This window comes from Brachypodium distachyon, chromosome 2, assembly GCF_000005505.3.
Source record: "Brachypodium distachyon strain Bd21 chromosome 2, Brachypodium_distachyon_v3.0, whole genome shotgun sequence".
NCBI lineage: Eukaryota > Viridiplantae > Streptophyta > Magnoliopsida > Poales > Poaceae > Brachypodium > Brachypodium distachyon.
In genome coordinates this window covers 21,103,921-21,172,187 of record NC_016132.3, presented here as the reverse complement: position 1 = coordinate 21,172,187, position 68,267 = coordinate 21,103,921, and the positions used below count along the sequence as shown (strand labels likewise).

At 48.3% G+C, this 68,267-nt stretch overlaps 7 protein-coding genes across 10 annotated transcripts in view; 3 read left to right on the top strand and 4 right to left on the bottom strand.

The window, feature by feature from the left end:
• Positions 1-3,532, top strand: part of LOC100824685 — a 3,807-nt gene extending 275 nt beyond the window's left edge. The window contains exons 1-3 of one of the 2 annotated variants that reach the window (XM_014899395.2): positions 1-298; positions 390-947; positions 2,822-3,532. The exon at positions 1-298 is cut by the window's left edge and continues 275 nt beyond it. In XM_014899395.2, the coding sequence (XP_014754881.1) occupies positions 427-947; positions 2,822-3,041 (741 nt within the window). In that variant the 5' untranslated portion in view covers positions 1-298; positions 390-426 and the 3' untranslated portion in view covers positions 3,042-3,532. Of the gene's footprint in view, positions 948-2,821 lie in introns of both variants that reach the window. The other variant, XM_003568287.4, reaches the window with a different exon arrangement.
• A 931-nt stretch (positions 3,533-4,463) lies between these two features.
• LOC100824381 (phosphatidylinositol:ceramide inositolphosphotransferase) lies at positions 4,464-8,829 on the bottom strand. Its single transcript, XM_003568286.4, has 12 exons — positions 8,363-8,829; positions 8,178-8,267; positions 6,608-6,694; positions 6,449-6,517; positions 6,016-6,096; positions 5,871-5,942; positions 5,695-5,755; positions 5,511-5,613; positions 5,302-5,397; positions 5,182-5,228; positions 4,943-5,088; positions 4,464-4,781 (listed from the first exon to the last, which is right to left on the bottom strand). The coding sequence occupies exons 1-12, from the start codon at positions 8,393-8,395 to the stop codon at positions 4,689-4,691; spliced, it is 978 nt and encodes a 325-aa protein (XP_003568334.1). The 5' UTR covers positions 8,396-8,829; the 3' UTR covers positions 4,464-4,688.
• A 17,413-nt stretch (positions 8,830-26,242) lies between these two features.
• Positions 26,243-28,693, bottom strand: LOC100839804 (splicing factor 1). Its single transcript, XM_003566141.3, has 5 exons — positions 28,260-28,693; positions 27,816-28,166; positions 27,403-27,712; positions 27,175-27,282; positions 26,243-27,089 (listed from the first exon to the last, which is right to left on the bottom strand). The coding sequence occupies exons 1-5, from the start codon at positions 28,452-28,454 to the stop codon at positions 26,989-26,991; spliced, it is 1,065 nt and encodes a 354-aa protein (XP_003566189.1). The 5' UTR covers positions 28,455-28,693; the 3' UTR covers positions 26,243-26,988.
• A 12,031-nt stretch (positions 28,694-40,724) lies between these two features.
• Positions 40,725-44,791, bottom strand: LOC100824072 (protein GUCD1). Its single transcript, XM_003568285.3, has 9 exons — positions 44,663-44,791; positions 44,363-44,490; positions 43,530-43,641; positions 43,368-43,442; positions 43,190-43,278; positions 42,647-42,708; positions 41,842-41,914; positions 41,363-41,438; positions 40,725-41,152 (listed from the first exon to the last, which is right to left on the bottom strand). Exons 1-9 carry the CDS (start codon positions 44,789-44,791, stop codon positions 41,090-41,092), a joined length of 807 nt encoding a protein of 268 aa, XP_003568333.1. The 3' UTR covers positions 40,725-41,089.
• A 3,863-nt stretch (positions 44,792-48,654) lies between these two features.
• On the top strand, positions 48,655-51,494 carry LOC100823760 (universal stress protein PHOS32). The gene is made up of 4 exons (XM_003568284.4): positions 48,655-49,148; positions 49,265-49,374; positions 49,458-49,576; positions 51,166-51,494. Exons 1-4 carry the CDS (start codon positions 48,950-48,952, stop codon positions 51,239-51,241), a joined length of 504 nt encoding a protein of 167 aa, XP_003568332.1. The 5' UTR covers positions 48,655-48,949; the 3' UTR covers positions 51,242-51,494.
• Positions 51,495-58,913: 7,419 nt separating this feature from the next.
• LOC100838888 (rop guanine nucleotide exchange factor 7) lies at positions 58,914-63,207 on the top strand. The gene is made up of 7 exons (XM_010233010.3): positions 58,914-59,534; positions 59,622-59,738; positions 59,842-59,996; positions 61,612-61,686; positions 61,776-62,057; positions 62,149-62,496; positions 62,611-63,207. Exons 1-7 carry the CDS (start codon positions 59,249-59,251, stop codon positions 62,971-62,973), a joined length of 1,626 nt encoding a protein of 541 aa, XP_010231312.1. The 5' UTR covers positions 58,914-59,248; the 3' UTR covers positions 62,974-63,207.
• Positions 63,208-63,249: 42 nt separating this feature from the next.
• On the bottom strand, positions 63,250-66,292 carry LOC100823157. 3 transcript variants are annotated; one of them, XM_003568282.4, is made up of 6 exons: positions 66,038-66,289; positions 65,663-65,750; positions 65,180-65,352; positions 65,039-65,093; positions 64,908-64,958; positions 63,250-63,581 (listed from the first exon to the last, which is right to left on the bottom strand). In XM_003568282.4, the coding sequence occupies exons 1-5, from the start codon at positions 66,281-66,283 to the stop codon at positions 64,942-64,944; spliced, it is 579 nt and encodes a 192-aa protein (XP_003568330.2). In that variant the 5' UTR covers positions 66,284-66,289; the 3' UTR covers positions 63,250-63,581; positions 64,908-64,941. The 3 variants fall into 3 exon arrangements, with proteins under 3 accessions (XP_003568330.2, XP_014755126.1, XP_024314759.1); XM_014899640.2 differs by lacking the exon at positions 65,663-65,750 and having other exon boundaries at positions 66,038-66,291; XM_024458991.1 differs by lacking the exons at positions 63,250-63,581; positions 65,663-65,750 and having other exon boundaries at positions 64,904-64,958; positions 66,038-66,292.
• Positions 66,293-68,267: the final 1,975 nt, after the last annotated feature.

Sequence of the window (68,267 nt, the reverse complement as noted above, 5' to 3'; positions counted from 1 at the left end):
GTGCCCAGTACAATCCGTTCACTCTTTTATCCCCCACTTCCTCCTCCCACAGTCAGTCACACTGCCTGCTCTTGTCTTCTTGCATGTCCAGCGGTATTATGGATCAAGAAACCTCGCGAGAACCCCGCCGCTTCAGCCATCTGTTGCCGCATTAGTGGGGTTCTGTCCTCCTTCTTGGATCGCTTCTCGCGATCGCATTGCCCGTGCCTTTTGATATCTCGTCCCTCCCCTGTTTTGGTTCTTGGAGGTGGGACTGGGAAGTGGCTTGCGGCGGCCGCGGCGACGGCGTTTTTATTGGGTTTTTTTCTCTTCCTTGATGAGTTCCGTTGGGAGGTCCTGGGGATGGGTGAACTGATTTCTCCCGTTTCTTGTGTTTTTGTTTTGGTTAGGGGTTGCGTTCCTTGATGCTTATCTTGTGCTAGATAGATGTTTCCACCTACCGGAGGAGGGGGGATAGGGGGAGCAATGGCAGGCGACGGCGAACAATCCGCAATCGCCGCCGAGGTCGAAGACCTCGAGCGGGGCCGCGCCGGGGAGTTCGTGGGCGAGGACGACGAGGAGGAGGGCAGCCAGTACTTCACGGACGCGGAGGACCGGTCGTGGCCCTCTCACTCGCGCCACGAGTCCGCCGCCTACGAGGACTGCATCTCGCCGTGCGCGTCCGCTCGCGCGAGCTCCTGCGGCGGCGGCGGCGGCGAGGACTGCGGGAGGTCGTCCTGCGTGTCCGAGTGCTCGCTGGACGACGTCGACCTGGAGGCCGGGCTGGCCGAGATCATCAAGGGCAGCCCGGAGAAGGCCGAGAAGAACTGCCGCATTTGCCACCTCGGCCTCGAGAGCGCGGCGGCTGAGTCCGGCGGCGGCATCGCGCTGGGCTGCTCCTGCAAGGGCGACCTCTCCTACTCCCACAAGCAGTGCGCCGAAACCTGGTTCAAGATCAGAGGCAACAAGTAAGCTCCAACTCAGTTAGTAGCTCTGTAATTCAGTCCAATTAATTACTCCTATCAGTTACATTTGATTAGCTGCAATGTACCAACTCTTAACTCTGAATAAACTGCCAGTTCATTGAAATTCAGTTTATCAGATTAGGCGTGACGCACGACCACGTTGCAGGGTTTTCAGGGATTTATGTATTCAGTGTAACAGTGAAGGACTCGAGATTTGTTTCAGATATAGGCTTTTCTGAAAAATTATGCATTTGGGGTGGATGAACATGGACACATGGTTAAGGAATCTTAGGAGGTGTGTTTTCTTTAGTTCTTTGGGTTCTTTCTTTAGATGGATAAAGGTAAAGGGGAACATATGGTGAGGAAAAGGCGAAGTAGGGGATTAATTAGTAGGCGTAGGGTTGAAGGAATCAGGAAGGTTGAGATCATTGCAGGGGGGTAAAGTTAGGATTCGTTCTTTCATTGTGTTTTTCTCACAGATTCCCTGCAATCAGGTCATTTGTTTGCTCTCTAGCAGTGTTGTGTTCACCAAGTTTGTTTCTTCATAGATCTGTTACGGGGTCTGATGCGAGTCTGACAGACATCCGTTTTTGTTTGGTCACGCAAAGGAAGTGTCATTCTGTCACTTCGATGGAATTGTAGTCAAGAATCATAATATGTTGCACCTAGTACTAGTAGTCTTTGGTGATGAGAGCTTCCAATTCAGGAATGGCGTATAAAGAGGAAAATGGTTCTAGAACAATATGGATTTTGTTAGCTCAGGGATTACTGAATGAGTTACCGATTGAATTGTGGAAGGCGGTGACCAATAAAAACTACTAACTCGATATTCTTAGTTGAAAGATGAACAAAGCTGCATGTATTTAATTGATATGCTTTAGGTGTGAGAGCTTTACCATATGAAGTGAAATGATTTATGCAAACTGCTAACAAGAATATTAACCAAACAATGCAGTTTACGCTGTTGAGTTCTCACTGTATTACAAACCTTAAATAGGACAAGATACTGTCTTGAAATTAGTCCGATCATATAGTGAGAACAAATATTGTAACTGGCAACAGGAACATTGGTAGGAAGTAGTATAACATTAGCACTGACAAAAGAAGTCGGAAGAATCTGCTAAGAATACTGAAAATTACATATAGTGAGCAACGGAGCAGCACATTTCCCCCATAATTCTACAATGTTGCTATTGTTCAAGGAAACATTACACTCAATCCCCGATGTATAGCATTTTTCACTTTTTTAGTTTTAGTTTTAGTTTCTAGAGCTGACTTTTTAAATATGAATTTGAAAATTAAAAAACCCAAGTAACTGTGATGTAAATTATTTAACCAGTAGATGTCAACCAATACTCTACTCACTGGGAACTGATTCTTCAATGTAATGTTCAAACTATGGATGATGTAATGTAACTGTAGGACCATTTGCAAGTTGTTTATTCTTCCTGTGTTATGAGAGTTGAACAGACGGAACACAAGTCGGAACAGACTATTTTTAATTCCTGCATAATAGTCTTCAAAAATTGGCTTGTCTTAATTTACCACTTGCAATTTAGGCTACATCCACTATTAGAAGTAAGTTTTGTAGAAATGCCTAGTCTTGCTGAGCAAACCACATAAGCAATGCCATCTATGAATGCATATGGAACAATCGTCACATGTGCCTCTTTCTCCACAATATCAAGATTGCTTCAAGCCTTCAATTAAAATGTTTTTGCATTTAGAGGTCTTGTTCCATATTTGCATGAGGTTTTCTATGTCCTTTCTGTTACATGCTTACAAGCATCATCTACCTATTACCTTTTGCTGTAACAAGGGCAAAGATATACGTGCATGATGAATCTAAACATTTCCCTCTCATTTTCTTTGACTAGGACCTGCGAAATTTGCAGCTCAATCGCATGCAATGTGGTAGGTATTGGCGATTCGGAATTCATTGAGTGGAATGAATCAAATACCACAACAGCTGTGCAAGCACTACCAGCCGAAACTCCGAGATTCTGGCAAGGGCATCGGTTCCTCAACTTCCTTCTTGCTTGCATGGTTTTTGCCTTTGTCATCTCATGGCTGTTTCACTTCAATGTACCGGGGTGAGTTTTGCCGCATATGGTCCTCAATAAAAGCCCCAACGCCATTACTGCACATGTGGGTTAGATTCAGCAAATCTGAAGAGCAGGCTAAGGTGAAGTAAAGTTGTGAAGAGGTACCCAAAAACATGGCGGGGCTTGATGGCCTTAAATTTGCCTGTGCATCCGTTCAGACATGAGCCCTGATGAGCATCGTCTGCCCGTTCCAAGATTTGGGTGAAGGTTGAAGAAGCAAATTACAGAAGATCTGTTGTCCCTCGATTATCCTTGTCATGGGTTTGAAGAACAGGATTGTGTTAGGGTGGTCTTGCTTCTGAAACACTTGCCATTTTGTTTGCTGATTTGGTGTGATCCTGTGCAGATTTGTTTGTTTATTAGGCCTGCCCTTCTGTTCCAGTGTTGCTAGACAGGACGAGGTGGTAATCTATTGCCAGCTCAGTTCGGAGGAATGTTTCCGAAAGTAATAATAAAGAAAATGTTGTGAAATGCTTGAGCTCATGTGTACTTGGATGTGTTTGAACAATAACTGACCATATACTAAAATTTGCACATTTGGTCACTGCAAGTGCAGCCAGAGGACCTGGTCTGGTGACTGGTGAGATGTCCAGGTTAGCACATCGTGGGTGTGCAGACATCGGATCCGGCGAGACGAGACTGCCGAATTCCGAGTGGCGAGCAATAAATTGCACCATATCTTAACGTACACTTAAAAGTGCAGTACTACTAGTACTACGGACCCAAACCCGACGTTATGAATGCAGCTCGTAAGTAGAAACGCACATGTTTGATCCTGTCCGACTCCGGAGCCGGCGCCTGAGCATGTGCAGCCGGCGAGGGAAGCAGCAAAGCGGAAACTGTAGCCACATAGATCCGGCGGCAGGAGAAGACGTCAAGACGAGCCACATGAGAGCATCAACTCTGCTGCGGATATTATGGGAACGTTTGGTTCCTTTGCTCGGCTGGCCGATTGCTGAGCTAGCGAAGCTGGGCGTTGCTAACTTGCCCCATCTGTCCGTTTGGACGAGGAGAATCGTGAGAAGTCGTTGAGGAGAAATCGTGGTCTCCGTGAGTCAGAGGCGAGCCGATCGGGCTCTCCTTTGTGGGCAAGCTTTTTCTGGCCCGTCAGGCAAACTCGCTCTCAAAAGTTAGGATATTTTTGCAGTTCCAAACTCCAGGCCTAGTCCAGCAAGGCTAGTACCAAACGTACCCTGTGTTTCCTCAATTCGTTTCACTGCTCCTTTCCCAACGCGAAATATTCACACCCAAACCCGACGACCTGGACAAGCAGAGCACTCGATGGAACGCAGCCGCGTGCCTTCCGCGCAGCACGCCTTTCTGCAATGCAGGCACATGTGCTGCGCCCGCGCGCCCATACGCGCACACGTCGTCCCGTGTACGGGACGCATCGACTACCAAGTACCAACACACGGAACAAGCCTAATCGATATGAATGCATCAATGGATCATAATATTAGGCTGGTCGATATATATACACACCCATATTATCTTCTGTTCTATTCTGAAGGGAAGGCCGTCGCAATCAAGTGGAATCTTGGGTTAGCTTCAGCAAGCAGAGGAGCCGGGCAGCTCTTCTCGCCGCCCAGAGGATTCTCCTTGGGCGCCGGTGGGAAAAAAAATGCAGGTGTCCCTCGGCTCATACACCGTTGGCACTGACGTCGGAGAGCGTGCTGTGCCCGGTGTGATTGGTGTCTTCGTCGTGCCTCCCGTTCATCTGTACCCGCTGTCGCTGAAATAGACAGTCAGAAACAAAAACATCAGGAAAAAAACGACCACGGATAGAAGAGTCTAAGGCCAGTTTGTACAGGCAGTTCGGAATGCCTAAATGTCTAGAAGCACGACAGATATTCAAGCTTAATTGACAGATCGGATCTAGAGTGTCTTGCATACCCGATCAGTAGGATCCCCATTGGTTCCATTTAATAACTTATGGAACTCATCCTTCAGCCTGCTGTCTTTCTCATCCTTCAGTCTGCTATCTTTTTCTTTGGTACTCAACGGAAGTAAAGGCAGTCCGTTTGTACGATCCAGCATTTCTGCAGAAAGTGTCAATAGAGTATCAGAAAGTGCCGACCACACAACACCTCGTAATCACGTACAAACTCATAGGCGTGACATAAAAATAGCACCTGGGAGCTTGTTGTCTACGAAGAATACAACTAAATTAACAGTATACCTGCAAGTAAAACAACTGTTAAAAGATAGATGGTGACTGAAATAACAGATGCCTGAAACGTAAACTGCCATACCAAGCAACAACAACATCCACAGTGTAGTGTTTGCGAGCAGCAATTATAAGAAGACTTTGAATTATAGCCATGAGCCAGGCAAGGAGCTTAATAAACCTGCAACAGCAAGGTCCACAACCGTTCAATTCCTAATTCAGGCACAATACGGACAGGCATTTTACCACACAGAGCTTCAGAAAGTTCAAGCCAAATTCAGGCAAGACAATAACCTTTTTGAGCCATATTTGTGGTATGTTCGAACGAAAACAAGAGTGAAAATCATGTGGGATGAAAATATCAGATCACCACAGCCAAAATTTACTCCACGAGGAACTGCAACGAATAATACAAAAGTTCTGGATGATCAGCCAGAATTCCATACATAATTTGTCAAACCAATGAAAAGAGACTTACAATTAATCAGGAGCACTTCAAGCACATTATTGGGTGGTGGAAGAGTGGCCATTTTTGAACCCTATAAACGCAAAGCTAGACATGACTCCATGTAGGACTAAAACACAGGTTACCACAGGCCATAATGCAGCGGAAGAACACATGAAAAAATGTAGCGAAGACGAAATAATGAGTACCTCACGACAGTGGTAGTTTGGACCTGGAAGCTGGGTTGAATAGAATGTAATGATCCTTAAAACCTGTGAAGCCTGGAGAAGCAATATTCAGTTATTTCTCAGGGCATGTATACATTATATGCATGGTTAGGAAGGATGCACTCACAACTAAGAAAGCGAGCACCCTGCGCCACAATAGGATGGTGTAGAACCGTTTGCTATGATAAATAAAAGGATGAAAGGTCCACTGCACATAAACATAACGTCACGATACTTCTAACACCCAGCTTGATTAGCAGCATCGTACAATAAAAGAGGGCAGGGGTTATGGGAAAGGAAGAACTATGCATGACATGGTCAAGAAGGGTATTTACTACCTCATTCTTAAGGAAAATAGTGCTAACAAATGGTACCTACTCTTTAGGTTTTGTTGGAGCCATAGATGTCAAACTCAAGAAATAACATCTGACTAGTCTCAAGTGTTTCATACTTTAATGTGTGTTAACTAAACATACAGAAAGAAGAAACACATGAGAATACATGAATTTAAGGAGGATGGCACTAGTCAAAACAAGTAGTGGATTATAGGAATTACCTACCATAAAAAAGGAGAAGAACATGAATACAAATGTGCACTCGCTAAGATAACTTCTGTCTTGCCCAAGCTCCTAAAAAGCCAAACATACCAAAAGGCTGTAACGAAATTATATCAACTTAACAGACATAACGTACATTCAAAAGATAAGAAATCCACGTACTGGAAGAGCCATAAATCCCAGGTCCTGGAGCAGTGGTCCAGGCCGATGCAAGTAATGCACTCCTCGAGCAGCCAGCCCATGAACATACTATTTATAATGAAAATTATCGGCAAATAATACATCAATCAACTGAGTAACAGAATAAGTAATCCTAGAATACTAAATGCAGACAAATTTGAAGTGGACAATAAGGAAGCTTCCATCACACAAAAATGAAAACCTTATATGTGGATTATAAGGGAAGAAATAATATTAACCAATGAGAAGTGTGTTCTCTGCTTATGAAATAAATGACCTAGATTGTCTTGGCTCTTCTAAAACTCCATGACTTTTTAACTTAGATTGGTAACCAACCAATTGTGAATGAGCAAGATAAATCACAGTGCTTGAACGTCTGGAAATATTTTCTGTTCAATATTTCAGGAGATAGTGGATAATTTATGATAACTAGCGTGAAGGAATGTAGACATTGAAAATAGCAGAGTAGATGTAGCACATAACACTCAGAATATGGACTGTGAATAGCAAAATTTCATGGTGTTAGTTAAACTTTACTGTGCCAATAAAGGCATGCTGTGTTGCTTTTATTTGTTCAAATAAGTACCTTTTAGGAGGTAATAGTTGCATTACAGAAAGAGGTTTCCCTTATACTTGCATGGATGTTAGCTCGAGCATGTTCAAAGTAGGTTATTTGATAGGAATATGATTCTTGCACACATATGCAGTTTGTGAACGCACCAGCAGAACTTAATGACACTAAAAAAAGCTTTTGGGGAAAGCAACCACAGAGAAGAAAGTAAATGCCAATGAAACATCACAACATACTTCCATACAGAGCAAGGATAATTGTCTATGCTCTTTGTGGCCATTGTGCTATGCTTTAGCAAAAACAAAAATCTATACTAATTTCGAAAATTGAGATGATGAGGATATACTTAATGTCCCTAATAGGACAACAAGTCAATGAATACAATAATATATCCATGTGTAGAAGTTAGAAATCAACATACAACTACCCGCAAAAAAAGACGAAATCAACATACAACGCGGCAATTCATCTGTACAGCATGACGTAAAACACATAACAATGCTGCTCCAGATCGACAAACATTTGAACTAAATGCTTGCCCGCATTTACTCATGTACTACCCGTCGATAGATTATTCGTGACAAACGGTAAAATGGAAACTGTTTCTAATGCATCTTTCCTTCAAAGACGGGATGTGCTTAGCAGAACAATTTCTGCAGAAAATGTTCTCCCCTGTTCTTCAACAAAGGTGCCTATAGAATGTGGTCCAATCTCTAGCAGGAAACACTACTATAACTACTTAACAACCTCAAGGTCGCTGACCATAGAAATTTCAGGAAAAAATATACTAAATCAAGAAGTATTAGGATCCATTAGATAATGCAGGGTTACCAAAGGGGGCAAATTATATATATATGTTAAGTATCTAATATTAACACGATATTAATTACTGGAACGCTTTTCCCACCAACAATAACAGAATATGCACGAATTTAATAATTCCCACGCAAACGACCGGAAACTGGGATACTGAAAGCTCACCTGAAACACCAATCCAGCGAGGAGCAGCTGCCACTTCTCGCGAAGTAGCGGCAGCTCGGCCGTAATCTCCGAGGTGACCTTCCTCCATACCTAGACAGCCCAAAAAAAGGATTATAAATCCTCACTGCTACCAAAAAAAAGGAAAAAGCGGTAGAAGGAATCTCCAAATCGAGTCGAGATGAGACCTTTGAAGCCTCCCGAGCTATGTAAATCGTCATGGCCGCAGACCGCGCAAACCCTGCTTCGACACCGACAGCCGCAACTTCTACTGGGCGACGCGATCACGTCCATGCTCCGATCCGCACATCACGCCTCGGTATGCCGCATCCCCGGAGCGGGATCGCCACTTGCCCTGAGCAAACGACGGCGGGAAACAGGGAGACGGAACAGGGCCACCAATTTGGGTCCACTCCTCGTGCGAGGGAGATGGGCGAGGCTGAAGGTAGTTCTTCTCGGGGATCTCGTGGGCGGAGGGGAGGCGGTCAGGTTGGAGCAACCGCGGCGACCGGCGGCGTGAGAGCTGAGGGAGTTGGAACTCGACAGAGGAGTTCGAGGGATCAACGAAAAGAGAGGCTATGGCGAGTAGGGAAATTGTGGGAGAATCGAGGGGGGTTATGGAAAAGGCCGGAGATGGAGCCGGGTGATGAAGGTCGTGGGCTCGTGGCCGGCATCGTGGGGTTTTCCAACCGCCTTTTGGCACTGTCTAGTTAAAAATGGCGACGCCACGTGATGGCCTGCCATGGCTTTTTTTTTCTCTCTCTTTTTGAGAGACAGGTCGGTTATTTGTTTTTCTTTTTTTGAAAAGACAGGTCGGTTATTTGTTTTTCTTTTTTTGAAAAGACAGACCGGTTATTTCTCATGGAACAGAAAAGGAGCGACTGCCATGCCCACTTATGATAGTTCGATTCGATCGGGATGGAAGTGGATAAGTTTCAAGGAAAAGTTTCAATAAAACGATGGCGAGTGGATAATTGACGGTTGGCTTACTAATTCACAGCTTACTTACTCTCACCATTGAAAAGTATTGTAGTTTTTAAAAGAAAAGATGGATTTTTGATTAAAAATATGACTACGTTTGTCATGTACACCAATAACAAATTCATATAGAACTATCAGAGAATTAGACTTTTAGAATTGGCGGATAAGGAGAGAGGAACCTCGAGCTCTTGTACTCCTTCCGTTCCATATCAAGTGACTTTTTATTACATGTATCTAGACTTTTTTAGATATATATACATCCGTATTTGGGCAAATTTGAGTCACTTAATATGGGACGGAGGGGGTATAAACTTTGCTAGAAAGTTTGATAATATTGTGATGAAATGTGTTATTCACATCATCTTAAATTAATGTATATTTTGGAACAAATTATAAAAATATGAAGAAAGTTCAAGAATACATGATTGTAGTTGTCTTGTATAAATGTAAAAAAAATGACAAAACAGCCATAGAATAGTATTACTTGGCAAAAGGGAGTGAGAATCCTCGAGCATTTGTACATACACTTATGCATATTGCCGTGTCAAAACATCTTCATGGCAACTATAAGTGTATATGACGACGCACTTTACATATAACGTATCTCAATTCCAAGAGCCTTTTTATCACTGAATTTTGTAAAGTCAATGGTATATGAAACTCCTAAGAATTTTGGTACCCCAAAGGCGAGTTTAGCGAGCTCCATAAGGTCCAACAAGGGAAACCAGATGCAATAAACACGAAATATTGATATAAATTTCATGCATGAAAAACATATACTCCCTCCGTCCAATAAAACATGTCTCATGTTTATCAAAATTTGGACGTATCTAGACATGACTTAGTATATAGATGCATTCAAATTTGATCAAAGTTGAGATATCCTCTGTTGTACATAGGGAGTATTAATAGAGTTATTATTGGTCAAAGCCTTCTCTTGACAAAACCAAATACGTCAACCTTTGCGACAACAGCGAACTGAGCCTAACTCAGGTGGTTGGTTCCGTGTGGTGGAACCACCCCACCGAGGTTCAAGTCTCTCGAAGGTTCTCATAGGAATAGGTGTGTGTGCGTGCATTCATAAGAGTGAGTGGTCGTGTTGTTTTGTGAACGTATGCGGTTGTACTATGTTTTCTAAGAAAAAAACTTTGTGACAATAAGTGAGTATAAATGAAGAGAAAAAAAATTCTATTTTAACAAAATAATATCAGAAAGGTCAAATGATTGTGCTGGACGAGGCAAGAGGCCAAGAGCCCCCAAGTTAGTTCCCTGAAATTCACGTGAAACATGTCACATCCTTTGTTTGTTTTAGTGTAAGGACTCTGTTTTTGCCCTCGTTAGCGCTTTACGCAAAGCGAAGAACTCACATAAAACGATGGTATCCGATCCGGCCGCGTCCGCTCCGCGTTGCGAAACGATATAAAAACATCGCTTCCGTCACATAGTTTCATTTGACGAGTCATGACCGTGCCACTTGATCAGAACGGAGAAATAAATAAACAAATAAACAACGAGGCTAATGTCGCAAAACCACCCTGGACTTCGATGATTCAGATGCAAAACCTCCTCCTGGACTTGCTGGAGCTGGCAGTTAGTTGGGCCCGGAGCATTGTGCTTGCCGACCACCCTGGTCTGCCAGTATTAATTTGCTGCTGATGCCGACCCAAGTGATGGCATCACGCTACACGACACGACGAGCCCGTGCCACCGTGCAGATTTAATACTCGTATCTGCCACATGTGACGCGATCATGCGAGAGGCCTTTGCGTTGGAGAAATGCGGTGATGGGTAAATCAATTTTAGCCTAGATCAAATCGCTCCGTTGCTGCCCTCCTCTCTTGCTTGTGTGTGCCTTGTCAGGTTTCGTTTCGTCTTTGACTTCGTTGTTGGGGCTTGGAGTTGCAGAACCGTCCATGACGGGGCGGGGGTGGTTGGGTCAACTAGAAAGGATCCCAGTGTTCACCATGCGGGGGGGTATTTGACATGTCGTGGCGGCGCGGCAAAAGTCTGCTCTGAGCCTCTGACTCGTCCCAACAATCAGCATATCGCTCACGCAAACAGAAAAGAATAGTCAACCGGAGGAAAGTTCATGTTGTGTCTTACGAGCAACGTTCGCGTTGCAAACTTGCATTAACGAATGTCAGAATGTGTTCGGTGGGTAAGACCGACGGAATCTATTTCCGGTTCACTGCAACGGAGGAGCCGGCGAACTGCACAACACGCTGTCGTGAAGAGGTGGAGAAGAAGGGCGCGTTCTTTTTTTTTTCCTGCAGTTTGATCACGATGTCATCGTACGGTTGATTGCGTGGAGGCACGCTACGGCTGCCGTGCCTTGAGCCACGGCCGTCATGGAGGAGATACTGGCCGCTTGCTGCCTTGCCGGCCTCCACGATTTCCGGAGGAAATTGCACAAATCATCCATTTTTGATTATTTTTTTCACGAAACACGTACTATTCGTCTAATCCATCGCAGATAAATCCTAACTCGAGTTTTAGCTCGTTAACGAGATTTCTAATCGGTCGGGGCCCACCCGTCAGTGCCAAGCTGGCAAGCAATGACTATTCGAGGAGCAAGACGGAGTAGGCGTAAGTTCGCGGCGTCATGGCTGGTGTGGGCCAAGGTGAAGACCCACCCGTGTCTGCCGGCTCAGGTTTGGTCATCTTGTTACGCCGCCCCGCGTGTGCGTTCCCTGACACCAGCGTTCGTGACCACCTGCAGCTGCTGCTTCTCGCCGGGACTGCAGATGCAGGCACACAGGACATGCCGGTGTCCAGACGGCGCACGACCTCAACGAGAGCGGCGTCGACAGCGGGGGCGACGTTGCTCCCCTTGCCGGCCAGTAGCGAGAAGCCGTCGCAGAACGGTCGGAGGTTATCGGTGTTGGCCCATGCAAAGGCCCTGTCCCAGAAGAAGGCGACAAGGGTGTTGCCCCTGTCCCCGGCCCCGCGGTGGCGAAGCACGAGCACCGAGGCGTCCGCCGGTCGCACCCTTGAGCCGATAGCCACAGGTGGGTCTTCACCTTGGCCCACACTAGCCGCGATGCTGCGAACTTCCCGCCGCCGGCACCATCTTTCTCCTCGAATAGTCATTGCTTGCCAGCTTGGCACTGACGGGTGGGCCTCGTCAGTCAAAAACCTCGTTAACAAGATAAAACTTGGGTTATGACTTATCTGCAACGGGTTAGACGAACAACATGTGTTTTGCACAAAAAAAACGTCGAGTGGGTGTTCCCCTCCAAAAGTCATGGAGGCCGGCAAGGATGGGTGGTTTGTGCAATTTCCTCCGACTCCTGAGCCCTGACGCCAGACGTAGACTTTTTTTAGAAGCATCTGGCTTATTCTTTTTTTTAGCGAAAGAAACATCTGGCTTTTTTTTAGAGAGGAAAGAAACATCTGGCTTGTAGCTCTTTTTTTTTAGGGAAGAAGGCCGCCACTTTATTAATTAGGAATATTCATAGGGATACAATGAAAGTCTGGCGACTCCACGAGCCAGAGATGGCGGCCAATAGGGCGCGAAACCGAAGCTCTTGCTAGACCATGAGCTTCCATATTGTGGGCTCTGCGCTCATGAACGAAGCTGACCGAGGCAAAGCTCGCCGAGTGCAGCCTGATCTCACACAGAACCAGGGCAAATCGGCCACGGTGCTCACCCTCCATGGCCTTGATCACTTACAAACAGTCGGAAGCGATCCGGATATGCTTCAGTTGGAGATCCTCCGCCAGCGCTAGGGCTTCACGGCAGGCCAGAGCTTCCAACGTACCAGGATCCCTGAAAACTGTAAGCACCAATGAAGAAGAGCCCAGGAGCAGACCTGAGTCATCTCTGCAGACGGCAGCCACCGAACCAGCGTTTCCCTGCTTTGCCAAAGCAGCGTCAACATTGATCTTAGCAACGCCCGACGGAGGCGGCAGCCAGCGCCTTACAAGAGTCGGCTGGCGGGGCAACTGCACCACACATCTCTGGACTGGGGAGCCGAGATCACAGATAAACGCTTCGACGAAGGCATTCGTCGACAACGGGCTCTGAAAAACTCCCTCGTGAATGACTTTCCTCCTCGCATACCAGATGGCCCACATAGTGACAAAACAACGGCTGAGTTCATCGTGCTTCAGAGAGGAGATCATCGCAAAGATCCATTGCTTCGCGTCAGACTCAGTGGTGCGCTCCATGTGCTCAGTCATGGCGTCCGGTGCGAGGGCCCAGACGCACCTGCTCATAGTGCACTCGAGCAGGGAGTGCCTCCACGAGTCGGCCTCCCCACAGATGGCGCATGCGCTCGTCGGCGCCATGTTCCTCCTGTGTCAGACATCTCCAGTGGGTATGGACATCTTCGCCGGGCGCCGGGGAAACACTCTCAGTTTAGACGGGACCACGACTTTCCACGGAGCAGTCCAGTTCTTCTCTTCGCCGGCATGATCAGAGGACGTAGCTGTGCCGTCAAGCCACGCCTCCCGTCTCCTCTTCATGTTGACCAACATCCGGTAGGCCGAACGGATGGAAAAGAGGCCCGTTTGCTCGTAATGCCAAGCCCAAAAATCGTCCACACGCCTCGTGCTGATGGGAATAGATTGGATGAGCTCCACATCCATCGGCAGAAAGTGTTCCTCGAGCATGGGCAGATTCCAGGTTGCCGAGGTGAACTCAATGAAATCTGCCACCCGCACCGGCGGGTCCAGGCTGCGGCTAGCGAAAGGACGGAGAGAAGCATCCCGAGGTAACCAGTTGTCATTCCAGGCATGAGTGAGCTCTCCCGTTCCTATTCGTCTGATCAGCCCCTGTTTCAGCACATCACGGCCATCAATGATCGCTCTCCATATTTGTGATGGGTGTGATCCTGTCGCGGCATTCAACAAATCGCAGCTTGGGAAGTAAATAGCCTTGAGAATTCGAGCACTGAGCGTCTCCGGATTTTGCAAGACTCGCCAGGCTTGCCGAGCAAGAAGGGCAAGATTGAAAAGTTCTATATCGCGGAAGCCCATTCCTCCAGCATATTTCGGCGACGTCATCTCTTCCCATGAGACCCAACAGGTCTCCCTCTTGCCATCTCTGCTGCCCCACCAAAAGTTCCGCAGCAGACTGTTTATATGCTTGCACGGGCCTCGCGGCAATCCGAAGCACGCCATAGAGTAGGTCGGTATAGCTTGAGCAACCGACTTAATCAAGATTTTCTTGCCACCGGCCGATAGAGTATGTTCCATCCATCCTTGGACCCTCTTCCAGACTCGATCTTTTAAATACTTGAAAGCACCATTGGTAGATCGTCCAACATCAGAAGACATTCCCAAGTACTTCTCACTAAGAGATTCATTGTGAATGTTCAGAACGTGCTTCATCTCATCACGGATCAGATTCGGGCATCCTTTGCTGAAGAAGACCGAGCACTTGTCCAGATTCACTCGCTGTCCCGGAGCTTGACAGTAAGTATCAAGGGCCGTTGAAACATCCTGAGCACCTTCCGCACTCGCTTTAACAAACAACAGGCTATCATCGGCAAAGAGAAGGTGGTTAACCGCCGGAGCGGAGCTCGCCACCCGTACACCTTCGAGGCTTGATGATGGAAGTAAACTTCTGGATTTTCAGAGGCACGACAGGCCCTCTGCTGCTAGTAGAAACAAGTATGGAGAGATGGGATCGCCCTGGCGAATCCCCCGGGACGGCTTGAAAGAAGTCAAGGGCGCCCCGTTAAACAACACCGAGAACGACACCATGGAAACCATGCGCATAATCAGTGTTGTCCAGCCCACATCAAAACCCAATTTGATCATAATTGCATGGAGATACAACCACTCGACGCGGTCATAGGCCTTCCGCATATCCAGCTTGAGAGCACAGTGCCGATGCTTGAGCACCGTATTGTGTTTCATGAAATGCAAGCACTCATAAGCTGTGATTATGTTATCCGTGATCAAACGCCCCTGCACGAAGGCCGATTGCTCTTGCGAGATGATCTCGGGAAAGATCTTTTTCAGCCTGTTAGCCAAGACTTTGGAAGCAATTTTATAAATAACATTGCACAAGTTAATAGGACGAAACTGACCTAGCTTGGAAGGACTCGCCACCTTCGGAATAAGGACAATAAAGGTGTTGTTGATTTCCCCCGGATCATCTTCACCTTTCAATAGCCGAAGCACAGCCATGGTGACTTCGTCTCCACAGAGGTCCCAATTCCTCTGGAAAAAATGTGCAGGGTACCCATCCGGTCCGGGTGCTTTTGTCGGGAACATCTGGAACAGTGCCTCCTTTACCTCATCTACACCATACTGTGCAGTCAGTTGCTCATTCATTACGCTTGACACTTTCCTCGGCACCGTATCAAGAACCTCCTGCATGTTATGGGTGCCCTCAGATGTGTACAACTCGGAGTAGAAATCCCTCATCGTCTCACTCATCTCCCTGTCATCCAGAGAGATCGATCCATCTTCCCGCTTCAGGCTTACAATTTTATTTTTATTTTTTCTCTTACTCGCCCTTTGGTGAAAGAACCGAGTGTTTTTGTCACCTGCGGCCAACCACTGAATATGAGAGCGTTGCTTCCACATCAATTCCTCCATGGGATAGAGTTCAGAGAGCCTCTCCACGATCTTGATGTCTTCATACGACGGTCCCACCCTGCCAGGAGCCATCCTATGACGTTCAAGCTCCAACTTGAGCTGTTTAATTTGTTGCCGAACATTTCCAAAAGTGGTCCGGTTCCAGCGATTCAGACCATCCGACACCGCCCGCAGCTTCGATTTGACTTCTGTTGTAGACGTACATTCGCCTCCTTCCTGCCATTGTTGTTTCAAGAAAGGATCAAAAGAATCATGAGATCCCCATATCACTTCGTACCTGAAGATCCTCCCACAATTACGTGGCAGATTGTCTGGCTTGAAGACAAGGTGAATCGGTGAGTGGTCCGACGTCACCCCATGCAGATGGGAGAGCTCTGCAAGGGGAAACCTGTCCACCCAACTAGGGGAGGCCAGCGCCCTATCCAACGTTGATCGGCAGAAACTTCCACCGACCACCCGCTTCTCGAACGTCCAGGGTACACCCCGATATCCCAGATCGGTGAGGCCACAGGCATCCGTCATCTCCCGAAACGCTGCGATTTGCGCGTTGCTTCGCTCGTTCACACCATCATGTTCCACTCTGTGTAACACTTCATTGAAGTTGCCAATGCAGAGCCATGGGAGATCTGACAAGGAGCGAATAAACTTCAACATATCCCACGTTTTGTGTCGCTCCCGAACTTGGGCTTCTCCATACACCACAGTCAGACGCCACTGTTCCATGTCAGAAGAAGAAACAATAGCATATAAATGGTGCTGAGAATACGGAAAAATAGAAATATTTATTTCATTGTTCCAGAAAATTCCAATTCCGCCACTGCGGTCAGAGCTGCTAACAGCGAAACTACGATAGCGTGCTCGCTAGTCGTTCCACCCTTTCCCTGTGTAGTTGAGTTTCGACCACACAGAACACCGATGGGGCATGAGCTCGTGCAAGATCACGGAGCTCTTTGATCGTCGCGGCCATGCCAAGGCCCCGATAATTCCAACAACACAGAGCACTCATTGCGTCCGGCAGCCTCCTTCGAGGAGGCCGCCGATCCTGCATTGCTTGAGCTCTTGGCCCTATCTCCCATAGTCTTGTTCTCTCCACCCCTCGCCTTCTTCATCTTCCTCTGTTCACACGGGTTGACATACTGAGGCGGGGGAGGAGGCACCTTGTCCTCTGGTTGCACGTGAGGGGCAGCATCCATATCAAGATGTTTCTTAGCACTCGCGCTCCCATGCTCCTCCGGTTTGTTGTTCGTCGGAGGTTTCAGCGGGCTAGACGCAGTGTCCGCCAAGTCATCTGCATCCTGGAGCCCCGCATCCGTAGATGAACGTTTACGGCCTCCACTGTTAGCCGGCTGGCGCCACGTCCACTGTCTTCAGGGCGGCCACCCCGCATTCCGAAGCCACGGCCACCCCGGCCGCCCTCCAGTCCACCAAAACTTCGCCCTGATCGCATGCCTGGCATACCTGGGCGCCAGAGCAATTCATCCGCCAGCATCCACGCCCTGAACTGCTTGTCCTCCTCTGCATGCTCCCCGGAACCACACTCCAGGTGTTCATGTCCCATCAGCCCACACATAGCGCAGAAACGTGGCATCTTCTCATACAGGACCGGCAGCAGCATACGCTCCTGCCCCTCCGGATTGAGTGGGACAACTCTGGCCAGGGGAGAACCCGCTGCCAGACGCACTCTGACGCAAAAGAAAATCGCCGCGGCTTGTTGGAACCGCGACAGCATCAATCGCTAGCACTTCGCCCACCCTACTTGCGAGTTGTTTGATCACCGCCTAGGTGCGGAATAGAGGCGGGATCTTGTGAATTTGGATCCACACGTCCACATGGTTAGGGATCTTCGTCGGGGCCATGGTTGCCCCATCATAGGGTTCCGTCATGAGCGCGCACTTGCGAAAAAGCCATGGACCATCCTCCATAATCCTCTCCCAATCTCCCAGAAAAAAGGCTTGTAGGAGGAACAGATTTGGTTCAAGCTCACGGAAAGTAACCTCCCGATCTGCACCCCAGGCGGAGTGCATGGTAGCCTCGAGGGCCCCCTTGCCGAATTTCTTCCTGGTCAGCACCTTCGCCACCGCCATCCACTTCACCGACGGGAGACTACTTACGTCCTCCTTCCCGATCACCACATCATTGAGCTCCGCATCGTGAAGTTTCAGATTCTTCAGCAGATCGTCAACGTCGACCGTCGACTTGCCTCCCATACCATCGCGCCGCTGAGAGCTTTCCGCCGCCACGTCCCGAGAATGGATCTACCCCGGCACCCCATCTCACTGCTACACAACCAAGGCCACAACCAAGGCCGGGAAGCTAGACGAGCCAACCCCTTGGTCAGCCCGAGTCGGAGGGGAGAGATTGGGTGCAAGGGAAGAGCGATCCGGCGTAGGAACTCGGCGGAGAAAAATCGCCGCCGACGTCACGTTAACCATAGAGAAACCCTAGGTCGTCTATACACGGATACGTTACGTGATCTTTGTTTTTTGGCCATCTGGCTTGTCGCTGGTTCTCGTCAGAAAAGAAAAATGAAATCCTGGCCCATGTAGGCCTGGTAGGTGATAATGCAGGTGTTTCCTTGTCTCCCGTCAGGCCTGACTCTCGGGTAGATTCCTCTTGGGCCAACTATGCTGTGAAATCGTAGAAATTCCAAACCCAAATCATCGGGGCCTTCCTGCCGTGGGCCTTGCGGGCACCACTAGCACACTTTCTGCTGTGGCCTGGGAGGCACCGTCCACCGACCATTCGCAGGGTATCATGGCGTGCGAGGCCGTTGGGCGCCAGTGACGTGGTCGTGGAGTAGTACGGAGGAACCTGTCGATAAACTCAACCGATGCACGGGTCGATGGCCATCGACAGCAGCTGTGGCACGTACGCTCGTTATTGAAGCCAAGGCCTTGTAATGGTCTAGGATCCAAACCATTACCAACCCAACCCACAGTGCCAGACTCTATGCCACCAAACTAATCCAATCTAAAATCAAGCTTTGGGATCCAAACCAATCCGAGTCACATCCCTTGTCAGACCAAACCAAACCACAAAATGGTTTCAAACCAACTTCCAAACCCGTTTCAACCCCACGAGAGAACCAAAGACCAGTGAAGAGGACCTTCGCCATGAAGGAGACGACGACATGCTGGTCGAGTTGAAGCTGCAGTCCTTCTCTTCCTCCTCCTCCTCCTCTTCGTGGTCGCCCTCGTGGATGGTATCCACGACGCCGAGATCTGCCAGGTTCTGCTCATTTCCATTACTCACACACGCCGACATGGGGGGCTCGCGGACGCGGCCGCTGGACCAGGGCCTCGTGGCCGACCTCCCCCTCCTCCCAGAGAAGCTCCCGGAGCTCCACCAGGTAGCCGGCCTCCGCGCCGGAGGTGGAACCGGCGGCGCGGCGTGCGAAGAAGGCGCACAGGAAGGGGCTCCGCACGGCGCAACGGGGACGATGCGCGCGTCGGCGAGGAAGGCGCAGCGATCTGGCAAGCGGAAGGCGGCGGCGAGGTTGTCGAAGAGGCGGCGACGAGATCCGTGAAAGACAACTGCTTCTCTGGCCTTTACCCACGCGTTAAGCCCAGGTGGGATCTACCGGTTCAGCCCATAAAAAACCAAACTGATTGAACCCAAACCAAACTGTACCGGACCGCTTTTCTTTTAGAACCAAACCAAACCAATCCATTAGCATGGTCAACCCATTTCCACCCAGCCAAAGACGATCCAATTAAGGACCCAAACCATTAAAACCATTTAGATCCAACCCATTACCAGGCCTAAGCCACCGCACGGGTTGAGCACACAGACAGGCTTCAAAAACGTGTGGCGTGCCCGTGCAGGAGTCACCAAGCAAGCAAGCACGTCCGTTCATGCGTGTTGCATGTTCGCGTGTAGTGGAGAGCACCGCGCCGTACGGCAACACTGTGTCTTTGTGTTCTTCTGTGACCGAAGTTGCTTTCGGCTTTGGGTTATCTGGCCCAAAGCGTGCGGGCCGCCAAATGGTTCCCGTGAGCTGACGCGAGTGTACGTGCACATACTTGGGAAAGCGACAACAAGCGTTCCGCAGGTTTTGGGTTGGGCCGGTATGAACTGTGATTGTAGTCCGCCCGAGGACACTTCCGGAGTGAACGAGATGGCATCCCAAAACTAGATGTCACGTTTCTAGATCCATCGTGTCTGTTTGGAGCAACCTACAAGTTGTAGACTACAACTGAATCAGATGACCGGTTTTGTAAATCGCCAATTCAGATTGGTCTTTTCTATTAGCCGAAGGGAAACCGGCCTATTTCGGGCAGGCTTGGGCTTGGGCTGGGGCTTTGTCAATCCGTGGCCAGTTGCATCTTTAAAGCCTGTCACGAGCTCTGCTTCGGCGAAGACACGGACATGGCCAGCGGTCGCACACCTGCGTCCCGATGCGCCGTCTCTTCAACGTCAAGCTACATGCATGCGGCCATGGCAACCAGCACTAGGCGCCATTCACACAAAGCGCGTGCATTATAGTGCATATAATGACCGACCGAGCGAGCTGAGGCGTGAAGCAGACGCGTTCCCCTCCGTCTAGCGAGACAGACATGCGGGGCGCGTTTCAGATCCTCCACTCGTGCTACTACGTGTCGCCGCGATTTTCTTAAAGCCGGACATGCCGTCGGCACGGCAACCTTCGTGTGGTTTGCACTCTGGATCAGCGGAACGCACTCTTGAACTGGGTCGCCCGGCACGGGAGGGAATGATCTGTTGGGTGCGTGAAGGGATTTGGCAGATGGCTGTAATAAGATAGCGGCGTATTACATGGGGAGTTGGGAGCAGGACAGAGCTGTGTTCTATTGCCACGGCAGGCTGCGTGACATGGGTATACATTACTGGAGAGTGGAGACCGTTCGTACATCCATCAATAACAAAAGAGACATCGGTTGTAGACTTGTGCTAAGGGCCGAACCAACTTCCAGCTTACCATGATCGGCCGCAGCTCTTGCTGATGACGTACACAATTTGGCAGTAGCGAACAAAAGTCTCGACTTTCAACGGCCGAAATCTCAATGTCGGCGCGGCTGGCGGCCATGTTGTGCAACAGCGATCCATTCCAGCTAGAGCAAACACCGACGAACTCCACTGAACATCTCGATCTGTAGGCTTGACGTCTCACTCACTGACAGCTTTGGCCCACGGAATCGCACCCACCGGTACACTTAGCTGTCCTCTTAACGACATCCTGTACGCGCACCAAATTGAGCAGCAGAGAAGGATTTACGCCCATGCCGCTCCTGCTAGATATTTTCAGGTCGAAAACGCGACAGCGTGGGTCCTCAAGTGAAAGGCATCAGTGCTTAATTAACTGGTCTTTGCTATGGAGTAGATCCTAGCTGTTCGATCTATCACTGCTCTCTTGGTCCCCACCCCTGGCCGGTCGGTATGCAGCCCCCGGCGTTTTGGAGAAGAAAAAAAAGTCCGCTCTCCACACCGGGCTTGGTCCAACAGCTAGCAACAGCTAAAACAACCTCGTTGCCTGGCCAGTGATGAACTGTCATTGCCAAAGCCCAGATCCAGACCAGCGACGGATACCTACGAACCAACCTCTCTCTTTTCACTTTGTCGGCGCCTACCATGTTGTAGCCATACGCATTTGTCTCCGCTACACCCATCGGAGATTCGCCAAGGCGAAACGAGCATATATATACTCCCATGCGGCCATGCCCAAATAGGCAAATACGGAGTATACTACAACTACTTCTTCTGTTCAAAAGAGATGTCTCAATTTGACTAAATTTTAATGCATCTATATAATAATTTATGTCTAAACACATCCAAATTTTGACGAATTTAAGACTTTTTTGTTGAACGGGAAAAGTACGACTTTGCGATATGTGGAGAAAACAGTGCGCACAAGCGACACGCGGATGGACAGCATGATTCAACTTGATGTATAGTAATTTTCTACGGAGTAGTAATTTGCACAGGGGAATCGGTCGCCGACGACAGATGGACAACACGCGAGGGTACAAAGGATGTGGAAGCGACATTTGCCAGGTGGTTGTGACCTTGCTGGCGTGAGATCGATGCACACACGTATGATTTCTTGATATGTCGCCAAACGGCAGCTGACAGCTCTTTTCGCAAAGATTTCAGCGGCCGGTACCATCCTGCTGGTAGATTACAGAAACGCACATAGGGGCTGGTGGGTGAACAACACCGAGCGCAAAGAGCTAAGCGCTAACAAAAAGGATGGAAATGTCATTGTCGGTAGAAAAAACTATATTAATCTCGGCAGCAAAAAACGTCGGCCGGTCGCAAGTGCGTGGTAGGGGCAAACAGAGTTTCTTTGAGTGGGCGCAATCAGTGGAAAAACGGTGTTGCAGAAAGGGGGTCCAGTCAGGGGTCCAGACCGTCTTATCATTTCTTTTTAAGAAGCCAAAAGAATGTCGAGAGGAGGAGATCGATAAGGCAAGCTAAACACTCTACCCTCCATTTGCACCATACCATGATTCCCACCGGTCATTTGCTAGCTGTGGTAAAGTTTACAACACGGTTTAAGAATGGAAGGCTGCGTATGTGGAGATGAGCGGCGGACGAGTAATGAAAGCCCAATTGGCAATTTGGCCGTCAGTTTGCTCATCGGAGATCAAATTATATTATGTCCGTGATACTGTTGCGTAAACGGAAACATCTTACTACATCCGCACGCAATTGATACACGAAAGTGGGTCACTGCATAAAAACAAATGAGAGCAGGTAGTGCATAGGAAAATGGAACCATACCACACTGCATCGGACGGAGCAAGGGACACGGAGGCAGCAGTCCTCGAATGCCCTCGTGTCAATTCGCTCCAGAAAAAAATATCATACAATTTTTGTGGAATTAAAAATTTATACTCCTATATAGGAATTTTTTTAGGGCAAAAGAATATAGGCAAAAATGACTACAGGCATATATTAAACCAAAATAACCTGTACAAGAAAAAGAAAAGAAGGCAAATGCCCCCAAAAAGGACTATCTAAAGGCATTAAGCCATGTCGTGAATGCGGGGTAGTTTTTTCTCTTGACTACGGAAAATGAGATTCAGTTCCTCCTCAAAGATATGTCTGCATCTGTATAGAGTTGGAGTCTTATGGTTGAAGATGTATCATTCCTAGATTTTCAAATGCTCTAAGCAACTAGGATGGTAATTTCAATGAAGAAAGGCACATTGAGTTCTTGCTTCAACGAGGCTACATTACTGCACACATTCAGGTGCGATACGACGTGAGGACAATAAAATTCCAGCAAGCTCGTGCAAAAGGCAATGGAAAAAGAGATGATCTTTGGTCTCTAGGATGTGCCTATCACAGAGGATGGATTCTTGTGAAGAAAGATGAAAGTTTATTTCTGTAGCATAACTCGAGTATCGAGGCGATCAATGAGGAGAAGCCAGACAAAAATCTTGTGCTTCAGCTGGCAGCATGATGACCAAATCCATGCGGGGGTATTTCAAGGTGGGGAACTTGTGCATTGTAAGCATTTGAGGGAATGAAGCCATCTTTTCTTTTTCCAAATATAAGACCATGTATCTGACTCATTTGTGACCTGAAAGATGTTGATTAGGTAATTGCACATGTGCATTTCAGAGACTGGCAATTGAAACAATGTTTCAGTTTCTTCAGTTTGAAAGAGCTTCTGAACAGTGATGTTCATATGGTCAATGGCAAATGAGTACAGAAGAGGCCATTGTGCAGCCACTGGGATGTCATTCCAGTTATCCTTCCAAAAAATGATAGAAGCACCGCTCTTAGTAGTGTAGACAGTGAGCGGCTTGATTCATAAGATTAGATTCCGTAGGAATTCATATGGTTCAGTTTCCACTCATTTGAAGAGAAAATTCATAAGATTAGATTCCGTAGGAATTTTGTTTGTTTCTATGACAACTTTGTCCATGTCCATGCACAAAATTATCATAGAAATTTATGCCTCTTCACGACACCACAACATAGAATTCTCCGACCAATGGTTGCAGGGAATTCTCTACCGTGGTGTACTGTTTTTCATGTGATGCATCAAACCGATTGACATGCCTATACTTGTGTTTTATTTGTCTGTAGGAAACAACATGTCATGACATATCAGTTCCGAGTTTTCCACGTCCCCGCATCTTGAAACTCCTACGAATCACACCTGTGAGGAAGCTAGAGAACCAGACCATTGGTTTTAGTTCCCGTATTTATGAATCATTTTTTCTCAAATCAGAAAGATAATACTACCTACATTAATAAATAGTTTATTTATTCTATTCGTTCATTTGAACACAATCGTTGTATATTAGCTTCGTCCCTACCTTCTAGTGCGGGGTAGAATCGTGGATGCCCGATCGGATCATCACCCTAAGTCCAAAGGCAACCTTCCCTTGACCATTTCATCATCCTTGCGCCAATTCTTGTTTTTCCACTCAGCCAACGCGTCTCCACCCTCCAATTCAAGCATTAGATGGCTTCCCCTTCCATCTTTATCCTTGCGCTACTTCTTATTTTTCCTCTGACCCAACGCACCTCCACCTTCGGTTGAACCATTAGACAACCGTAGCTATTGACACCAAGATCATATTGGTATATAAGATCACGAGATTATCGCTAGATACGCAGGCGTAGCAAAGTTAGAGTCGGGTAGTGCGCTGATGCAATTGTAGCCGTCTGGCAGCTTCTCATAGACTCCTTGAGCGGTTTGTTAGAGCATCACAGGTGCAATGCCTCCAAATTACCCATATGTACAAAGAGGAATGACGTGTGGTGGAGTACTTGATCCATTCAAACAATTTGGGCGCTGGGGTGGACATCAAGGTCGTGTTTGGGTAAACTCTGTCCCTCTGTTTATGTAGACATCTATGTAGACATTCAGAGAAGGATCAACACTTGAGACCCATTAGGACTCATTTTTTCCAAAATCAACGTGGATCCAATCCGTGTGTCTCCATTCCTCTTAAGCGTGCAACTCTATCGGTTAATGACCGTTTTGACACGACTTAAAATACTTCCAAATTCGCACACACAACCTCGAGTAGATTTGTAATTGTATCATCATCAGGGCACGCTCTGTCTCTATTTAATACAATCAAATGAATCACAGCTCCTAAGTCACATCAATATTTGAGAAATTAGTTTATTTGTTTGAACAAGAAAGGTTTAAACAAACAATAAACTGACTCGTTTGCATCTCCAGAGTGGAGAACACTCGTCGAAATGATTTTCTGGACAAAGTCCATTGCCGATGGATGCTCGGTAGTCCGCGGACATGACCTCCTTCCCGCTTAAAAAACATCGCGACATACTACAACCCAACCGTGGCGCGAACTTGTTGCGGTGCCACCGCTGCACCAGTACTCCTACCTCGCAAGAGTCGCTGTACTGCTACCAGAAAGCGGTTTGCGGCGAGGAGGTGAGCCGCAGTCCACCCACAACGCTGTGCTACTCTGTCCGTCCGTCCGTCCGTCCGTGCATCAAGCGACAAGCATGACAACGAGTCGGGATCCATCCACCGGCGCTGGTCCTCGTCACACAGCACAGGTCCACAGCAACTCAACTCATTTTCCTCCGATTTCCCTCCGCAACGACCGCAGGTTGCTTCAACCAGTCGACCCGAGCAGAGCGCAACCGATCACGACGCGCAACTCCACCAGCGCTAGCTCTATCTCTAGTTCGGCCACTGTGTGTTTGGCGCGAGGCCTCAAGCACAGTTATTGGCTGGCACACCACACCGCCCTCGTGCCTGCCACCCAAAAACACACACTGGCGTCAAACCGAAACAGCCGGGTTTAGTACCATTGCGATCCAGATGACCAGATTAGTGCTGCGGGAGAGAGTATAAATATTGCGGGTGGGGTACCGTGCAGTTTACCCAACCGGCGGAAAAAGGGACAAGATCATCGTAACAAGGCCCGAGGCGCGGGCCTGCTTTTCGAGCTCCCGCCGACGGAACCCGAGGAAGGCCGCTTTCTCTTGGAAACACGCCTTTTTGCGGCGACCGATGGTTGTGCGAAGCGATGCAAAGCTTATTTATTTAAAAGCACAGCGCGCGCACTCTACACACCCCAAAGCGAGAGAGAAGAAAGAAACGAAGCGGGAGCTTTGACCGGGTCAGAGAGGACCTGACGGTGCCATGCGCTGCATGCAGATACGGAGTGAGAAAGAGACGAAGAGGAGTTATCATACGTGCGTTTAAAGGTCCGTATACGCCTCAGAGGTCATTAATGGCGAGGAGAGCTCCAGCGGATGGCGACGCCAGAGCCACCCGTTCCCAGCTATACCGATCGACCGCTGGACCAGGCGAGCGAACAAAGCCAGCCAAGAGGCCGGACGCGTCGTTTTCAGGAGGGGGAATGCTGCTGAGGATGGAGATGCAGATGCAGATCCCATGACCCACAACCAGTCAGATTCTCAAGCTGTTAGGCGCTCCAGACAAACCGTTCTCCTCACATGTACGCCACAATCATCAAGCCATAACAAGGAAAAAACAGAGATGATTAAGAAGCCTTCTTTAGCACCTGACACACTTCATTAGAAAAAAATACCCTATTCATCCATCCACATAATAAAGGACTAAAATAGTTATATATTATACCGAGCCAACTTTGAGGCTACAAATGAAATGCTAACACTCCCAGTAGCAGTAACCTTCTTGTGCCAGACCAAAACAAAAGTTACCGACTAGGAGTACTAGCTCGCTAGTACAACAAAAATAGTTAAATAACGCTATCTTTCTTACACAACGAAACGAACACCCTTATTCATGGAGCCCACGGCAAGCTTCATTTGCAAGTAAAAGGCTGCAAAAGTAGGGAAGTGAGAGCGAGACCTTAGCTGGATGTGTGCTGGTACTTCCTGGCAGGCAAAGCAAGCGGCAAACCCATCCATGGAGAAATGGGTTCGCCTATTTTGGCTTCCCCAAAGATAATACCCCATCTGAGAAATCATTTCACATTATCTTCTCATTTTGCCTTGCTACAAACAGCTAGCACCTCTCACGTCTCCAAAAGTACCACTTATTATTTCTTCCAAACCACTCCTTGATCCTACTGGACATGGAATTTCTTCCGAGTTCATCCATCTCCACCACTCCGTCCGCACCCAAAAACCAATTTATCACCAATCCAAAATAAACACACCTAAGGCTGATGCTACTACTGCTTCCTACATCTATTGCTAGTACTACAACCTAACACCAAGTACTAGTACTACTAATTTTTATTATTAAGATTTAGTTCAACGCAAAAACAGACGGAAGGGCGTCGCCTGAATCTTTGTGGCTGCCTTCAACTGCTCCGGCCGGCGACAGGGCTCACGGACTGTGGCAGAGCGCCTGCGGCGGCGAGGGCACGGGCTCCGCTGCTCGCACCTTCTGACTCGCGAGCATGGCGTTACTCCGACTAATCAAGGCGTCTGCACAGAAAACAGAGTTCGATATAAGATGAGACGCTTGCCATTACAGAGAAGGACATCGAGATTACTAGTTTGAGATGGTTACCATGATCGAGAACGAAGCCGCCGGGGTAGCGAGGCTGGGCGCCAAGGTCGTCGAGGTTGAGATTCAGAGCGTGCACGACGCGGGCGGGGACAAGAACCGTCGAGCAGCCTGCATGACGCAGAAAACACCAAACAAGAAGAATATTTAGCAAACGAACGCCAACCCGCGAGGAATCCAGAACAGAAGCCAAACGGCCTAGGCCAAACGAGTGTTACGAAGGAGACGCACTTGGCTTTTTCTTGGGCTCTGCGGGGGCGCCGGCCGGTCGCGGGAGGAAGACTCCGGTGCCGTTGCGCTCGCGCTTGGCGCCGGGAGGGGCGAGGAACACGGCGCGCATGCCAGGATGCGGCGCCGGGGCGTGCTGCGTCTTTAGCAGCGGAGGGAACGCCGCGGGGCTCAGGTCGAGTGAAGCGGCGGCGCCGCCGCCGCAGCCGGCCCTTTTGGCTGCCGCGTTACGGCGCACGCCCCATGTGGCGGCCGCAGCCAGCTGATGTTCCCTCTGCTGTTTAAGGAGCTGCTGCTGTTTTAGGAGATGAAACTGCAAAACGAAACGAATCAAGCATTAAGTACATATTCAGCAACAACAAATCCTTTAGGTAGGAGACACCCAGCAGCGAGAACGCGACAGAATCGAAACGCACCCTGGCAGCCAGTATCTGGCGCTGCGTGACGAAGTGGGCGAACGGGTGGTAGTACGCGCCGGCGGGGACAGGAGCGCCTGCCATGGGAGGCGGCGGCGGTGGCGAAGTATTGCGCGCTGGCGGCGCGAAGACGCCGGGGTCCTGGAGGCCGTAGGGGTTGCGATGGGTCACCTGCAAGCGCTCCACCTGACCGGCGGCCTCGTAGAGGAGGTCCCACGGGTCAGTCGGCTGCTGCTCCAGCGGCGACGACGGCGGCGAGTTCCCCTGAGACGCGCCACCGTCCGGGCTCTCCTGGCCCGACTTGGGCAGCCCGCACAGCGTCGACTTGGGCGACTGTGCCATCACATCCTCCTGCCGAGAACAAATCAACGACCATGAACTTCCACACCAGAAACCACACATACTCCGCACAACAAACCGACGAAAGAAGAAAGGGGAACAAACCTTTGGAGGTGGGGCGGCGAAGCCGTCGGCGGCGAGGAGGCCCGCGAGACGGCACGAGAGGCCGGCCATGCACTCCTCGTCGCTCTGGCTGCTCGCGGCCACTGCGGCCTTCTCCTCCTCCGAGAAGAAGTTGTCGTCGAGGAACTCGTCAGGGAGCAGGAACTCCTCGGCGCCGTCAGACCACTCCATCGCCATTTCTTCCACTTTCAACGCTCCTCTTCGTCTGCGGCGCGGCCGGCGAGGAGTAATGATGGAGCCCCGTCCCCGCGTACAAGGCGGCTCACAGCAGGCGAAGCTGTATGGATGGAGAGGAGAGAGAGCTGTGGTTATCGCCGAAAAGAGAGGTGTGAGGCGGGAGGGGTGGGGGGCGGAGAAGGAGGTGGAGGGGAATGTCGATGCACGACGGCCTCAATTCTGGGCGGGTCCAAATGCATTTTGGGCTTATAAAAGGAGCGAGAGAGATCAAAAAAGAAAGAGAGGATTGGATTAAATTAGTGGGAAACGAATTCTTTTTCGTGCATTTGGGGGTTTCGGTGACGATCGACGGGGTACGGTTCTCTTTTGCACCTGGCCGGCCAGAATAGTTATTTTGGGCGCACATACGTACATACATACGGAGTACTAACGTTCTTTCAAGAGATCTGGTTTCCGGTTTATGTATAGGCGATCGTATACCGTAATTTTTTCCCCAAATTATCCGTATACTGTATCAGCATCTAAGTACTGCTGTCATTTTATTTCGCTCTTACCAGTCACCAAAAGTTCTGTCGGTATTTCTCGTATATACGCAGGACGAGAATGCGGAGGCGACGGCAGCAGGCAAGGCAGTGTTCGTTGTTGTGAGCGGGAGTTGTACTGAGGTTAAGTCATTAAATTCGCCATGGTGGCGCGAGTAAAGAAGCGGCGAGATCTTTGTCACGCGGTCACGAGGATTGCGTCAGGACGAGATTGTTTTTCGGCAGCGGGAGTTTAAAGATTTACAGCGCATTAAAGTCGTGGGAGCTTTAAAGTCGGGGTGGGATACGGTAGTATACGGAGTGGGGAGAAAAGGAAAAGGGCATGGGTTGATGGCTTGATGCCGCTGGTGTCCGGTACATGTCGAGTGCAGTAGAAAAATAAAGGTAAGAAAATGCTCGCCAGCGGGCTGCGAGCGGCAGGCAACAATGGGCAGCGTGCCCAGTAAAACGGTGCCTCGCCGGAACGTACTACTAGTAGTAGTACTACTCCGAGGCGGCGCCGGAATAAACATGGCCCCGTAAAACGGTGCGGACGAAGCGGTGGGTCGGCGAGGGTTGTCCCCCTGCCGCTTGGTGCTCTTTTTTTCCCCGGTTGGAACAATGCAAAGTACCCACTTTGGGAACCTGGATAAGAACGGCGAAGGCAGCAAACAGTGAACTGCTTGCCTGCGCCAGCCTTTTTAATCCAGGGAGGACCCCATCTGTCATTCGCTCCACCGCTCGTAAAACCCTGGTCCCCACCCGAGCGGGCGGGCTCTAGGAATCCTGTGAATCTCCGAGAACCGGCTCCGGGGTCCCACCACATGGTTCTCACGGCGCACGTCCCCCGCTCCGTCTGTTTTAACGGCGGGCCGGTCGCTTCGTGACTTCGTGTTCGTGGAGCCCATTCTCAACCGCGGCAAGTCTGCAACCAACCGTCGGCATGTTGGGCCCTATCCGGGGCCCGCAAACCTCGCGGACGCCACGAACAAACTATCGTATCCGGTTAATTCACCCTGTTCCCTCCTCTTCTTTTGAACTTATTCCGCCCAATATTGTGTTCTACGAGTACTTTTTTTCACCACTATCGGAGGAGCTACGGTGAAACATCTTTTCTGGCGAAGCAAAACCGCGAGGCTTGCCGCGTGAATTTGTTCCCAAAGTAGCACTCCGTATAATCGATCTAAAAAAAAGTACTCCCTATTTTCGTGTGGATTGTTATGTGTAGAGGATCGGAGGGGGAGCGGTGAACCGCAATCTCAGCAGGCGGTGGACGTGGGGACGTGCGTACCAACCGGAAAGCGACTGCTCTCTTTTGCCCTCCTATTATCTCTGCGTAATTTTTTGGCAGCGAAAGAATTCTCTCAAGGCGAGTTAATCGTATCTCTACGAATGGTTGCATAAAAGAAAATGCCTTCCTTTTCTTCGGGTGACTCACTGCATGTTTGGGTACTTGCTTGGGCTGGAAAAGAATATATGCTACAGTACGTAGCGTACGTGAAGCTTTTACGTGACATGTTATTTTGACCGAATGTTTGATCCGTCGATTTACTACCGAACTGCATGCGCACGTCGCCGAAGTTCGGGCGAAACTGCAGAACTCTAATGATGCATGCGCAACGCGTGTCGGCTGCTCAGTGGCCGCAACATGCTACGTGACGTTTGCCGCGATCGCGACGTGTTTTCTGTTAGCGACGGGTCGTTAACTGGGGCACTATACACTTATTATTACTCCGTACTCATCATCAGCGTGTGGTACATTCTTTTCTTTCCTATGGGCGCCATGAATTGATTTCCTTTGCAAGGGTAACTCGGCAAGCATCGGATGCTCTTTACTCTTTTGCCGTGCAAGCGAGACCGGGACGTGGTATCTTTTCGGAAAAGCAGCGAAACCTACATGTTTCTAGTGAAGAGCGGCACGATTTTAAGCAGGCCCGGTTCATAAAGGATGAACAACAAACACATTAGATTAAGCGCGCACCCCTCGCCCCGCCCACTCTGTTTTGTTTCTGCGTCCGCCAACACAAGCAAAGCTCCAAGAAAGAGAGCGAAAGGCGGGGAACGGAACGCGCAAACAAAGACCCGAGGATCGAAAGTTTGAAAATTATTTGAGCGGGGGGACGGGAGTGGGAAGGGGGGTTTTGGCGTTTGTCTCCAGGCCGGCCTGCACGCTCCCGCTGCACGCGGCACGGCAGTTTCTGCTTCTAGGCTTCGCTCCGGCCAGCCTTTGTGGGTCGCTTCCTGACCGCCGCAGTGCCGCCTCGTGACCTAGCTAGGTTTTACACTGCAGGCGCATGCGCAAGCCCACAGCATTACAGGCAGCGCCGCAAGAGAGTGTCCAGTGTGGACTGTGGAGTCACATTAGATTAGTGGAGTCAAAGGGGAGTCTCAAAAAAGGTTTTACGATTGCTAATATCGAGCTTGGGTGGCGTGCAGGGTGCCTGTAGGACGATCTGTCTCTCACGACAGAGGACAGACAAGGTATGGGGGCTATGGGTTAGAAAAATCAAACAAGCGATTGGTTGGCACCTGTCAGTGATCGGGGGTGACAGCTCAGAATGATTTTGGGTTTGTTTTATGTCAGGGCCAGGTAGATGAGCCACGAGGAAGCGGACGGTAGTAGTACTGCGGCTCGTCTTTGCTGCGGTCGTAGACCCAGCTGTCCTTGGTCAAACGCAGTTTGGCGCCTCGCGCCTCGCTTTCCCGCCATTTCTGGAGGTGCTGGGAGCTTTTCCCGCGCGAATGATGGCGCCTGCTTGCGCCTGCAGGGGCAGGGGCTCGACGGTCATTCATCTTGCTAACTCAGACAGACATACCGTCTTTGTAATTTGGGATTTTATCTCTGTTGAAATACGGAGTACGTTTGTGCTTTCAGCAATGAGTAATTAATAACTTGAATGCGTACGATAGGCGTGAATGGCAGGATTGTACACGCATGAGCCGAATTTTGGTTGATTGGATTATGCTGCAGCCAAGGATAATTAGCATTTGCACATGAACGAGGCTCGTCGTCTAGCCTCGCACGGATAGCAAAAATATCGCGAGCGGCAGCAGCAGCACGGATAAAAACCTGGAAAATAGGGAGTGGCCTAGCTATTTTATCACCGAGCATGCGTCAGCCTTTGTACGTCCAAAGTGTTAAAATATATGCGGCTAATCCACGATAAACTTTATAAAATCCAAACGCGTGCCAAAAATATACTCTCTTCGTTTTCAAATATAAAAAGTCATTATTCTATTCTAAATAAAAAAAAGTCAACTTTGACAAACTTTATTTAAAAATCTACTATGATCTACAAAATGTACAAAATTGTTTCACAGAGAAGAAACTGTACATAACGAAAGATTTAATGAAACTAATTTGGAGTTTTAAATGTCAATTGATTTTTTTTCTTATAAACTTAGTAAAACTTGACAAATTTGACTTATGAAAAAAAATAGAACTTTTATATTTAGGAACCAAGGGAATAAAGTTTAGCCTCCCATAGAGAAAAAGACCTCACCATTTTTATAAGGTTTGTGCACTTCACTTCCTTTTGACTTGAAGAGAAAAGAGAACACAATATGTGAGTTCACTTAATCAGCATCAATAATTCAATATTAATTAATCATTTTCTGGTGCTAAGCTCCCGTTTTTGTGATCAATTGAGCTCTTAATTAATGCTAATCATGTGTTTAACCCTTAAATGAGCATATTTACATGCTAATTGTAATTATTGCAGGATCTGTCCGTCAAGGCACAATTTCTTCATCTTGGAGGGAGGAAAACAGAAGAAGGCCAGCTAAAACCATCAACCACAAGTCCCTAGAGGATCTTCTTGAGCAGAATTGAGGCAAGCTGGAGGGTCTCTCTGCAAAATGGCCATCCCATAGCAAAATATCCGCTGGTCTGTCGGAGGAGGGGGCATCGCTGGCTTGCTTGCTCTCGGGCTGGCCAGCTGAACAAAGAAAGAGAGGAAAAAGAGAGGAAGAAGAGAGGAGAGACGATGGATGGGAGAAGCTCCATGCTCATGGTGATGAAGACCTGAAGATCCACCTCTTACTTGTCTGCTTCCTGCTTCTCCTTCACCGGCAAATCGACGACGAGCTCTGGGGTTTCATCGGTGATAAGTCCACCTCTTCCCTGTCTTGATCTTTGCTTCGCCCTTGCTGTGAACCGTTGAATAGCTCTAGATCTTCCCTGTCTAATCCTTGCTTCCTTGCTGCATGAAGTTTTGATATGAAACCCTAGCTGTAATCTCTCCCATTTCTTGCTAAACAGTGCTCAGATCAGTGTTGATGTTGCTTTGTTTTGTGATAATTGTTGCTATAGTTCTTGTTTTAGTTGTTGAATTCAGTTTCCTTGCAGTAAATTGTTCTAGTTCAGTTTGTAGTTGTCGTGATGTTTAGATCTTGTTGTTTTCCCTCTGATCTATGCTCTTCCCTGTATAAAACAACTTGCTTCTTCCCTGTCTTGGTAATTTGCTTGTTGTAGTTCTTTGCTTTACTTTAGTTTGTGTTAATTCTATAGTTTTATAAACCAAAAACAAACAGCAGATCCCGTAGCTTTTAGTATTTATTTCAGTTCTGAAATCTGCAACACCTTTAAATTGTGAGTCTAGTTTTGAGAATTAGTTGGAAGTCATAACTCACCCCCTGTGGAGAACACGACATAAATCTCAATATTTGCATCGATCATCACTCCCCTCGCCATGCCACTTTAGATTGTGTTTCGTGGATTGAGAATCAAATCTAGTTTATAACCTTAAATGGTTTTGCGCTTTTATCTATCATGATAATTAGAAACTTTAATGGACGCGTTAATTATCTGATTATTGTTTATGCTCAACCCCTCGCCATGCCACGTCATTACAGTTCAGCTCTTCCAGAGGTGAACTAAAAATCAGCCTCGCTCACTGCAAAAACAATCTCCAATGATGTTTGAAAATTGGATCCACTGCAAGGATGCCATAATCAATCTCCACGATGATGTCGGTCGAGTTGCAACCTGAAAGTGTAAAAATAATAGAAAACAAAAAAGGGAGACTTGATAGTTGATGAGCTTCATCCACGAGCTTTGGAGCACCGGGCCTCTGTTTTTTGGGAGTATCAATGCCTTTTTAGGGCATGTTTGGTTACATGTGGTTCGGAGAGGATTGGAAGAGAATGGGGACGAATTGAACTGCAGGCCCTGTTGATCTTTGTTGTTCTTGGCGGGGAAGGGAGTAACCGAACAGGCCTTAATGGGAAAAATTGTAGCAATGACCATGCTCAATACGGATGAACTCAAAGCGACGAAGCAAGAACCCTATAATGTTATTTGGCGAAAGCTCCACCGTATGCCCAACAACGCTTGAGACAAGTGTGTGCACCACATAGCTAGCTGGATGAGGCGACGGCAGGACGCCCCTATCATACGGGCCTAGTCGATCCAATATAATAAATGTTCAAGTCGATCCACTGACAGTGGCGGACCCAGAAACTGAAGAAAAATGATGCTATAAATATAGATTTTCTTATGAACTCCATTGCTAGCACCACAGCCATGCCTCTGCCCCTGCACGTAGGAACCCTTCAAAGCCGGCGTCGTCGAGAAGATGTACATGACTTTAGATAGTGTATGGTTCTCCATAAAGTGAACGAAAAATTTATCTGTGACAACAGCCCCAAATTTCCAGTTAAGAAATCTGATGCTGATCTTTAAGCAGGCGGCATCGACAAGATCTTCACGTACTGTTTGCTTCTCCGGTGACTGGAAACTGATCAAAGACTCGGTGTACTATTGGCCTACGCCCCAAATTCTATCAAGAAATCGGAGTTCCACTCCAGAAATCTTCTGCATCCAAAATCATCTTAGCATATCTTCTGCTTTTAGCTTCGCAAAAATATCTTCTGCTTTTAGAAGCACACGCAAAGTTGTGGATGAGTATATTGGGTCAGCACGCGTGCGTTACATTACAAAGAGCAAACCAAGAACTCTCTCTCTCGTTAAACTAATGCTGGATCGGATGCCGTCGCATCCGGCAATGATCTGTGTAGAGAGATTAGAGGAGATTGCACAGCTCCAATAGGGCCGGCTGTCACGTATATATATAGGAGGCATACAGATGCGCCGAGTATCAGGACACCCTGCCCAGTCTGCATCCGAATAAGCCACAATGTCCATGGAGGAGGAGGCTGAGATCGTGAGCCCGAGGTCCATAGAGCCGCGGACGTACCGAAGAATCCGTTTCACTGCGGTCCAATGAGCATCACGAGGCGCGTGCATGTAGAGGCAGACCTGTTGCACGGCGTACTGCAGCTCCGGGCAAGTGAGCGTCAAGTACTGCAAGGCACCAAAAATGAAGCGATATAGGGACGCATCCGTAGCCGGCGATCCATCGGTGGCGGAGAGCTTGGCTTTCGTGTCGACAGGAGTGGCCGCAAGGGAGCAATTAAGCATCCCAGCGCGCTCGAGAACATCGTGCGCGTACTTGCACTGATGAAGGAAGAACCCGTCCGCTCGGCACACCACTCAAGGCCGAGAAAATAGTGGAGCGGTCCGAGGTCCTTGATGGCGAACTCAGCGCGAAGACGATCAGTGAGCTGTCGAAGAAGAGCGTCGCTGCTGGCTATCAGGATGATGTCATCAACATAGAGCAGCAAATAAGCCGCATCAGAGCCCTGTCGATAGACGAACAAGGAGGCGTCGGAGCGTGTAGAGCGGAAGCCAAGCTGATGAAGAAACGCCGCCATGCGCTGGTACCAGGCACGCGGTGCTTGCTTCAGCCCGTACAAGGAGCGGGAGAGCAGGCACACGCGGTCGGGATGCTCGGCGTCAACAAATCCGGTGGGCTGCTGACAGTACACCTGCTCCGAGAGATGTCCATGAAGAAAAAAGGCGTTGGAGATGTCCATCTGGTGCACCGGCCAAGCTCGAGAGACAGCGAGGTGCAAAACAGTCCGGATCTTGCTCGGTTTGACAACCGGTGCAAACGTGTCCGTGAAGTCGACGCCGGCGCGTTGACGGAAGCCTCGGACCACCCAGCGCGCCTTGTAGCGCTCGAGTGTACCGTCGGAGCGCAGCTTGTGCTTGAACACCCATTTGCCAGTGATGATGTTGGCGCGAGGAGGGCGCGGAACGAGCTCCCAAGTCCGGTTCCGTTGCAGGGCCTCGAACTCCTCCTGCATAGCCGCATGCCACTGCGGGGTGCAGAGAGCAGCTCGAGTGGAGGTGGGTACCGGCGAGAGCGCAGGTGTAGAAGTCGTGTATGCGTAGATGTCGGCGGGGTAGCGCGTAGAGGGCCGGTGCACACCTGCTCGGGCACGAGTGGTGACTCCCGCGGCCGGCGACGGCGGCGGAGCAGCGGCCGAGCTTGATGACGACGAGGAGGCCGACGACGAGGGGGCCGGTGATGCAGAGGCCGGCGACGACCCAGACACCGAGGGTCCAGGGGTCACGGGCGTAGCCGGGGCCGTGGCTACCTCGCAGGTGGCGCGGGCGCTGGCGGGGCTGCTGCCGCGTGCCGTCGTGAAGGGGCGCCCGCAGGAGGACCGAGCGGCACTGCAGGAGGCTCCAAGATGCCCTGCTTGAACGGAGATAACAGCTCATCAAAGTAAACGTGCCGCGAGGTGATCACGCGATGAGAGACCGGATCATAGCAGCGATAGCCCTTGGTGTTAGCCGGATAGCCGATGAACACACACGGAAGGGAGCGAGGGGCTAGCTTATGCGCAACAGTGGCGGCAGTGTTGGGGTAGCAGCGACAACCAAAGATGTGGAGGTCGTCATTGGAGGGTGGCGTAAGCGACAAGGCCGGATGTTGACAAGAAGAGTAGCGGTGGTGAGGGCATCCGGCCAAAAGCAGGGTGGCATGTAGGCATGGAACAAGAGGGTGCGGACGCAATCGTTGAGGATGCGGAGGATGCGTTCAGCGCGACCGTTATGTTGAGAAGTGTAGGGACACGTGAGACGGAAGACAGTGCCATGAGTAGCGAGGAGGGTGCGAACAGCAAGGTTGTCAAATTCTTTTCCATTATCGGTCTGGAGGGCGTGGATGGTTCTACCGAATTGGGTGGAGCCATAGGAAAAGAAGGAAGTTAAGGTGGTGGAAACATCGGATTTACGGCGGAGAGGAAAGGTCCAGACAAAATGTGAATAGTCATCCAATATCACAAGATAGTAAAGAAAGCCAGAATTACTCGGAATTGGAGAGGTCCACACATCACTATGAATTAATTGAAACGGAAAAGACGCTACAGTGGAGGATGAACTAAAGGGAAGACGAACATGTTTGCCTAGACGACAAGCTTCACAAGAGTGAGACTCTGTTTTATGACAAGAAAACAAAAATCCTTGCATTATTTGGCGAAGTGCGGTGGAACTAGGATGGCCGAGGCGCGCGTGCCAAAGGTCGACACCGGCGGAGAGAGCGAGGTGGCTGGTAGCAGTGGAGGACGGCTGAACGGGGTACAGGGCGTCGTCGGGGCTGTCACATCGGTGGAGGAGCATCCGAGTACGACCATCCTTCACAGAAAAGCCGATATCGTCAAACTCCACAGTCACAGAGTTATCACAAGAAAGACGTTTAACAGTGACTAAATTCTGAATAAGAGATGGAGAAACTATGACATTATGGAGAGAAAGAGGCCTAGAGTTAGACAGGAAATTGGTAGAACCGGTGTGGGTGATCGGAAGAGCATGGCTCTTACCGACAATGATGCGGGAGGAAGTGGTGGTGGGAGAGGAAACGGAGAGAGTACCGGTGTGGGAGGTCATGTGGGAGGAGGCACCGGTGTCCATGAACCAATCACCACCGCCACCGTATGAGCCAGTGTTGGGGGCGGAGTGGAGGGCGTGCATCAGCGCGGGGTCGACTTGCGGCAGCGGTGCGCCGTGGAAGGAGGGCGCGGTGGAGCCGTGTGGGGCGGTGTAGACCGGAGGGGCGCCGTACTGGGGCGCCGCGAAGAACGCCTGGTGAGTCGCTGGTCAGGGCCCCAGGATGCCAGGGTGCGGGGCCCGAGGCACCGGCATCGTGTAGGCGTGGACGACTCCAGTCCAGGGATTGTGGCCCGTGGTCCAGGGCGGCGCGGGCGTGAACCACTGGGGAGGAGTCGGGTTGACAGGACCGCGGTTGCGCTGGCCTCCGTTGCAACCACGACCGCATCGACACTGGCGGCCGCCGTTCCCGCCGTTGCCACCCGTGGCAGGAGGAGTCTGGTAGGCCGACGGCTGGGGCGGGTCGGGTGGGGGAGCCGACGGTGAGTGCGCGGGCGCTCCACGGGAGAGGCCAGCGCGGCTAAGGCGGTGTGAACCGCGCGAGCCCGCAGGTGTTGCAGCCGCCGCTCCTCGTTACGAAGATAGGCCATGGCCTGCTCGAAGGTCGGCGTGGTGAGCAACGTGAGGTTGGAGGCGGCGTGGCTGAGATCCTCGCCAAGACCAGCCGCGAGCGTAGAGAGGAGGAGGGCATCGGTGACCGGAAACTCCAAGTCACGGAGCTCGTCGGAGAGGGTCTTGAGGCGCAAGCAGAAGGCGTCGAGGGAGAGATCGTTCTGGTGGAGGCCGAAGAACTCCTGCTGGAGGAAGGTGATGCACTGGATCTTGTTGTCGGTGAAGAGACCGGTGATCTTCTTCCATACGTCGCGCGCGGTGTCGCCATCGCGGACAACGGTGTGAAAGATGTCGGTGGAGACGGTCTGGAAGAACCAGCGGATGATGGTGGCGTCGATGGTGCTCCAGTCAGGGTCGTGCGGCATGGCGAGGAGGTCGGTGGTGCCGTCGACGTGGTCGAGGAGATCGTACTCACGGAAGAGGAGGCCGAAGTACGTCTTCCACGCGAAGAAGTTGGCCGCGGTGTGGGAGAGCTTGAACGGCACGCGCTCGAGGACGGGGACGTCGCGGATGACGGCGATGGAGGGGCCGGCGAAGGGGTTGGAGCTCCCAGACCGCGAGGAGTTGAAGGGGTCGGAGGGGCTGGAGCTGGACATCTCGGCCGTGGCGGAAGCGTGGCCGCGGCGGCGCCAAGGGGAGGCGGCGTGGCTAGGGTTAGGGTTAGGGTCTGTTTTTAGGCTGATACCATGTAGAGAGATTAGAGGAGATTGCACAGTTCCAACAAGGCCGGCTGTCACGTATATATATAGGAGGCATACAGATTACAAGCCTTGGTGTACAAGGAAACTACCAAGGAGACCTATACAGATACGTACATCTCAACAATCTGGCCAAAGACAAGCCGCTCCAAGATCTCGTGCTCCATTCAAAGAAACCAGCCAGCGCACTGGCGGCATGCACACGTACGGGAAAGGGAGTGAGGTGTTTGTCGCAGGCCGCGAAAAGAAGTGCTACAAGATCGTGCGACGTAGACTGCAAGGGGGCGGCGCACCACCATGAAGGTCCGCGCGTGCTCCGTATTGTCACATCGTGTCACCGGAGAAATTTAATACGGAGACCGAACACGCACCGATTGATCAAGTCATCATCGCTCCGAGGAAGGAAAAGAAAGGCGATTTATGCGGCGCTTAGGCTGGTTAAAATGCATGGTAACTTAGTTACTACTCTAAGTTACTACTTTCATGATGGGTAGCAACATATATGTGGTGTCATGCATTGTGTCATTTATTAAGTTGTACGTTCGTCTTGTTTTGGTTTGTGTGATGTTATGATAACCTATCTAGTTACCACAAACATCTCTCTACTCATTAATAACATGCCACATCACCAAATTTGTTTAGTTGGCATCTATGTTACCACTTTTGTTAATCGCAGACGAATCGTGCTCGCTACGTCGTCATTGTTCTCCTTTTGCTTTACACAAAACAGGTCTAGATATAGCGGATGTGAAGCCGAGAGCGATCGAATTTTGCTTTTTTCGGGGTTTCGATTGTGGGCTTGGTTTTGTAGCCACTAACGCAAGGTAAGGTCCTAGGACGCCGTGACTCGGACTGAGCTGGTTCTAGGCCCATAGGCCACCTGACCTGTCGAAGATCTGGACGGCCTGACTGAAAGTTTTGGTTCGATCTTCATATCCGTTCTATGGGAGGACGGAGTAGCACACCATCTCGCTCGGAAAGTTTGTGCCTTTCTTGCGGCGGAACCTGACTTAGAAGCTGGCACTGTAGCATCTGATAGGTGGATGAGATAAATTGCCTCTCCGAAACGATTCTTTCTCCCCTGCAGCGGCTCACTTGCAGTTGGAGACTTGACTAATCAAAAGATGCAGTCAAGAAAACTGTCATTGTTACTTCGAGACTACGTTTGGCACCACGAACGATCAATTAAGGAACGAACAGTTAAGAATCGGTGATCTAGACAGCCTTGTTCATGGATTGACTGACCCTACTAATTATGAACTGCGTGCGATTCAAGTCTGCGAACTTCCCTTAACTGGTAAACAATATTGCTGGAGGCCTAGAGCTGGGGGACAAATGTTTGGGACGCATTTAGCAAGGTGTTTTGCGTGTGCTGGGCAGATTAATGAATCCTATTGACCGGTGCAACTAATCAGTGACAGCGAAACCGTTGTTTCCACATCACCAGCTCGCAGGCCTGTGCGGTTGGTGCGACCTAACACCCGCGAGTAACGACCACTCATCCAACTTGTGGTCAAATCACACTGAAGATTCAGATGATCAGATCCCGCCAATCCTACGACAGTGGACAGCGACGCCGTTGCCGGCCGGAGTTTTACGACGCATATCCTGTATACTCCAAACGTCAATTTGTAGCTCGCCGGCCTCTTGTGCTCATGAAAGGCTAGAAAAAAAGAGTTGATTCTTCACGTACCAGAAAGGATTTGAAGAAGATACAGTGTGTATATGACTTGGTCACCATTTATTCATGGATATCTGTACATATGCGACGTCTCTGTCCAGCTATGATCGCTGGGGGCAGAGGCAGTTTCTGTGTACAAAAGCAGCTCTTGCTGAGCAGAGTTGCTGCGGCTGCTGCTGCTCCCTTTGTAGCTCCAGTGTGGGTGAGCCCCCGTCGACCTATAAGCCTTACTAATTTCGTCTATCTAACTTCACTAGGAAACTGTTCCTATCGGTTGCAAGAATGCTCTCACACTACACACTACATACCTGACTTGACAAATGGTAAGCGTAACTACACGGGCATGTAAAGCGTATACACAAGGAGACTGGAGGCTTGTGAGCAGTTTACAGAGAGCTGTCTGGAAGTTTGCGCGATAGCTTCATCCCGTTTTTTCCAGTTAAGGAGACCTGCAATACATCACTGCCAATCAGTGCTAAATATCACATTTTCATTTGCATGCCGAGTTGCCGACACAAAGCTACAAATAATTTATTTTTTCTTATTCTCCACGCTGGAGACATGCAACAGATTGAAAATTGGTAGGATGCAAAGTATGGAGCACAACTAGAACAAAAATCTGAAGCTAGAAGAACGAATCATAATACAAGAACTCCCACCAAAAGAATATCCTCATCAGTTCCAAAGGATTTGCGGGCTTCTTCTAAGCTCTTCATGGGCACCATTTCACGCTTCCTGGGAGAATTTTACAGTCCGAATTAGAGTTCAAGTGGAGAACAGAAAAGATATAAGTTTACTTGCTGCTATTATTTGCTAATCATGCACAAACATAAATGGAGGCCGACATGAAGCACACAATCAGCTGGGTACCCCTCAATTTGCACAACCTTTTGGTTTTTGCAAGACAACTTATGATCATCACCTCTTGTAGTTTTATATCCCAGCTCACCAAGAGGCTAGTTCTACAGAGGGTCTGTTATCTATTCACAGTTGGATGTTATGCATCTATGGAGAAGAAAACAAGTGACATACTTAGGGGGGGACAAGTACAGATTATTCATCGAACATACTCATGTTGTGGGATGAAAAAAAAATCACATCGTTTGAGATCTAAAAGTACAAGGTTAATAGTAGATACCTAGAACTGGCCGGATCCCTTATCTCAAATTCGCAAGCATCAGCATCATAGCCACATATGACAACATAATGCCCTGCAAAGGGGAACAGTATTCACCAGGTTAATAACATTTACAGGAACTATATGGCCACATAATGAATATTTGTTGCAAAGCATACTTAATTAATACACATAAGCCAGCTATCAACCAACTTAGCTACTGAATGTATTCACTATTCAGTATTGAACCTTATGCTCTTAGAGAATAGGGTAAGCTACGTGACATAAGAAGTAAGATTTATATGCATAGCCACCATTGTTTAGTAATAATAACTAAAAAGTTTCATAAGTTTGCATATTTGAATGAGCAGTGACTTTCGTCCTGTTTTCCAGCCAAACAGGCGCTCCCATTGATGTTCATAGCTGTGCAGTGAACATAGAAATGCCAGTATAACCTCAAGAGGAAGTTTGAGTGCCATATTTCTTAACAGGCCAGAAAACAGAAGAGATTTGCACAACCAATTAACATGGATACAGTATGCTAATTTACATCATGGCGAGCAGAAAGTGCAAGCAGAGGTTTCGGACTACTACAAGCATACCATAAGAGATGATTAACTTAGCTCAAAAAAAAAACAGGAGATGATTAACAAACTGTTTTGCTTCTCAGATAGATAAGCCGACGATCAAGAGTATGGATACTAAAATATAAGACATTAATCATGGTTCTTGTCCGGCAAATAACTCCTTCCAAGAAGACAAAGAAAATAACTCCTTTCAGAAAAACAAAGTAAAAGTTCCAAATGAAAAGAGCATCATGACTCACCCATGTAATCTGAGTCCTCGTTGAACTGTTGCACGTCATGCACATCATTCATCCAAGAGGAACTGCACCCAAGATTCCAATTATTATCGCACTGTCATTGCACATTTCTAATAACGTCGGACAACTTAATTGATCAGTCACTCCCTACTTTTGCTCTTGGAAATGTAAAGTGAAGCAATCTGTAGAAAATTCATGAATTCAGCCAAAAATTTAGATCCCGGTGAATCGTTTATACTGCTCAACTGCTTAATCTACTTGTGACCACATAATGTACCACCACTGAACAAGATATTAAACAGACAGTAGCCTGATGATGGTTAATCAAAAGAACATGGGACACTAAAGCGATACCAGAATTGGGTTACTGAAATGGCCCAAGTCGTCACAAGTGTTTCAACCAAAATTACTTCATATTAGTTTAATTGCTTAAGCAATAACACGCTACTCCACTGACGATTCCAAATGACAGAACTAAATATAAGAAGTTGATGTTGATGAGTAGAAGAATAGATATCTGATCCTAGTCAGAAAAAATAATCTTACATTAACTTTGATTTGTCCACTAGCGCAATGGCGATGCAGTGCCCGGATAACAGTAGAAAAGCAATATCATACGCACTGATGGATCTGCACTGAGAAAAAACATAAATTGCAAACAATTAAAACCAGTATGAGAAGTAAATGGAATATATAATCTTCATGATGCATGTTGTGAGCGTACTTGAATACTGATTCCAGCATCAACTGCTTTTCCAAATAGTTCGTCCACTCTATCGATGTCTTCTTGCAATTGCTCCTATCACAATTGGTAGTTTTGGAAACATTACGACAGTGATTTTCAGAAGAATCAGCAAAGTAGTAAGTAGTAGGTCAGGATACATACTCTATAAAAGGTTTCTGCAGAATATTGAGGATTCGCCCCAATAGTCACAGTAAAGAACGAAAAACTAACTCGAAACTTGTGTAATAGATATGCCAAGTCGACTGTCCAAATGCTGCAAAACCCAAAAATGTCAGTATATCAGGGTACGAAATTCTAGAATTTTAAAGAATCGTTTCAGATAATCCGTGAAAATGAATGTATTTGTTAGCATGTTGAATGAGTACTGTTCTGTGTATCTTTAAAATCAATGTGCCTAAGGTGGTTGTTAGTAACTCCACACGCAACAAAACCTATCATAGCCCCAATCAAGATAGCATCCAACAAAGTAATCACTAGCTCATGTAAATCATATTATGCTTATATTTATTTCTTAAATCACGTTATACATTAGTGGGAGAAAAGCCTATTAAACCAAGAGAGCAAATAAGCTGCTACATGATAGCAGAATTCTGAATTTGATTCCCATATAAATGCAGGTTCAATTATCAATCAAGTTCTGGCAGCTTCATGGCTTAGCAGCACTGCTTACAGAGTTACGGTAGTTCACATTTTAAGGACTCTTTCGGCCTTCTAGATGTAACAAATGAGGCGATGCCTTTTCTTCCCCCTTAGAAAAGCAACTCATGCGTTTTGTCTGTCCCTAACAGATACTTAACAGCAAGGAGCACTCCACGTTTTAGACCATATGGTCCACGACAACTAGTGTTAGCTCTGCGCTAAAGGTTTTCACCTAAATTAATATTTCTCCAAGTAGCCCACCTAGTTAACAAAGTTTCAGCAAGTAGTAGTACTGCACAGCTAATTTGGCTTATAATCTGTGTGCTGAATGAAACCTTGTGGTGTGGCAGAGCTTCCCGAGATCGGCAATGCCGTCGCAGCAATCAACCCCTAGCGTCCTGAGCACCATGAGCACGCAAGCGAGGCCGCAGTCCCAGGTGAATGCCTGCTGCACATGCGGAACCTAGCAAAACCAACCCCAAACGTCAAACGAAATGGACATAAAAGAGAAGAGAGAACCGCGTGCCGTGCAGCGATTTAACAATCGTCACATGTGCACACGCACGGACAGAACCGCACAGTGAGGCAATCACATGGCGCTAAAGGGGAGGGGAAGAAGGAGAGGAGGAACCGACATCGACGCGGTAGGACCGGCGTGCGAGTGGAATTTGGCTGCCGGGGGGCAGCGCCGCACCGGGGCCCTCGCCGCAGTCGTCTCCGGCCACCTTGAACAGCTTGTCAGAGATGAAGCAGAGGGGCCACATGACACACCATGAAACGCAAACAAAGCACGCGGGCACCAGCGGCTCGGGCGAGAATCAGGAGACGCAGGCAGACAATTCTCCTCGCCGTCCGGAGCCCGAGGAGGAGGAAGAAGGAGGAGGAGGAGGAGCAGCGAGAAGAACCCTTGGATATGGCGCGATGGCGGAATGATTGATTGGGCTGGTGGCTGGCTGGATGATTGATTATAAAGCGGGGGGAACGCGCGCGGCGGCGGCGGGCGGGCGGGCACCAGAAGAATCGGTGGGATGGGAACGGGAGCGGCGGCTTTAATAGAGCCCTTCCCTTCCAGAAGAGAAGCCGCCGTGTGTTGATTTTTAGGTGTTTGTACGGCGGGCAAGGACGAGCTGGAGGGAAGAAAGGACGACGAGGATTGGGGAGGAAGACGCGCGTAGGGGAATCGGGGGCCCGTATAGCCGTATCCCGTAGAAGGCCTCTCGCCGTTGTGTTACTCTGGTTCTACGGTTCTAGCACCCGCCCGGCGTACGTTTTTCTTTCGGGTTTCGGCGACGTGATGCCATGTCAATCATGCGGTGGTTGCCGGATGCACCAAAACGGCGTGGGGCACTGGGGCCCAGGATATGGGCGCATGTTTTAATTCTCTGGCATCTGGATTGACCGGAGCCGCCGAGTTGGCTGGCCGTGCTGGGGTTGGGCGCGGTCGTCGGCCTACGACGTGGCCAATTGAAAGGCATGCCGCAAGTTAAAACGGAAAAAATGAAGAAGAACGTGGTTCTAAGGAAAAGAAGGAAGGATTGACGTGTTTTTTAAAATGTGCAAAGGTTCAGCTCCAAGAGTGATTTCAGGGGTAAAAATAGACGAAACCGTTGTGAACAATGTGAAAACTTCGTTTTATTGTCTATTATAGTAGTACTATTTACTAACGGAAATGGACATGCGTTGCAACTGCACAACAAAATAAAACAACACACTCGAAAATATGCATCAAATCTTTTTCTCTTTGATCTTCTTTGACACCACCAAATATTCCTTTAAAAACGGTTTTTCAGAAGATCTCGTCTCTATACTCTACTCTTTCAGAACATAATAATATCTTTTCTTCCGAAAATTATATAGCATCACCCGTTCAAAAAAGTATTATGACTGAATAGTTTGACTCCTTTTGATATCTTCACTATCTCATTTCGCCCATGAACCCATGAAAAAAGTTAGAAGCGGCAACACCACACACTTGTGTAACCTGGAGAGCTATTTTTTTTCTTCTGGTTTTGGTCTCCTACAAGCATCACAATGGCATGACCACACACGACATTGCGGAGTACATTAACAAACCACGTGAATCTACGTGATCCCACCCAAAGGTCATTAGCAAAATATTCAAATATGGAGAATGGTAAAGAGCTACTCCCTCCGATCTATAATACTCTTAGATTTACTACAATTTTGTAGTAACTTTGTACTAAATACGAGACACTTGATAAATCTTTGGCCACGGGCCCTAGCCACCCAATGACAAGCAGCACAGGATCATGTGTGTTTCTCTTGTGCAAGGGCGGGGGAAATTCTGTCGACACAACGTTTTTTTCCGATGGCACCGGTTGTAATTTCGATGAAAAGACCTACGGACGTCTGTCATCACTACCGATTGTAATTTAATATATAGTAATAGATATGGTGTTTTTGCAATCTCTATCTGATTTAAAATTGCATGGTTGCACAACAAACCTTGACTAGTGGGGTATTACAAACAAGTCTGATGAGGATACTTGCTTCACCCACGACAACGTCAGTGAGTCCAGAACGCTTGACTCAGTGGCGAAGGCACAACCCAAGCCAGCCTGGGCCTTGCCCCCCCCCCCCCCTCCACCCCCTAAGATTTGGCATTGTATAATTTTGTAAGTTCATCCTATAAGCTTCACATTTGTATGCTTTGCCCCCCCCCCTCCCCCCCCCCCAATAAATCATTTCTTTTATTCTGGCCCTCCCTATATTCTTTTCCTGCCTCCGTCCTTGGCTTGACTCCCATGTCTCTTGTTGTGAGTGACCAAGGGCTAACTCTAGTCGTCACCGGGGATGCCCCGCTGCAATGCGTATCCAGGTATTTTGACAAAATAGTACAACTTGTATATTTGTAGACAAGCTTTTAGAATTTGTGTATTGTTTAATTAGCTAAGGGTTGTCTTGTTTACATGTTCCTGAGATCAGTGTCGATCAGTTTAATTAGCTAGCTAGTCCTGTAGATTTTGTGTCTTGCTAGGGCACCAAATGCATGAATGTTGTTTTATATGTGTTGTACTCCCTCCGTCCCTAATTAATTAGCGTCGGGTTTTTTTGCAAAAAAAATCCTGTAAATTTTCGAAATATTTCAAAAATTTACAGGGATTTCTTTGCAAAAGAGCCGGTGCCAATTAATTAGAGAGAGAGGGAGTAGTTCATTTGGCGTTGGCCGTGTCGAGAAGTGTGTTTTATACTCCGTTTTATACATAAAGAAATTGTATATGGTAAAAAATAAATTTGCCCATAGACGTTAATTGATCAAATCTGAAGAAATGTGACTTACTCTAAAACTGAGGTAACACTGTCGTATTTTAGAACTTGGCTCGACGGAAGCAGGAAGCGTGGATACACTCGAGCTCGTCTCAACAGCATAGATACATCATGAGGGCATCACACCAGACGACATGTCGTTTTCCATTTTCCTCACTTGGATGGATAACGCCGCTGTCGCTATGTCGAGCATGGGTAATCGGGGCTATGGCGGAGAAGACGAAAAAGAAAACTGTGTGCGCGTGTTGGCTGGTAGTAGCGGCTTCGAGGCGGCTAGCTCTGGAGTCTGGAATCCTCGATGGATAAGTTCGATCGATCCCCTTTGTCGTGACTGAGCCGAAACTGCCCATGTCGATATCGCTGTTGCATTGGGAGCAGTCGCTTTTTGCTGCCCCACCGGACTGACTCGATGACGAAAAGGGGAATCGATCTGTTTCGTGGAGTCACTGGTCCGACCTCGATTTGCTAAACTCGGGCTTGACCTGGGTTAGAAAGGGTTAATTCTGAAACTATGGGCTCCTGCTGGCTACTGAGCCCAAGTGTGTGCTGGGCTGTAACCCCGATGGATAAGCTTTGCTGTGAGCCCTGTAGTGAATCAGGTGGCGTGTTTGCGGGTCAAGAGGTACGACCGTAGCCTTTCTTGGGCCTTCACGCAAAGGAGCGGAAAGCCCAGCATTGCAGGGACTTGCAGTTGCTTTGCTCGACGTTGTTGCTTGCTCACGTGTGTTGTCTCTTCAGTCTTTTCTGTGCCGAGACAGCATCTGACAAACACCATGAGACAGCTGCCACAATGCCCTGCCAAGTATTTGCCATTTAATCAGCACTGGTTGGTTGTGTGATTAATACAGTACAAACGAATAGCCAAAATTGTAGCTGTGTTATGCGTGCGCTCCATTCCAAAGGTGCACTCACGAGTCACGAGTTGTAGCACAACGAGTGTTGGACGGGAATGGGTCACGGATAAGGTATAGTGCTTATCTTGTTTAAGCAAAAGCAGATAGTATGTTGAACTAACACGAGACGAGACGAGACGAGACGAACACATGGAACCGCATGCAGAATATCCGGGTAAGGAAACCGTCCCCGTTCACGCAAACTCCACTTCAGAACCCCCTTTAGACAAGTCTCAACTGTTCCGCCGGTAGCACGGAAAGAGGAAACTCTCCGGCCCTTTTCACCGCCGTCTCGACTGTAACGTGTGCCTGCCCTTTTACAGTACGCGGTTTTCTTCTACTAAACCGACAACTGCTCAGGCACACACGCTACTGCATCACGGCGCGCGATGCCGAGGGCGCTTCTCCTGACGCCGTCCCGTGGGGCAGTCGAGTTGCACACTGTGTGCCGTGCAAAGATTCGAGTGCACGGGGCGCTAACCCGCAGGAGTGCACGCCGCCCCAGGCCGAAACATGGTGACGCGGCGAGACGTGCCACGCACCGCAACCCGCCGTGGTTCGTCTCTCCTTTCCTTCCAAACCCAAACCCCCAATTCTCCTCTCTCACAATAAGTACAACATCACGGCTGTTTCTATCCTTGCCACAAGGCGCAGCACACCACCTTTTTTTTGAGTCTCGTGAGAACGAAAGAGCAGAGGCAGCAAAGCAAGTAAGAAAAACCGACCAGATCGGAAGCTAGGATGGCCGGCGGCGGGGACAGAGACGGGGACGGGGAGCGCAGGATCGGGGTGGCGATGGACTACTCGGCGAGCGCCAAGAAGGCGCTGGAGTGGGCCACCCAGAACCTGCTCCGCAGGGGGGACACCCTCGTCGTGCTCCACGTCCTGCGCCACGGCGGGGAGGAGGCCAAGCACACCCTCTGGGCCAAGTCCGGATCCCGTAAGCTGCACTATAAACAAATCTCCCCACATCTATTTGCTTTTGAGCTCGATCCGACGATCCCTTCCCTGGCCGTAACCGTGTCCGTCTCAAACTAATTCGATCGATTCTCGCAGCGCTGATCCCTCTTTCGGAGTTCCGGGAGCCGGCGGTGATGCAGAACTACGGCGTGCGCTGCGACGCCGAGGTGCTCGACATGCTCGACACCGCCGCGCGCCAGTTGGAGGTATGTATATGTGCGGGTACATTTCTCTGTGCTGTCGCCACGTCTTGGATGGAGTATTATTTATTTTATCTTGGATCGATCAGCTGAAGGTGGTCGCGAAGCTGTACTGGGGCGACGCCAGGGAGAAGCTCTGCGAGGCGGTGGACGAGCAGAAGATCGACACCATCGTCATGGGCAGCCGCGGCCTCGGCACAATGCAGAGGTACCACTCCTTCCAATGATGGCCTCGCGCGTCTCAGTAGTCGAATTAATAGTTTGATGGTACATGAATACATCTGTAGTACATTCCTTGGTCATAGAGCGCGACATTTCTAGTTGTAGTTGCTACTTGTATAAGTACAGTATTCGTGTTCAGATAGACAATCCTTGCAGCGCTTGAGTGTCTGGTATAAATTTAAGGGTTCTCTATAGAACTCCCCCCTTTTCACGAAGGTTGGACAAAGTTTTGACCAGTGATAACTTTATATATGTGTTTATACATGAAATTTATTTCAATATATTCGTCTTAAAAGAAGTTGCCAGTAACCATGATTCGTATCATACATATTAATAGAATAATTCTTGCGCTCAAAGTCTTGTCTTAACGAAACCAAATACGTTAACTTTTGTGAAAAGTAGGAAGTATAACTTAGCTTTTGGACATTTGGTCCAACCGATATAGTTGCGATGAGACCGGTTTGGGCTTGTCAGGGGTGTCGGCTTAAAGAAGCGGGGGCTTGTTGATTCACGAGCAGCAGCTGCGAGGCGTTATCTTCCTTGCTTCGGTCATCGAAGAGGGCCAGTTCTGCCTACTTTCTTCGGGCGAATGGACCTGCTTTCTTTTCGGTGTCGTGGGCAGTGGTTTGCTTTTGTCGTTGCGGTTTGTTTGTCGGCTTTGCTCCAGACCTAGCTTGGTTAGGTGGCTTCTTTGTTGTGTGTGTATTTGTGCGGCTTTCCTTTAATAAGCTGCGCATAGTATAGTTTTTAGACCCAGTTGCCTTGTAAACAGGGTCAACTATGTTCTTCCGTAACGAATTGCGGGAGCGTCCCGCACTCTGAGGAGGTTCCTCAAAAATATGTCTGTGGAATATTACGCACAATCACAGCAGTACAGCACAATACAGAGGGGTGCCCCATTACCTTGTGCATAATGTCATTACAAAAGGCACTTCTCGGTGCATAATGTCGTTCTCGATGCACCGACACTCACTAAAGTTTTTCTTAAAAAGGAGGTTGAGACTCCTGGCTTTTGCATCAAACGATGCACACATCCATTTTTATAAATTTATTTAACATTGTTGTTTTTTATTAAGGCGTTTGTATTTTCATTTCAATTAGAAGAGAGCTCACAGATAATCAGCAGTTACAGCGTGGACTATCAATCTGTTCTTGCATTTTGTTAACTTGCACGAGGTCGTCCCTTTGGGGACATCCAAGAACTTGCACGAGGTCTCATGGTTGGCATATTTTATATGGGGACATCCAAGAACTTGCACGAGTCCTCATGGTTGACATATTTTGGTGGCTGTTAGATTATTTGTGTGGTCATCTAAAGTGCCTGAAATATTGTTGATAGAGTTGACTCGAAACTACAGTGTTGCTGCTATTCAAGAGCATCATTATTTTTCCTAAAAAAAAAGAGCATCATTATTTGGGCACAGCTTATCGGGACTATCAGACACGAAACTCCACTAAATTTCCGTAACTCGCAAATGTGAATGCACATCGTGTTCAGAAACCAGATCTCGTCACTGTCGTAGGCTCGTAGCTTATTCCCATCCATTGACCATTTCATGTCTGTCGATGCTGCAGGATTCTTCTTGGGAGTGTGACAAACTACGTGCTGTCGAACGCATCGTGCCCCGTGACAGTCGTCAAGGGGGACTAATTTGGCTGCCACCGGCGATGTGATTCAGGATGGATACTCTTTTTTTGTTTGTTTTTCGAATAGGAGGCTGACACCCCCCCGGCCCCCGGCCTGGATGCAAACTTGTGTTGGTAAAACAGTGTCGTGTTTCGCGTTGTTACTGCGTCCGAATAAAATGTGGGCCTCTTGTGTTTGTGTTGTCGCAGCCTTGACAAATTTTTGTGGCCGTGTCTGTTTGTGAATATTAATTCGATGCTTGCGTGCTCGATTTCAATTCGAGGTTCCAGCGCAAATTCTCCCGACTTCCCTGATGAGGCAACAACCAATTCCCAGATAAGCAGACGATACCACAACACAGTTTCCTTTGCGCTGTTTTTATGTGCAGGTGCAGCGTTAGGGTTGGCACTTTTTTTTTCGAGTAGAAAATGGATGGGGTAGTCTCTATCGTAGCAGGCCTTAGTTGTTTTTGCAGTTTGCTAGGCCGGATGGGGACTTTAATTTTTGCACGATTGAGCCGGCCGGGCCGCCAAGACAGGTTCGGCCGTCCAGAAACTACCTGCACGTGAGGGAGTGATGGTCCAGTCGGTTTGACCACCCACTCCATAACCTTTAGCCCACGAAGGCCCAACGCGGCCATGCCCATGTCGCCAGTAGCCCCTGTGGCAGGCGGGCCTCAATGGCTCAATCCCTTCCATCTCCTTACTTCTTTACATCACTAGTACAGTGCCCGTCCGTTGCCACGGCCTCTCAAATATGTGCACGCGAAAATTCATGTTTATACAAAACATAATAATATAATTGGACATTCAATCAAAATGATTTCGGGGCCGATGCTAGCAGCTGCGGCTAGGACATGGCACCCAGTCCACGCCGCCCGCCGGCCGTGGCTGGCGTCAGAGCACGCGGTGGCGCAGTGCACGAGGAACCGTGCGGCGGTGGATAGCGCCGATCAGCCCTGGATCCCTTTGCTCATCTCTTGCACGATAATCTAATCCGGCGCTGACGCGTATCGAGAGCGGTCACCAGGGAGATGCTGCGCGGGCAGTTGAGTCGGCGGTGGCGGCCCGGGAAGGCAGCGCTGTGGGAATATTAAAAAGAAGGTTCGACGGAGTGTAAAGAGACACGGAAAATCAGAACATGCACGGAAATTGATGCACGGCGGACGACGACGAAGGAAACCTTCCTGCTTTTATTATTAGGGATGCATAAGCAACACTGCATGTGCAAGACCACGAATTTTAGAGGTTTAAAAAAATTAGGATCACGTTGGATTTCAGAGGTTAAAAATTAGGATGGCAGAGCAACACTTCGACTAAATTAACTTTTCCTGATTTGATCGCTGCAACTCTCTATTCTGAACTCCAATTAACCTACAGGAGAGAAAGGATTAGATTGGATCGAGATTGGATACCCTGCTGCTGTCCTAGGGTTCAAGAGGAGGGAGAGGAAACGCATCAGAGAGAGTGGGCGCCATGGGCCATGGGAAGGGGAGACGGAGGGGCCACCATGCGAGGGGAAGTCACACAATCTCATCTCAACAAATTCAATCAATAAAGAGCAAAATTATAAGAATCCTTAGGGAGGGGAAGCCAGGAAGGAGAAAGCTGAGACCTTGTTGTCCTCCTATGCTGGAGTGCTCGGAGGCGACGGAGTTGACCGTAGAGGCGGTACCTTGAGCGAGAAAACGTCTCGAGCGGATCTGGCAAGGCGTGCTATCGAAGTTCTAGCAAGTCAGCAAGCGAGACGGCACCTCGGGCGGAGCTTTGTAGAACGGGGCAAAGGAGTACATGTCGGAACCCCATTGCTCGAGCAGATTTCGCCTCGGAGAAGAATTTGTCTCGGATTTAGGTTCGGAGGAGAGCAACCCAGCCGAGGAGTAGATGGCGAGCGCGCAAGAGACAGCGACGGCAGGGCCCAGCAGCAGCCGGGTTAATCTGCCGCTGGCTGCTGCTGCTGCTGCGGCGGCGAGGGCACGGCGGCACAGCGGGCGAGATGCGGGTCGGCCGGGGATGAGTCGGGAGAGATACGGGAGACGCAAAATTGCAGTTTAGCCCATACCTTGCAAAACAAACCCAGTGCCGTCGTTAATATGGACCGCAGGTTAAATTAACAAAAACGTGAAGGGGCAATCGCAAAACTTGCGGGCGGACGACCTTTTATTATTTGGGTAGATTCGCTGCTGCAAATCAAGAAATTTCGTTAACAGAATATAATCTTGAGTTTACTGAAGTCATTACGAACTCTAACTATTAGGCACTGAAATGATGTTCCGTCACAAAAGAGACACACGGTGCGTCAAATCTGTGGTTTGATTATCGGTTTTGCTATATCTAAGTCATCCGGTTTTCTTTTTTCTTGAACACACTTGGAAGCGTTCATTTTCGTTAAGAAGAAAACGCAAAGAAGTGCAAGTAACCAAAATTACAACATATGCACCGCACCCGCCAACTGCGAGGCCAAAAAAGAAAAACACAACCGTCCTCACCGGACGACCTAAGACGAAGCCCTGGCTAGCCTAGACCTACAAAAGCAAATCTTGAGCCAACTTGAGGTCGGAGCCGGGCTTCAAACCACGATGACATGAGACTCGCCTTGCCCCACCTCCAGCCCTAAGGTGAAGAAGTAGAGCACGAAACCTTGAAAGCTAGGCCGCTTCACAACAGCTGCGGGCCATCCCAATCTGATACCATGACACCAAGACCACCCCGGGCATTGGATAAGTTGATTCCTTAGCCATTGGATATGGTTACTGCTTTAAGATTCGAAATGAATGGTGGAAAAAAGAAAGTAAAATGACATCTAGATATCAATCCAACGGTTTTAATTCGTCAACTTAGATTTAATCATTTTGCTTAAAAATCAGGCGACTGAGACGTAACCACACCCTTTCATTATTGGTGGGTGGTGGGCTGAGGATATATAACCACTATCCTAACTATCCAATCAATAATTTGGTTCTTAGCTAAGTTCATTTCATACTGTTGGCCTCTGTGGTCTTATCCTTGGTGTAACATGTAGGTACTGAGGTACACAAATTCGAGGTTGGTCGCGGGCATGATGGTTACGTGTCATGGACTACTCGGCTACTCCTAACCTACTAACCTAGCAAAACAAGGAAAAGCATTAGGCTCTATAACCTTTTATCACTAGAGGTGACTTCTCTGATCTCTACCACTAATTGGGCCCATATATGTAGGCTATATGCACTCAGAGATCGGGTAAGAAACTTCCATTTTCTAAGAAAAGCTATTTGGGCCCATACATATACTCGCGAATCGTTAGAACACGTCTCCGATACTCAATGGCACGCACAGTCGATCAGTTAGAGACTATAGCCGTCTCAAGTCTCAACTATGCTCCGTTCATTCCTCCAAAAAAAAAAAAGAGACTATGCCCCGTTCATGGTCTTGTTTTTTAGCTAGGGAATGACCAACCTGGTTCGCATCTCGTTTAACAATGTTGAGCAATTTTGCCTCCTTCACCTCAACCCAAAGGGAAGAAAGGTTTTTGAGCAGGTAGACCACCTCTTGACACTCTGGTTCCAAAACTACAGGGCCAGCATCATGCTGCACTGGAACTCTAGAAGTTTGGTTGAGCACTCTTAGAACACTTAAACACTAGCCCCAACAGAAGCCAGCAGCTAGAAGCTCAACCTCATCTGGAGTAGAGCACCATTTCAAATATTTCCAGGCCGACGTCACAAGCCCAAAGGGACGCGTTCCATTTTGGCCGACGGGCCCGACGCCCATGCGCATTATCGCAGATTCGCCGCGGAAAAGACGAGAACCAAACGGCCAAAATGGAACGCATACCCGGCAGATCCTCCTCCCGGAAGCCGTCGCGACCAATATTCTGGCCCAGTGCCGCAGAAACCGACGAATGGGATTTCGAGCGCTGACTCGCAGAGAAGACTAGAAGCAGCAGCGATCAACCGGCGCTGGACCGACCGCCCGGCGACGCACGTCCGCCCCTGGGTCTCTGCGCCACGGCGCGTAGAGCGGCAGATGCATGCTTCTGGTTGGCTCCGGGCTCTCGAATCTTGGCTTCTCGTGTGCCGAGAGGCAGAGGCCTGTGCCTGCACGCTGGTGCTAGTTGAAGCGGAGTACAGTACACTAGTACTGCTACTCGTAGCATAGCCTCGCGATCTCTGAAAAAGTATGATCCTTCCCATCCCTTGGGGACGAGTACGAAAACATTCTTTACGTTTGAGAGGACAGGACAGAAGAAGAGTGAATCTTTTCTTTGACATTTTGGTTCACGGCTGTCCGGGACTGGGTGGGACCGTGGGAGTTCCTCGTATGGAGCAGGCGAGATCCCAATCTGTGTGACGATTCTGTTTTTGTGCTACGGGCTTTGACTTGATGCTCCCCGCACGGATTAGTTTAGTGAGCCATTGAAATTGAAGCCAGTGTGGTTACGGTGAGTGTACCTGCTGATAACCGGGACAGGGCAACACCGAAAACCCCTCCCTTCTCCTCTTCTCCCTGTCCCAGCGGCAACAAAAGGAAGGACGGTGCGTTGCAGCCTTGCAGGTTGCAGAGTTATTAGGTTCTTAATTTGCTTCGTACGGTGTTGGACCGGTGCTCTAATCCTGGCTTGTTTGGCAGGGGGAGTATTTAGGAAAGATCGAAGAAGCTGGTTGTTGTGAGAACTTAAGCGCAGTGTAATGATTTTGCTCAGAGCCATCAGTGCAAATTTCAGAAGCTTCTGAAGTTGCGCGCATCGTTTAAAGCCAAGGCTAGCAAAGGTGGAGCATATGTTACTAGCGTTTGGCCCTACGTAATTCCTTCCCGGTTGCTTGCAACCAAAACCCTGCCACCGCGTTAAACTCATCAGACCTTCTTTCTTTGCTTCCAATCCAAGAGTTATCAGTACCGCAATTAATTAGTGCACCACTATATACTACTGTACTCCGTATATTTTTGATAAGAGGGATGCTGTAGAATAGATATTTTGTTAGCTCCGCACTCATGTTAGAATGCTCCCAGAATTCCTTTAGCTGAACGATTACACGGGATTCATACGACCCACATATATTCTGGGACTAAAATTCCTACTGATATCTTAACGGAAGGGCATGCACTAGTAATGTGTTCTCTGGTACGCCCGTGGATCTCTCCCGCTAGCGAAATCGTGATGCGCTCTCTCGGCTTTTGATAGAGTTTTTCCACGCCGCTTTCGTGGGGCCTACGTGGGGCAAGGCACCGGCTAGCGACGCGGGCTGGATTTTTCGTGCGCCGCAAAAGGACATTGTCGTCGCGGCTATCGAGTCAAACCGCAGGCGCTTTTCACCTTAACGTTTTGTGCTACTACTAGATGCCTTCTACCCTCTTCGGCCTTTTCTCCGTTTTCGTTTGTTTTTTCCTCCGTACGTGTTTTCAAACTCGGATTTTGAAATCGACCGCGAGCCGGACTGAGCTTAATGAACTCACCTGCTATATGCCTACTACTACGACATGTTTAAAATTAGAGCAAATTTCACTATTCGACTATGGATGACTTTGGGCTTCCAGACATGCCTCGTCATGTTTTTTTTTACCCACTGGCCGCTAGGTGATCAGATCCGGCCAATTTTAGTTTTCATATATGGTGGACACCAAAGGACGTTTTGAATGGGCCGGTTTCATTGGACAGACTCGTTCCAGCTAGCATAGCCGTGAAACCTACGCCAAAGTATGTTTTGAATGGCTTTCACGTAGATAAATCCGTTTACTTACAAAACCAACACCAAAATAAGTTTTGAACAGATGAATTTTTTTTTGAACCAATGCAATAATGAATTTGTAACGCAGATTGTATGTACCAATTTATAACGCACCAATTGTTAGTCTATAATGTAGTAGTTGTAGATTCATATGCATTTGTTCTACTTTATTTTTAGGCAGTTTGTGTTCTCTAAAATGGAGTTGCAAGGGACCTTACTGTTGATGTTTGCTCATGGGTACGTGTTGGCGTGGTCACACGGACCAGAATGGATGCACACCACCCATGTGTTTTCTTGTTTTTTTAATTAGAGGGGAACTACCCCAGTTTCATTAACGAAACCATAGATAGCTACAAATATGGTTTCCTTGTTGCTACCCATAAACATGTCATCCCTTGCCCCATTTATAAAATATGGTTGTATTAACCACTTACTGTGATATTATGAGAATTTATCCCATCTTATATTTTCCGCAGATTAAGAAGCTAGATCCACTTGTTAGGATGGCATCTCAGCTATCTCGGTAAGCAAATTAGATGCGCAATTGCTAGGAACAAACCAAATTATGTCAGATCCTTTCAGATCTCAACTAATTCAATTAGATTCTATGGAATCATGTCAAATTTGTGGAACAAATGTGGCTAGCCGCACCACAATGCTCTAGGTGCCATATCAGGCATGAGCTATCTGCCTAGTCAATTTCCTCATAATCCTAACACATGGACCACCTTGTAAAGCCACCACAAAGTCACAGCTGAGAGGTAAATGTGAAAATGTTTTCAAAAATGTTTTGTTACATTGGCCAAGCTTTAATTCGGTCAAGGATTGGTGGTGCTCCGTTATCAACATTCAAGGGAACCGACGAAAAAGCATGGCCACTTTGGTGATGCTAGTTTCTTGGGAGATTTGGAATGAAAAAAACACGAGGGTGTTCCGGAAGATCTTCTCTATGCCCACGGTCGTTGCAGGTAAAATTAAAAGGGAGGCCTCTTCTTGGGGGGGGGGAGGGGTTGTGGGTGCCATCCATTTGAGATATATTTCTTACCGCGAGAGTAGTCTTGTTCATGTGCCGGTTGGGCTAGATTTTGTTTTGTTGTTCTCTTGTAACACTCTTTCTTAATCAATATGATGAGGCAAAGCTTTTGTCTCCGTTTGAAAAGAAGAAGAAGAAGAAGTAAATCATACATGTAAATGTGATGCTCCTCTGTGTGCTTATATATATTTATGAAAAAGACAAGTTTTGCTACCTCTTCTTGTAAAATACAAGTTTGATATTCAAAAATTGATTTTCTTACTCACACATTTTTTTCCCTACACAAAAGATACAATATTGTGTTCTTCCACGAAAATATTCAAGTACCCATAAGATTTTCACAAAACTAAATGTGAATTTTATTTTAGCATTTTCTATTAAATTTATTTAGCCTGCTAGGGAATAAAACCTATGCTTGACATCATGACGAATTATATTTTAGCCGACATCTCTGCCTATAGTAAGGATCTAGTTATGATTTCATAATTGTTAAGGCTCTACGATCGTCCGATATTCTACATGGGGTGACGTTTATAGATGCTGTGTGCGTCTGTGTTGTAGCAAGTGTTTCTGAAGAGGAAGAATTTTTTTTTTTGACAAACACCGCCACGAATAAACAAAGAAATTGACCGTTTGAGCATGATCATCATGTTCAACGCACGTAGGCCAACCCAGACGCAACGAGGAATCAACAGGCCCTCCAGATTTCCGTGCCCCCCTGGCGTGCAGATCCTGCAACCAAATTTTGTATCCACCTCCCTCCCTCCTCACATGCCCTCGACAGCGCACAACGGCAAAAAAGAAGGTGAACGCGCAGAGAGGCAGTAGGAGGAAAAAAAAGAGAGCCTGAGAGATCGATACGTAGAGCGAAAGCAGCTAGCGGCCAGCGGAACGGACCACAGAGCGTAGCTGCCACGGCGCGCGTCCAATTAAGCGAGCAGCCTTTGTTACTCACTCACTGACCGTTGCCGCACCGAGAATCCCACCAAAACAACTCAAAACCCCAACGGTCACTCCTCCTCCTCTTCCGTCAGCTGCCTTTCACAGACTTCTTTTAAGCTTTTATACTCCCCGCCCTCATGCAGTTTTATTCCCCGCGATCGAGAGAGAACGGAACATAGCCAGCCGTGCTGTGCCCGAGACACTGCCAAACCCCGTCGCTCATACTAGTAGCTGCAGCACCAAGCTAAGCGCCGTCAATTGCCGCGCGAGTTAATACTAGAAGGAGAGCAGAGTACTACGTAGGAGAGGGGTCGTTGCCGGGACGAATCGTGTTGGGTTAATTTGGGATATGGCGAGAGGGGGAGGAGGCCCGGCTGAGGAAGAGGAAGAGGGGGAGATGGCGGTGAGCGAGACGCTGACGGCGGAGTCGGCCGACGACGAGGAGCGCCGCCGCCGCGGGAGCAGCGGCTCGAGCGCCAGCTCTGAGGCCGCCTCCAGTGAGTCCTACTGCCCGCCCGACGAGTGGCAGCAGGCCGTCGCCATCAAGACCTGCGTCACCGACGACGCCACGGGCAAGGCCAAGCCGCCGGACGCCAAGGAGAAACTCCCCGGCGCCGAGAAGCACAGAGCCCCAGGTTCGTGCGTCGTAGTACACGACAAATTGTCGGTTCAGAGTCAGAGTAGCACTCCAGTCTCGTTGACGGTGGGGATTAAATTGGCAGAGCTGGAGCTGATGAAGGAGAGGTTCGCGAAGCTGCTGCTGGGCGAGGACATGTCCGGGAGCGGCAAGGGCGTCTGCACCGCGCTCGCCATCTCCAACGCCATCACCAACCTCTGCGGTGAGCCACCGTTAGGCTTTATTAGAGGGGGGAACAAAGTTCATGTGCACTGTCAGCACTGACGCTTAATTTGATCGTCCGTGCCGTTTTCTTGCAATTGCAGCGACGATATTCGGGCAGCTGTGGAGGCTGGAGCCGCTGGCCCCGGAGAAGAAGGCGATGTGGCGGCGGGAGATGGACTGGCTGCTGTGCGTCAGCGACCATATTGTCGAGCTAGTGCCCACATGGCAGACATTCCCTGACGGAACCAGGCTTGAGGTAACTGAAAACTACAGGAACTTACCATGCCAAATTTGTACTGCTAGTAGAACTTGATAATGACTGAACTAGTTGCACAATTATGTTAGAAGTTCGCTCTCAAAGAAATGGCGAAGTAGTGTAGAATGTCAGAAGGAGCATCATTTTTGTGGTTTTTCACGAGCAAGTACAGAGGGGCGACGCCTAAATCAAGCGCAAATCCGTTCATAGTTTGAAATTTACTTGGTATGGACCACTGCAAGTCTGAAAGTAGCCTTTAAATACGTGTTTAGCCGTCTGGACGTCAGGTACTTAATCTCGTTTATTACAGAACGGTCGGGCATGTGGTATTTCTGAGGTCCAAACACCAAAGAGTAAAGACTACATCAATGTGCTGTCCGTTTTAGTTGTTCATCTTTGCGCGTTTCATTAGTTTCAAATATTTACTAGTTAAGTTAATGACAAGTCTGGTCCATATGCACCTCTTGATGGATTTGTACATTTGTGCATCTCACAAAATTCCCTAATAAATAATGCCAACACCAAATGTTAATCCAGGCACATGTACAAAAGTTCATGAGAAAAATATAACCATATGTGCATTGGACAGGGAAAATGAGAGATGCTGACTGCTGAGTGTTAGAAAAAAAACATGTAGATCGTAGAAGTTTTGAAAAACATTTAAAAAAAATCAGACATGTAGCACAAGAGCACTCCTAGAAGTTTTTGAGAAACCTTAAAAATTTCAGACATGTAGGTTGTACGGTGAAGTAGGACAAAATCGCTTAGAAGTTCTGAAAAACATTAAAAAGTTCAGACATGTAGCACAAAACCACTCCTAGAAGTTTTTGAGAAACCTTAAAATTTTCAGACATGTAGGTTGTACGGTGAAGTAGGACAAAATTGCTCCTAGAAGTTTTTTGGAAAACATTCAAAATTTTCAGACATGCAGGACAAAATTGCTCCTAGATATTTTTGGAAAATATTAAATTTCAGACATGTAGGAAAAAAATAATTCTCCTAGAAGTTTCTGAGAAACCTTTTTTAAAAATCAGACTTGTAGGTTGTAGGGTTGTTCAGTTTTTTTTCCCCATACAACGCTAATGTACTTCACTCTCCAACCTACATGCATGAACTTCTTAGTGTTTTTTATAAAAACAAAATAGTGTGGTTTTCACCATTCCAAAAACCGAGTTGGGGAGCTAGCTACATGAGCCCAAAAATGTTTCAGAGATAAAGTGATGAAAACCAAAATATTGAGAGCCTATGTTTATTTGATTCTTTGTCAAAATTTTGGTTGCCAATATGAGCCATCTCGTTCGTCTCACAGACCCTTGCAAAATAACTGTTAGTGTCAAGAATTCTTTGGCCAAAAAGCTGGCAAGCCAATGTTGCCAACATTTGGTAGGATTGGATATGCCACATAACAAAACGGATGTTTTTTTACACAAATCATCATATTTTCCCTTGAATTTTTAAACTTGGCTATTTTTGAATCTCTTACTTTACTTACCAAGACAAGATACACCATATGTGCAGAATGTTCCTAGTGGTAAACTATACTGCTCTGTGCTTTTACCTGAAAACAGAGCATGTCAGTACTAATAGCTTGGCACCTATGGACTACCAATTTCAGATCATGACAAGCAGGCCACGATCCGATCTGTACATCAATCTGCCGGCACTTCGGAAGCTAGACAACATGCTCCTTGTGAGTTCGACATGCTCGTTCTCTCGTTGATTCTTCTGACGAACTGTGGGGAACATCTCCTGATCAACGGAAAAACCCTGTTCTGGCAGGAAATCCTGGAGAGTTTCAGAGACACCGAGTTCTGGTACGCCGACCAGGGGATCTGCGACGGTGCGGCTTCCTTCCGGAAGTCTTCGTTCCACCGCCGCGACGAGAAGTGGTGGCTGCCGGTGCCCCGCGTCTCCCTCGGCGGCCTCGGCGAGGCCACGCGGAGGCAGCTCGAGCACAAGCGGGACTGCGCCAACCAGATCCTCAAGGCCGCCATGGCCATCAACAGCAACGCCCTGGCCGAAATGGACGTCCCCGAATCGTACCACGACTCGTTGCCCAAGGTTCCCATTCCACCATGGCTTTCTCATGCTTTTTCTGATGCTGATGATGGGAATTCTTCTTGGTTCTGACATGCTAGTTGATTCTGATCAGAACGGGCGTGCGACGCTAGGGGACATCATATACCGCTACATCACGTCGGAGCAGTTCTCTCCTGACTGCCTCCTGGACTGCCTGGACCTGTCGTCGGAGTACCAGGCCGTGGAGATCGCCAACCGCGTGGAGGCCTCCATCTACGTGTGGCGCCGGAGGGGCACCGCAGCCGGCAAGTCGGCGGGCGGCAAGTCGTCGTGGGGCATGGTCAAGGACATGATCATGGACACGGAGAAGAGAGGCGACCTGCTCGCCGAGCGCGCCGAGGGCCTCCTGATTTCCCTCAGGCAGAGGTTCCCCGGGCTGACGCAGACCAGCTTGGACATGAGCAAGATCCAGTACAACAAGGTTTGTTAACACTTAACGGCGCAGCTGTGAGCTTCTTACATTGTGATGATCTGCAATTCTGCATAGCAAGTGTTGTTTGATCATCATCATAGTAAATGCTGTTTTGATCATCAGGATGTGGGGAAGTCGATCCTGGAGAGCTACTCGAGGGTTCTGGAGAGCCTGGCGTCCAACATCATCGCGAGGATCGACGACCTGCTCCACGTGGACGAGCTGAGCAAGCAGCCGGACCAGGTCCCCGCCGATGGCAAGTTTATTGCTCGCAAGGCGGCGGCCATGGTGGCGCCGGCGCCGGCCTCGGGCACGCCGTACCTCACGGCGTACGCGACGCCGAGCTTCTCGCCGGCGCTGCTGTCCAGCCCGTCCAAGATCGGGAGGGCGCTGCTGGTCGACAGGCGGTCGCACCACCACAGCAAGAACGGCGTGGAGGTGGTGAAGGGGATGCTGGCCAGCAGCCGGTTGGCCGCGGAGCTGTGAATCCTCTGTCCTTGGACTGTCTGTGCATACCTCGCCTCGTGTATGTGTGCCTGATGATTTTCTTGTCGAACCCTTAGTGTAGCGAGTGAGTACCGGAGGGCGGTTCGTTTTTGCCGTTTGCCGCCCGCGGCGTGTAATGGCGGCTTTGGCACCTGGCAGTGCCTAAGCATAGTTGTCGCGAGTGTTTTAATTCGATGTTCATCGGATGAGACGAAAATGCCGTATTTCTGCAAATGGCACACCATCGCAAGAACTGAAAGTGTCCCCCACCAATGATATGCTGAAACAGATGTGCATAACCAATTTTGTTTCCAAAACACAACACGATCAGGGGGGGATACATCAGCAAGTGATCACGCTAGTTGCGAAATAGAAGCAACTTTTCATAGGACCGACTTGCCTGCTGCCCCAACAGTCCCGTTACATTTTTTTTTCAGCACTATGAAAACAAACACATAAAGGCTACATACATCTGTCCAGGTGAGATGATGCATCTAAATACTGCTGCCTCCACCGACAGAACAGACGTAGTTCCACTATAATTTTTTTTAATGACTGATATCATGCCAATTCTACAGCAAACCAGCTCGACCTGCTCCTTTTTATTCCTGCAGAGTACAGACAACAAACACGGATTAATTAGATGTGAATAAAGCATGAGCCCAATGTGTTTCAACTAACACAGGTACAGGTGATGATCATAACAAATTAGCAAGTTGCAAGTAACAAAGCTTGCTGGTGGACGATCATAACTTGATACGAGACAAGACCCTAGTTAGCTAAAAAGCTTATGCTCTTGTCAGGCAACCGCGGCAACAAACTGCTCAGATGTTTTTAATAAGTACCAAGTGTATTTTCAGTTTCTATCTTCTTGCAACTGAGACCTGACAAACCGTGGCGGGTATATTCTATGACAAAACCAACAAACAGCAGAGTCATTGAGGCTTATATGCCTTGGGATTAATGAGGTAGTAAAATACCAACTGTGTTCTATGTTGAGGATAGTAAGAGCTAAAGAATGCGCTTGGAAGTACGCATTGCTACAAGTTCTATCATGATTATCTCAGCAAAAGAAAAAGTATAAACAAGAGATAATGTTAAAAACATCAAACTTCGCCAACCAACAAAGCATATGAACTTTCAGGAGCAATAGTAATTAACAAGGTTACCATAAAATGAACACAGAATTACTGCCCATCTTCTTAGATGTATGTTAAAACTCATAGTGGAATGCTTGGTCAGACGACCACACTGGTGTTGATGTCACTCCTTTAAAGCCGTTGACATAAATTTACAGATAACAGGACTTTCAGCTCAGCACAGTTGATAATTTTTCTCTTCGGAGCTATCAGTGTCAACAAACATTACTCACCAATCAGTGTGCACAGATGTGACAACTGAATCTAAATCTTGTGCAGATTTCAGGACCTTATTATAGATACCAGAATTGCGACAACGACACAAACAATAACAAGAATATTCTTTAAAGCTCTTTAAGTGTGCGTACTAGGAAAGTAAAGGAGATCAACAGTGAGCCCTTGAGCTTATGACTATCGGCAGCACCACAGAGATTGATAAACTGGATGACTTTCGCTAATTGCTGATTCGCAAGGTTAACAGATCTCATGTTACCTAACACATAGTGTGTGTTCCTTGTAGAAAATACTAAGCAATCTGCTCTCTGTTATAACTATCTTGAAACAAATATGAGCATCCATTATGAGCTGCTCAACCGGAGAAAAATAGTTCTATGCTACCTCTAGCAAATAGTCAAAACAATGAATAACCAACTACACTTTCAGATATTGCTGCTGATCTACCACTAAAAACTGGAACTGAAATGATGCAGGCATAGTACACAGCATAAGGGCACGAAATCGAGACAAATCAAGCAATTAAGCAAGCGGCTATAATCATAAAGAGCTGTAACATACCTTGTTCACAATAGGAGGGTCCTCAGGAAATTATTTAGTAGTAAAGTGAACCTGGGAGTAAATTATAGTGAGCACATTTGTATTCCATCTTTTCTACTAGATAATATCCAAACGTGCAGCAAATGCCATACCTTGCCACCAATCACCTCTGGTAGCCAGAGAGCCATCCGGATTGTCGTCCTTATACTGTATTAAATATATAGTAAACAGTGAAAAACAAGTAATATAAACAACTAGGAACTGGATTATTTGCAATAGCAATTTCAACGTACACTTCTTGATGATTCACTGGCTTGCTTGTGTGGAGAGCTGTCATAGAAGTCCCGGCCACCGTAATGCACAGACGAGCCAAAATAAGGTGACTCGGAGGGCTCATTTGGATAAAACTGTTGTCCATCTTTGTATGTGACACGACCTTTAGTGGGGCTGCCTTGGAATTTGCCATCTGAAGGATGAATTAACTTTTAACAGTTAGTTCGCTGCTGTATCACATATTGATAACCGAAATTCCTATTGAAACTAAGATAGTTCTTCAACATTCACGGAACAACTTATAACAGGGAGCAATCCTAGTTCAGAGATAAACGTGCTTTGGGTTCGGTGACTTGACTATAGACAATAGCAAAACCAAGTTTCCCATGACCGGCAAGAGTGTTTCACGCAGACAGTTCACCTAGATCCAATTTTTTTTTTCACAAATTTGACATTATATGATGCCCAACAATGTCGTAATAGACAAGAGATCCTGCAACTACCTGCAATGCCCCCACTGGTCGGCCCTTTAGGATTCTGCCTGTTCAGTATCGTGTTCAGGTCAGTCTCCCTCGCGTCTCTTGGATTTGCCTTTCAGGTAAAACAAAAGTAACGTTATCACAGGTATACGTATATCCAAATAAAATTCTGCAGAAATCTAGAACTCGTCGATCACGGAAATTAGCCCCCAAAAGTACCCATGTAATGAACTCTAAAGGAAAAAAAACCCATCGAAACAATCACTACTGAAATAATGAGGTACCGGAATTACCGAATCGCATCGCCAATTTTTTTTCAAAATACCACAAACATCAATTCTGACGAAGAAAATAACCTAACAACAAACAGATCGTAAAGACGGCGTGAAGAGGAAGTACCGCAGGCGACGCGGAGAAAACGGAGCTGAAGTATCCGTTCGCCGGCGCCGGCGCGGTTGCGGCGGCTGCGGCTGCGGGCGCGGGCGGCGACTTCTTCTTGTCATCCATGTGGTGGTTTAGGAGATGAATGGAAGGGGAGAAAGATAGGGCACGTGAAGAGGTCGTTATAGGCGGCGGTGCGGCTCGAAGGGGAAGATGAGCACACACTTCTCTGCTTGCCTCGTGGCGTCCTGCTCCGGCCTCCATCTGTGCCTGCCTGCATATAAAGACTCGCCGGAGAGTCCTGCTCTGTTGTTTCGAAGATCTCGAGGGACTGGACGGGAAGAGTGCTCACATTGGCAGAGTTTTGATTAGAAACTTCAAAATTGAAAAGTGCGGCTTGTAAAATTTTAATTTCGGACTTTAAAGTTTAAAATACTCAATGAAGGAAAGTTAGTTAGTGAAAACTTTAATTCCGGACGGAGGAAGTATAGAAATTCAATTTGAAAAGTTAGTTAGTTTTTACAAAATGTATATGTGTTTGCTTACTTCCATAGATTACAGCATGCAAGTAAATCCAAAATCATAAAGAAAATCCAAGGTCAGTCCAATTTTCGTCTTCGTCTTAGTGAATACAATCGTTTTCTATGTAAAAAAAATTACTATATTGGTTTTCACACTCTTTTTTGGTGAAGTTGGTTTCAGTATATCATGTTTCGCTTGAGTGATATCTTTCTCTTTACACCAATAAAAGAGGAAGGGTCGCGTTGTCATCTCTTTATTTCCGAAGAAACACAGTACATATGCGGATGCTCATTTTCAAAAGCAAAAAAGATGCATGGAAACACTCACAAACAAGTACACTTGAGCAAAAGTAGTACTCCCTCCGTCCCATATTAAGTGACTCAAATTTGTTTAAATATGGATGTATCTATATACTAAAATATCTCTAGATACATGTAATATTTCGGCACTTAATATGAGACGGGAGGAGGGGTGGGGGTACAAAAAACACTAGCATCTACATATATCTAAGTTGCATCTAGTTGACATGATTGTCGAGCAACAATTGGTTTCCCAGTGAAAAGGAAAGGTGTAGACCAGAGAGGCTTATCGGTTATTCCTGGACATCCGACCCCGGTGGGCCTACACAATGAGAATGGGCCCGCTTACACTAAGCCGAAACTAACAGAAGTCCGAGTTCTAGACGATGAGTAATGCCTATTCAATAAGTAAGTGTCGTCGGTTTCTACTAAGGACTAAATCTTGAACCGACTTGGGGAAGGATTTGTAACCCTAAGCCTGTCGGGATTGCCCTAGAGGACATGATATCCATCTTGTAATCAACACATACCAGATCAATACAATCGAAAGCATGACGTTGGTATTTACCTTTATCAAGAGGGGCCGAACTTGGGTAAAATCGTGTGTGCCAACTCTCTTCCCCACTAGATCCAAAGCCATCTAGCTTCATCGTACGTTAGTCACCCCCGATGGTATCTGCCATGACGAAACCTCGACCGGTGTTGATCCAATTGAGTTGAAATGTCCGATCTTCCTAAGAGTGTGCGTAACTAGTCTAATTAAGAACAATATTAACGAAGCACATCGAATGCGTATATATGCCGTGGGTGTAATGTATCATCAACAACATTCGCATCCCAAGTGAAAGCACGTTTGCACATTACTCCACTACACATGAAAGTATATTTGGTCTGTACCACGTGAGGCCCCAACACGCCCCCGCGTCGCTCTCACCCAGGGGCGGCTCGGGTGGCTCAAACCCTAGCGCGGCCACCACCCTCCCCCACGCCCTCTCCTCCCCTCGCCGCCACCGGAGGATGCCGGCGGGCGAAGCCCCAACGGCGGACGGTGGCGGCGGGGATTTTCCCCTGCGGCGGTAGCCGTTTCTCCAAGCGTTGGCGGCGCGGCTTGGGCGTCGTCGGGTCGGTGGTTCCGAGGCGAGGCGGCGGCTTGCTCCGCGTTGATCTGGGGGCTCTTGCCCAGATCTTCTTGGGGTGGGCGGCCGGGCCTGCTAGGTGGTTGGCGCGGGCAGGCTGGGATGGCCGGCGAGGTGCAGGGAGGCGAGGCGCGGGCCCTACGTGGGTGCGTGCGGGAGTGGGCCGGCGGCGGCCGGCGAGGTCGCTGGTTACAGGCTTGACCCAGGCGGGCGGCGGCCCCGACAGGGAGCGCGAGGAAGACCGCGCAGGCGTGCGGCAGTTGCGGCTGGCTGCTCGGGTTAGCAGCGGCG

What these genes read in the sequence shown, in the direction of transcription:
- LOC100824381 (XM_003568286.4), bottom strand. Translation starts at nt 8,395, where the DNA reads ATGACGATTTACATAGCTCGGGAGGCTTCAAAG. An exon ending in TGGGATTTATGGCTCTTCCA is followed by an intron (nt 6,518 to 6,607) that starts GTACGTGGATTT and finishes TTGGCTTTTTAG; the next exon opens with GAGCTTGGGCAAGACAGAAG. An exon ending in CACAAATATGGCTCAAAAAG is followed by an intron (nt 5,398 to 5,510) that starts GTTATTGTCTTG and finishes TTGCTGTTGCAG; the next exon opens with GTTTATTAAGCTCCTTGCCT.
- LOC100839804 (XM_003566141.3), bottom strand. Translation starts at nt 28,454, where the DNA reads ATGGCGATGGAGTGGTCTGACGGCGCCGAGGAGTTCCTGCTCCCTGAC. An exon ending in GCCAGATACTGGCTGCCAGG is followed by an intron (nt 27,713 to 27,815) that starts GTGCGTTTCGAT and finishes TTCGTTTTGCAG; the next exon opens with TTTCATCTCCTAAAACAGCA. An exon ending in AGAGCCCAAGAAAAAGCCAA is followed by an intron (nt 27,283 to 27,402) that starts GTGCGTCTCCTT and finishes TGCGTCATGCAG; the next exon opens with GCTGCTCGACGGTTCTTGTC.
- LOC100824072 (XM_003568285.3), bottom strand. Translation starts at nt 44,791, where the DNA reads ATGTGGCCCCTCTGCTTCATCTCTGACAAGCTGTTCAAGGTGGCCGGA. An exon ending in GCCGGTCCTACCGCGTCGAT is followed by an intron (nt 44,491 to 44,662) that starts GTCGGTTCCTCC and finishes TGGTTTTGCTAG; the next exon opens with GTTCCGCATGTGCAGCAGGC. An exon ending in CTGATGAGGATATTCTTTTG is followed by an intron (nt 41,153 to 41,362) that starts GTGGGAGTTCTT and finishes GATGTATTGCAG; the next exon opens with GTCTCCTTAACTGGAAAAAA.
- LOC100823760 (XM_003568284.4), top strand. Translation starts at nt 48,950, where the DNA reads ATGGCCGGCGGCGGGGACAGAGACGGGGACGGGGAGCGCAGGATCGGG. An exon ending in CTGGGCCAAGTCCGGATCCC is followed by an intron (nt 49,149 to 49,264) that starts GTAAGCTGCACT and finishes CGATTCTCGCAG; the next exon opens with CGCTGATCCCTCTTTCGGAG. An exon ending in GGCCTCGGCACAATGCAGAG is followed by an intron (nt 49,577 to 51,165) that starts GTACCACTCCTT and finishes TCGATGCTGCAG; the next exon opens with GATTCTTCTTGGGAGTGTGA.
- LOC100838888 (XM_010233010.3), top strand. Translation starts at nt 59,249, where the DNA reads ATGGCGAGAGGGGGAGGAGGCCCGGCTGAGGAAGAGGAAGAGGGGGAG. An exon ending in ACCACGACTCGTTGCCCAAG is followed by an intron (nt 62,058 to 62,148) that starts GTTCCCATTCCA and finishes GATTCTGATCAG; the next exon opens with AACGGGCGTGCGACGCTAGG. An exon ending in GCAAGATCCAGTACAACAAG is followed by an intron (nt 62,497 to 62,610) that starts GTTTGTTAACAC and finishes TTTGATCATCAG; the next exon opens with GATGTGGGGAAGTCGATCCT.
- LOC100823157 (XM_003568282.4), bottom strand. Translation starts at nt 66,283, where the DNA reads ATGGAGGCCGGAGCAGGACGCCACGAGGCAAGCAGAGAAGTGTGTGCT. An exon ending in TTTTCTCCGCGTCGCCTGCG is followed by an intron (nt 65,751 to 66,037) that starts GTACTTCCTCTT and finishes TTTACCTGAAAG; the next exon opens with GCAAATCCAAGAGACGCGAG. An exon ending in GACCAGTGGGGGCATTGCAG is followed by an intron (nt 65,353 to 65,662) that starts GTAGTTGCAGGA and finishes TTCATCCTTCAG; the next exon opens with ATGGCAAATTCCAAGGCAGC.